Source organism: Coturnix japonica, chromosome 3 (assembly GCF_001577835.2).
Source record: "Coturnix japonica isolate 7356 chromosome 3, Coturnix japonica 2.1, whole genome shotgun sequence".
NCBI classification, from domain to species: Eukaryota; Metazoa; Chordata; class Aves; order Galliformes; family Phasianidae; genus Coturnix; species Coturnix japonica.
In genome coordinates, this window is record NC_029518.1 from 97,957,858 (window position 1) to 98,015,895 (window position 58,038).

Sequence of the window (58,038 nt, forward strand, 5' to 3'; positions counted from 1 at the left end):
GCGGCCGCCAACACCATCCCCTTGGTGCCAGCTGGTCTCCTTTCACCCAGCGCTAGGAAAGCGAGGTTTCCTCCCCATCCATTGGGAAAACAAGGCTTTATCTCCCCTCCCCTCTCCCTCTCCGGGTTACGGTGCTTGTTTTTGGGCCGCTGTTACCTTTGAAACTAAGCTCGCCCGCAACCTCAGCCCAAACCAAAAGCACCAAATGCAGCTGGAAATGGAAGGACACGAGAGCTCTGCCCTCACATTCCCAGCGATGGATGGGGTGAACCCACCCCCCTTAACCCCACCGAACCCCATTCCTTACCTGCCCCACTGCAACGCTCCGCACCCCGCCCGGCCCCACTGCGGCTGCAGATGGAGGAGAAGGGGAGGGCAGGAAAAACAGAGGGGAGGGTAAGAGAAGGACCGCCCCGACGTAACAGCGTCTGTTCGCTGCCCTATTCCAGCCCTCCCCGGCTCTACCCATAGGGCTGTGCTTTCCTAAGTCCCTGCCGGCTGCAGTCTGATTGCATCCCACTGAGACCCGGTGTGGCACAATCAGAGCACTGCAATCACATGCACTTTTATGTGTTTGCTTTTGGATTATGGTTTGCATTCCCAAAGCATAAAGAAAAGCGTGGAGAAAAGCACAGCGAAGTGTTTTACTCTTTGCTGGTTAAAGATTATATCGAAAGGCAGATACTGATCCAAAGGTCTTTGCTCACAGTGCATCCAAGCAGTGAGATCTTCAGTTTCCAGACATAAGGGCTGCCATTGCTCTGCCTTCTAAACCAAAAGCAGCCATTGAAATGGGAATGTGCCAAAAACACACTGTGGGGTATAAAAGGCAGCAGGAAAACTTCGAGGTTTATAGAGAAAATAGAAACACTTCCAAATGAGTTGAATGTAAAACCCTTCCCGTAATGCACATAGACAAACAGATGGGGGAAAAGGGGAAGAAAAGTGCCTGGTCATTCTCTAAAGAGAAGCTTTAGTGATCTCAGGGTCTGGAATGGGATGTGAAACCATCTCTTAGGATGACCCACAGTGCTCAGAGTCCTTGCAAAAAGGGATCTGAGATGTCAAAGAACGCAGTAAAGGCACAGTAGTTATTGCACAGGACCAGGGTATGGGATACAGCCTTTTCTAAGCAAAAACCTTGGTTTGGTTTGGGATAGGAGACCAGCGTGCTTCTCCTTGTACCCAAAGCCTGTGCTGCAGGTTCCTGTTGGATGCATGCCTCCACATTTTGCCTAATTCACACTAATTGGTAGCTTGTAAACACTGTGATTTGACTGCCAAAGCAGCACCGTGATACATTCTCTTTTGAAGGTCTTTTAATGTTCTCTCCCTCGCCTCATTCCCACATAGAACCATAGAATGGCTTGGGTTGAAAAGGACCGCAGAGATCACCCAGTTTCAACACCCTGTGCAGGGCTGCCAACCAGCAGACCAGGCTGCCCAGAGCTTTGGAGCAGTGCAGCCCTCCTGGAGCATCTTCTGCTCATGGTCCATCCTCCTCCCATCCTGCCCTGCATGTGTTTGCAACAGAACATCTCCCCCCAGGTAAAGATGGGCCCCCTTCTAAGCCCCTTTTGCTTTACAGCTCCCTGCGAGGCTGAAAGTCCCTTCTGGTGTTATTTATTACTCTGGACCCATGCAACAGCATCCTCCCCCTTGTTCCCAGCAGCTCCTTGCAGACAGGGAACTCCGGTTGTGCAAGCCCTGGTGACTCAGTGTGCTCACGAGGAAGCGGGTGACTCAGGAATGGGTGACATAAGCAAAAAGCTTCACTGTGGCTGGAAGGCACTGAGTCTGCATCTGAGTGAATCCTCAGCTGAGAGATGATGAGAGTAGGATCACACACGATGTGGGAAGTTAAAAGCAGGGATATTGTTTGTGCCACTCGAAACCTCTATTCCCAGTGCATCCCAACTTTGCTTTGGGAAAAGGGGGTACAGGTAAATCTTGGCCCTAAGGCAAAGCAAAATCCTTCTCAAAATTAAACTCAAATAGCATTTTCACACTGGCACAGGTTGCCCAATGAGGCTGTGGATGCCTCATCCCTGCAGGCATTCAAGGCCAGGCTGGATGTGGCTCTGGGCAGCCTGGGCTGCTGGTTGGTGACTCTGCACCATGGTCATTGTGGTCCTTTTCAGCCCATATTATTCTATAATCCCATGATTTCCCATGTTTTGTAACAGAAGGTTTGTCTTGGTTCCTTTGCTCCCTGATGTCCGTCTTCCTTTGACTTCAAGCAAACAGTTGACCATACTACATCTACAATGCGCTCAAGTGAGTGCCAAACTTCTCTCATGCAAAGGCCAGGCTGGATGAGGCTGTGATGTAACCTGGTCTGGAGGGAGGTGACCCTACCTAGAGCAGAGGGTTGGAACTGGATGATCTTAAGGGTCCCTTCCAACCCAAAACATTCTATGAACCTATGATTCTATCTCAGCTCCTTTCTGTGAGCACCAGCTCCTGACCTCCTCCCTTTATTGCTTGCTGAGCTTACACTTTGGGGACACCTGACTGCCACCCCTGCCCTGATGGAAAGTGAAAGCTGGCTGTCCCTCCTGTGGTTTCCCCCTGCTCAGATGATGGGTTTGCATAAGAGGAACTGATGTGGGACTGATCTCATGCTTCAGATAGAAACCTCCAGCTGGCCCTGGGGGAGGAAAGCCACTGAAAAGAAGAAGTTGGAGAGCAATCAGGGCTCAGACTCACACTGTGAAAATCTGCATGGAAAGCATTTTTCTGTGGGTTCTTGAGACATGGGCAGAGTCCAACCCCTGGCTCACACAGCACCTCCCAGACCCTATGGCTGAGAATAGTGTCTGGAATCTTATCACTATCATTGAAGTTATCTCTGTCTCATTACACAAAACACATCTTTTGGGAATACTCTTAGGTTAACATGCTTGTCCTGTGTTTGGTGTGGGTAGATGATATAAGGGACAGAAGCTGTGTTACAGAATCATACTGTAGAATGGCCTGGGTTGAAAAGGGCCACAATGACCATCTGGTTCCAACCCCCTGCTATGTGCAGGGTCACCAACCAGCAGCCCAGGCTGCTCAGAGCCACATCCAGCCTGGCCTTGAATGCCTGCAGGGATGGGGCATCCACAGCCTCCTTGGGCAACATGTTCCAGTGCATCACCATAGACACACCAGCTCCTTTGCAGAGCCATCATGAACCAAGGAGCAATGGTTCTGGTCTATGGGAGGTGTCTCCCCATGGTGGGGTTGGGTCTGGGTAGGCTTTAATGGCCCTTCCAAACCAAACCATCTTGTGATTCAACCAGCTTCCCCATTACAGAAGGCACAATCCAACAGAGCCCATATGGAGAAAGCAGCAGCCTTGGTCTTTGGGACTGAGCTACAGCCACTTTGCTGGGCAGCCTCCCTCCTTCTACCTGCAGTAATGGGAAAGGCCGGCTGCCTCCCTGCAAGAAGGGAAACATCCCAGTACTCTTCAGAAATGGGTGTTTGTGCTGCTCTTGTGAAAGGTTATCACAGCAGGCACTGTGCCATGTACTCAATGACGTGTGTTGCACCCTTAGTGCACTGCTGGCCTCCAGGGACCCGTTCTGTCCCCATAACCCTATTCCTTGCTCTCTGCTTTATTTATACATGAGCCCTGAGGGTGGAAGTGGAAATAGGAAGAGGAACGGTAGGACTGGAAACTGGGGTCACTCCTAAGGAGCTGGGACAGGAAGGACAAAGTGCCGGGAGGGTTTGCTGAGGGACCACAGACTGAGAGATGGCTGCCTACCAGCCAGCCTGGGGCTGTATGGATGATTTAATTGGGATGTATTTAGAAAGTAACCATTCTGCTTGGGGTTTTGGTGGTTCTTCATGCCATCTCGTGGTCAAGGGAGGCTTTGCAATGAGCTGAAAGCTGCCCAGCTACTGCTGTACCTTCCCTGGTCAGGGCTAAAGCTGCTCTTGGCCACAGCTTTGGGCAAGTCCTGTTCCTCGGAGGCGATTTCCATCATCCCATTCCATAGCCCTTTGGGGATGGCTCCCATAAGAAGCTGGGGCATTTTGCTGTTTCTCATCCCATCCCATTTTTACCTCCTGAGGGGAAGGTCCATCCTCCAGCAGTGGGCAGAGATTGGGGTTCATCCCACCTTCACCCCAGCCCTACACATGTGTGGCCATTGCCTCTGTCCCTCTTTCTACCCTCTCTTCTTTCTACCCCTCCTGAAATGAAGCAAAGGCGAATCCCCTTCAAAGAAGAGGAAAACCAGGAGGAGATGCGTTGCTGGAGGGGTGGAATCCTTATCTATGCCTGCAAGAGAGATTGAATCAAATCCCAGCCCTGTGACTCTGTGTCACAGCTCTTAGCAAGTATTGACCCATACAGAAATTGAAGGGAGCATTACAGAGGCCTGCTGGCAGCTAAACAAGGAGTTCTGCCATCACAGAACAAAATACCTCCAAGACCAAAATGCCAGAAGAGTGTGCATCAGAAATGAACAAAGGAAGCCAAGGACCTGAAGGTATCAGTGGGAAGAAGATCAAACCTCTGCTACTGCCTAACAGGAGCCCGCATGTTTGTGAAGCTTGCTCATACTTTGCAGCTGCAGAGGTCTGAACAAATAGCTCCTGGCTGGGGCAGCAGGGCTTCCAGCTGGGAACAGGGCTTGCCAAGGGATGCAAATAAGTGAGGAGAAAATGAGGTTTTGGAAAGGTTTGTGTGTTATTCGTCTCTGGTCTCACTGTTAAATGATGCTGTGGAGGTGGCAAAACACTTTTAGGTACTTAAGTCTTGCTTTCATCAGCAAGTTTCCATTCCCATCTTAAGCTGGCAGTCCCTTTGCTGTGTCCAAGGGACTGTAGGAGGGACAGGGGAATGAAGATTTGCTCCAGATCATCTCCTGGCAATGGAAATGGGAAAGAGTCCTGGAAAACTCCAGCTGGAGATGAAGACTGCAAAGGTTTGGGAAGCCTCCTTGCACAGCAAGCCCTGAGGTGCTAAAGACCTAACAATGATACACAGAGCACGAGCTAATGAGAAACAGCTTCCCAGCTTCACAGTGAGATTATCTGGGGGAGAGATGGGAGCATCTCGTGACCACTGTGCTGGGACAGAGCAGCCAGGTTTCTCTCAGGGCTCCTTTCCAAGGTCTCACCACCCCCGCTGCCTCCCAAGGCATTTTCCTACCAGCTAAATATATACAGCAGGAGGAAGGTAGCGAGTTGATGGGAACAGTGAATGTGTAAAAGTTTTCCTATGAGGTGGCCTTTTTAATGTAGAGAAAGGGAGTAGGTGTCCCAGCACATGGCTTGGACAGCCCTTGTTCATGGAGCTGTTGGTATCTCCAGATGTGTCTGCATGGTGGGGACCTCAGCCTGTCATTCCTGTCTGACCCTGGGCCTTCATCCTGCGATGGATGCTAGCCATCATCAACATGAAATCATAGGTTCATAGAATGGTTTGGGTTGGAAGGAACCCTTAGGATCATCCAGTTCCAACCCCCTGCTATAGAGAGGGACACCTCTCTCTAGACTAGGTTGCTCAAAGCCCCATCCAGCCTGGCTTTGAATCATCATACAACTGTTTGAGTTAGAAGGGGCCTTTAATGTTCATCTAGTCCAATTCCCTGCAGTGAACACCCACAGCTCCATCAGTACTCAGAGCCCCATCCACCCAAATCTTGGATGTCTCCAGGGATGGGGCAGACACTGCCTCTCTGGGCAACCTGTACCAGTGCCTCATCACCCTTACAGCAAAAAAACCTTTTCCTTCTATCCAATCTGGATCTAAATAGCAAGAGGTCACAGAATGGGCTGTGTTATCTTGGCCCCATGTGTCTACCGAGTGTCCAACCAAGTGTGTTGCAAAAGTTGGCCCCATCTCATGGTCCTGAGTCATTCCAGCATCAAGAAAAGTGATGTCCTAGCCCTGAGCTGGTACACAACCAAGGGAACAAACACCACAGAAGTGGGGAGCTCCTGCTGGGAACTGCTGTGTCAGGACTTGGCCCTCCTAACATCATCCCCATCATCCTCCCTACTGCAGTGCTGGGCTGCACGTCCCAAGGTGAACAAACAACTGCCCCACACCAAAAAGGATATGAGCACCCGCTGAAAAAGCCAGGACCAGTGTTTATGCCAGAAGATGCACAAACATCTCAGATGAACTACCCTGACCTCCAAAGGAGGCTTATTTCTGCTTACCTCTGCATCCCCGGGGTAGCCCATAGCAGAGTTATTCTGGGATCCTGGTGCTGTTGTTTCCGCCTAATGCTATTTCCTTCAGTGCAGGGTCAGAGCCACCACTCTCACCATTGAAGATCCTGGGTTGCCCATGGTCTCCGGGATGTCTGGGGCTATCTGCAGGAGGACATCGACCAGAGGAGGAAGTGTTTTGACAGGAGCCAATGGTGCAGGAGCCGGGGAGGCTGGAGGGTGCCGGGCAAGGAAGAAAAACAGGAAGGTGGTGGTAGATAAGGAGAAGAACCTGGAAGAGAAATATAGAGGAATCATGGAGGAAAGCATGGAAATTGGAATTCTGGCTTCTCCTACAGCAGATATCATGCTGCAAGAGGAAGCCACCAAGACAAAAGTGGTCCAGAGAAGTCTGTCATTGCATTAAGAAAATGGCCCCCAAAGGTAGGTGCGGGGTGATGTCCCTGATCTATGGGACAGGGCTTGGTGGGAACCCACAGTTTTGAATGAAACATCACATAACGTCACATAGCAAAGACTTGTGCCTACATACCCAGTCTGTCCAGCCTCAGGGTTCCCTTTGCATGTGTGCTAGTCATGCTAGAACAGAACAACCATGTTTTCCTATTGATTTCTATGGACAGCACCACGTTCATGCTGGCCCCTCAGTCCTATTCTCTGCATATCACCTTAGAGCAGACTTCTCTTGCTTGTCCTGCATGGCAAACTTGTCCTTTTTTCAAGTTTTTCCAAGGTAAAACCATAATCTGGATTAGAATCATAAAATCACACCACTGTTGGATTAAAAGTGAGCGATGCTATCATCAAATCCAGCCATCAATTAACAGTGCCAAATCCATCACCAAACCATGTCAGTAAGCACCACATCTACACATCTCCCCAATAGCTCCAGGGAATGGGACTCCAGCACCTCTCTGAGCAGCCCATTCCAATGCCCAGCAACCCATTAGGAGACAAAATTCTTCCTGATATCCAATCTAAACCTTCCCTAGCACAGCACGAGTCCATTTCTTTGTGTTCTTACCATCTTCCATCCTGATCACAACTGTCTCCTTTGCTGCAGGCCTCCCCAGAGCACAAATAGGTGTGATGAGGGACATGTAGTATAGTGATCCTTCAGAATTGTTTCTTAGTGCTTGGGATGCTGGCAGTGTGTCAGGTCTAAGATCTCTTCACTCCAGGAAAGACTTTTTGGGGTGGAGCCTGGTATGTATTGATGGCCAGTCTGTGTTCCAGGCTTGTTCAGCTCAGTGCTCTATAGATGGGGTTGAAAGCAAGGACTTCATCTTTACAGACTGCTCAAAAAGACTCATTGCTGTGTCTTGGGGTTGCCATGACCATGTCATTGTAATTCCTCTCCTTATGCTTTCTCTAGGATCCCCATCTCTCTGGCACAGGGTGTGACATGGCATGATGATAATATCTGGGTTATGGGAGCCAAAGTCTCCTAGCATTTCCAGGCATGGCATGGGAAGCCATGAGAATGGGGAACTCCAGGGGCTGTGTGGTCTCTCAGCATCTCACTGCTGCTTTGGGTATCTCTGGGTGTGTGCTGTAGTGGGTATCATGCATCCTAGTCTGGTGGGTCTGGATGTGGATGCGTGGTCCCACTGTGGGCATGACATAGTTGGTGAGGTATGAGGTGATGCTGGTTGGGATGGGCAAGGGTGAGATCCCTTTTAGCCTTTCAGGTGGTAGAAGACAACCCTGAGACACGGTCTGCTCCTTGTAGTGGCTTTTCTTCTTCCTTACAGAGGGAGAAGAGAAGGTGGGGAGCAGGGGATGGTGGTGGCCAGGTTGTCCTCTCCTGGGGGGTGGGGAGTCTGCATTTGTGAATGGAAATTCGCTACCATGTCCTTGCTTGGGGTTGTTATCTCTGCTGCTATTTTGGTCAACAAGAAGCAGGCAAGCCCTTGCCAGACCCTGGAGAGAGGAGCCAGGAGAAGCAACAGGAGAGGGTGGGGAGTTGGGGCAGCTCCTCTGTCGTCAGAAGACGCCAATCCCAGCCAAGGTCTCCGCCAGTCCGGAGATAGCGGGGTCCTCTGGAGACGGGGCTCGGCCTGGGGTCATTGAGCTAAGTGGGATCGGTGACAGGCTGCACATGAGCGCTGATAAGAGCCGGATAACAGTAGCCAAACTCCCACGGCCTCGGCAGGCACGGCTGGGCACCCTGGGGACCAGTCAGTGTGGACCCCCACATTTGTTTTCACTGTAGTGGGGGAGGGAAATAGGTTCGCATCCCTCCCAGGAGGGAAGGTTGCATGGTAGGAGATTGAAATCACTTTTCTTAGACTTTCTTTTCTATTATTATTATTTTTTTTTCCACAGGAGGGGTTTTCGTGCAGAATGCTTTTGCTTTTCAGTTTGCTCAAGGGAAAAAAGTAAATACATCGGAGCCACAGGATGTTTCTGTGGGAGGATTAATTCTGTTCGAGTAGGAAAGAAAGTGGTTCTTCAGTAGCAATCTGTGCCCCAAGATAGCCACTATTATTGTAAAGATACAATACAGAATATATTCTAATATATTTCTAATACATAGTGTCTGACACCCTGGGCATCTCTGTCAGATCCCAGGTGATCTAGGTTGCCCTGGCTGGAGCTAGGGTGGATCAGAGACACGTGAGGTCCCCTCCAGCCTCATTGCTCTGTATCTTCATGAGCATTCATCTCTGGGACACTGCATTACCTTTGCCTCCATTTCCACGTGGGTAAACTGAGGCAGGAAGACTTGAAGAGCCATTCAGAGGCAGGAACAGAAACCAGCCCACCACGTGATAGATCAAATGCTGTAGCTGAACAAGTGCCAGACCTTAAATAAAGAACTTTCCCTTGTCAACCCTTTATTGACCTCTCGTTTGCTGGGATATTGGCTCAGGCAGGCACAGCCAAGAAAAAAAATACTGGTTTTTTTTTTGATTCAGCATTTATTTCACTGCCTGGAAGATGGATCAGCACCAGAGATACTACTGGGCTGGTGCAGAACCCTCTTGATTTTCCTGCATGTACTTACTGACGGTGTGGCTAAATGAGTCAAAAGCTTTGCTTTAAGATTTCTCAAGGAGGATGAGTCATTGGAGGAACCTCCCCTCCCTTCTCCCCATTGCTCATACAAGTGATTCCTAGAGCTAATCCATGCATGGCTGAATGCTAATTTGGGATCTCTCTGCCTCCAGAACCACCATCACACTCAGCAAATGTTACCCTACGTATTTTTTGCCAATATATTTCTGTCCTGTTTCTAACTCTGGCGCAGTTGTGCGTTGGTCCATCCGAGTTGGTTGAAGTTCCGCTTGCATTATCCTTTCCATGACCCCAGAAGTTGAACTCTTACACCTGTATCATTAGCACATCATACTTCCCTGGTGCAGATACCACCCCTCAGAGCAGGTCACTCTACTTTGGTGACTCTCAAGAGAGAAAATAGTGAAGAATAAGAGGCATTTGGGCAAGGAAGCAACTGGAGGTGTCTCTGGACTCTGCCATACTCCTCCAGTCCATCTGTGCTGCTTATCTTCTGGATGGATGAGTTTGGAAAACCTTCTGGGGCCCTAAGGGAAATTCTTCTACTCTAATGTAGATATATACTCTACAATACTCTTCTAACCCCCAAAATCCCACCTATAACCTCACTCAGCTTCTTGCCCTACAGACCAACATGTGTTGCCATCACAAGCATTGTCAGCTTGAGATTTCTATCTCAAAGCTTGACAAACGTCGTACTTTCCTAAAGCTGTGGCATTGAGTGTTTACTGGTGTGGATTTTGTTGTTTTTTTTTCCTTCTCTGAAGATTGGGAAAGCTGGATTTCAGGTTCTGCTCTGCAAAACAAGACTGTGGGCCAAGACCCTTCCTTCCCAGAGCCTGACAATTCGGTCACTGCAAAAACATGATGAGACGCAACGTGCAGTTGACAACTGGGATCACACCCCATGAGGTCTTGCTAGCCCAGCCAATATCCTTCCAGAAAGTCTTTCCGTTTCTACGTATACCCATATGAATTAAGAGATACGTTTTCAGGAAGAGAGTTTTAGGATCTTACCCAAGGAATTTAGTATAATCCCTACTGGGCCATCAGGCTGTAGGTCTGACATCACCCTGTTTGCCAATGTGCTCCTCCAAAATGATGCTTTCCTCTCCTTTCATAGGCCTGGGGAGCATGGGGTGAATGAAGGATGGAGAGGGTGGGCATTCATACCCTTCCACCTCCCTGCCTTTCCCCCCTCCTCTCCATTGCCCTCCCCAGCCCCTTCCCCTCTCCTCAGCAATGATAAGCTTGCCAACGGAAAAAATGTTGTCACACATATCTCACTTCCAGTGTGTGGGAGTCGCCGATAGCAGCCCAAAGATCTGGACAATAAAGCCTCCTGACAGCTTTCACAGCCCTCCCAGGCTTGGGGAAGGGTCCTGTTCTGCTGTGCGCGGCATTGAAAGCTTAGGGTTAGAAAAGGGCTGCTTGGTGGAGACCCTGGGAAAAGGAGGATGGAGAGGAGGAAGGGCTCACCTACCATCCCACATCTGCACTTTCCCCAAGTTCAGCTCTGCCTTTCACCCCAGGGTATCTCCAGACCAAGAGCCACAAGTTTTGGCAGCATTCTGGAAGTCAAATCCCAGCTTTGCAGCCTGGAAGCTGCCTGTGGTGTTTGCCTTGGAGTCGTCCCACCAGTTCCATCCTCAGGGAACTACATTTGCTCCTGCACTGTTTTTCCTCCACATGGCCCAGAGCACCTTGCCAGGAGGATGAAGTCATTTATTTATGCCTGGAAAATGTACTTTATTACACTCTGAGACATCAGCTGTGACCAAGTGACATGCTTTTCTCTGACACAGTCAAAAACATTAGGAGGTCATGGCTCTATGGACCTGTCTCCCTCCTTGGGCTGCATCTCCCACCTCCCACCAGGCTTTCCCCTCCCTGAGGCTGTGTTGTAGAAGAGAGGATGCGCAGTTTGGTTCTGGGTTTATCTAAAAATACTCCATTCTTTTCTGATCTTTTCTGTATGGGGCCCTGAGCAGCAGGATCCACTGGGTGGCAACTCTGCCCATGGCAGGAGGCTTGGAACTGGATGGGCCTTCCAAGCCAAGCCATTCTGTGATTCTATGACTTGATGACTTGATGATTCAATCATTCAATCATTCATTTATTTGACAATTCTAGTATTCTAAGATTCTATGATTAAACCTTATTTCTAAGGGAGAGAAGAAAAGCATGGGAGTTCACAACAGTTCCCATCTTCTCAGTACAGACACAGACAGCCCTGTATGCGTACCCCACACTTTGGGTAAGGAACGGAGGTCATCACCTCCTTCCCTCTTCCCATAGGGCTCATTCTCCTCCTTGGATTGCACAGGGGGTCTTTTAACCCTTCGGAGATGACCACATAGAATTTTCCAGCTTGCCTGCCCCAGGATGGGAGAGGTTAACCTCAGCAGGAGCCTCATTGACTCCAGCACACAGCTGATAGCAGGCTCCATCCTGCTGCGAGCTATTTCCCCCCTTGGCTCCTGCCAGGAGCTGTTTCCAGCACACACACACACACACACACACACACACACACCCTTCTCACAAGGCTCCCATTCAGCTCTCCCACCTTCTTCCCCACTCGGGTCCCCGAGATGTCATCCTGCCCCGATAAGGAGTGGAGGCGGCTGCGGGAGGAAGGCTCCCAGTTGCTCCCGGCGCCAGGCTGGGTAGAGGCAGACGTGTTGACCCTCACCTCCTCCAGCAGTGCCTTCTCCTCTACAGAGCCAAAAACAGATGACATCAGCCCCTTACTCCCCCCTTAGAATCCCTGTCGGCCTCGTGGAACAGCGTGTGCATGAAGGAGTGAGGAGGAAGAGCGGGGAAAGGAGGGAAGAAGAAGGCTGGAGCTGGAGGTTGGTTACTTTGGCAAGCGGACAAAGTTCTGCACAACCTCACCAGGCAGACTTCAAAAAGGTGGAAAACTGGAAGCTTGCTGCTGGCAGGTCTTGTTATCAAGGGGAGCCTTATCTGCTCCATGGGGCTTGGATGAGCCAGAGTGGCTGCTAACCTCTGGCTGAGCTATCCCAGCTCCCCGAGGAGCTGCACTGTCATTCAGAGGAGAAGAGAAGCATCCTGAGTCCAGGAGACATAAAGAATCATAGAATCCTTAGAGCTGGAAGGGACCTCTGAAGTCCATCTAGTCCAACTGCCCTGCAGTAAACAGGGACATCACAGCTAGATCAGGTTGCCCAGGGCCTGATCCAGCCTCACCTTGAAAGTCTCCATGGTCAGGGCACCAACCACATCCCTGGGAAACTTGTGCCAGTGCCTCACTACCCTCACTGTGAAGGCATAAGAGCATCCTATTTGCAGCCATCAAGGGGAGTAAGGTTGGGGTATTCCCAGCCCCAGAGCGTATGGGCGTCCTGTCACACATTGATTTAATTCCTCTCCTAAGTGATGCTCTGCTCCCTCGAGTCCTGCTGCAGAGCACTTCATGGTGAGCAGCTCTACTTCTTCCTGCATCAACAGCTGATCAGATTTTCTCCCTGATGTAAATATATCTGGCCCCTTCCCATTTATACTTCCACTCACCAGATCAGCATATGAGGCAGAAATACCCCTCATGTCGTGTTAGAATATGAAATGCAGGAATTCCTTTTTTTCACCCCCAGAAAACTCCAGGGCCTCTTATCTATGACAGCTGTCCCTCCTCAGCCATGGCTCAGGGCTCTGCACAGACCACCAGGCAGCTTCCATCCAGGCATCATGTTTAGGGATGGAAGAGAGCTATCTTCCCTTCCCTTCCCTTCCCTTCCCTTCCCTTCCCTTCCCTTCCCTTCCCTTCCCTTCCCTTCCCTTCCTTCCCTTCCCTTTCCCTTCCCTTCCCTTCCTTCCCTTCCCTTCCCTTCCCTCCCTTCCCTTCCCTTCCTTCCCTCCCTTCCCTTCCCTCCTTCCCTTCCCTTCCCTTCCCTTCCTCCCTTCCTTCTCTTTCCTTTCCTTCTGCAGCAGAAGCAGAGCAGCAGGCTGGGACTGCCACCTGCTGTCACCAAGCCTAACATAACTTTTTCCTCCTAATCAAACAGCATTGTTTCATCTATTTACTCATCCCCCACATCAAGTGCTTTGCACATGTCAGCACCCAGAGCCCATCCAAAGTCTGGTTGGTGGCTTCAGCCCCCTTCTTCTGCCCCATACTCACATACACACACAGCCTGGGGAATTCCCTGCCAGCAAATGAGGCCGGAAGAACTCCTCTTGTTTTTATCACCAGCTGCACGGGGAGCTTCCCTTTTTATTTAACTCTCCCACTGTGTGAGCAAGATTTCACATGAGTGTGGCTCTGTGCAGACACAGCATCACAGAATCATTGAACCAGAGAATCACGGAAAGCTTGAGGTGGGAAGGAATCATAGAATCACCAAGGTTGGAAAAGACCTAAAAGATCATCCAGTCCAACTGTTCACCTATTACCAATAGCTCTCACTAAACCATGTCCCTCAACACAGCATCCAGGAACACAACATCAAGGAACCCCAGGTCCAAGCCCTGCCCAAGCAGGGACACCCACAGCACAGATGGTTTGGGTGCATCCCAAGCATCCTCAAATGCCCCTGCATGGACAAACAAACCAAACCTCAAGCATCATGAAGGAAGGTCCAGATGCAGAAGGACATTGAAAACTCAGTGGTTTATTGGTGGCAGACAAAACCAGATGTCGATGTAGTCGTGGTGGTGTCCAAGAGCAGCTCCTACTTGTGGTCCTGGTTGTGTGGCCCTGGGGTGCTGGTCCATCCCAGTGCAGTCTGTCACCTGCAGCAGCGCAGGCGGCCATTCAGGCAGCTCCCAGACCAGGTCTCCATGTGGAAGCAGAGCCTCCGGCAGTGGCCATGGTTGTTCCTGCATAGCTGGCTGTCTGAAAAACCTTTTGCTGTGGAGGGAAAGGACACGGCTGAGCTGCTTAGGAACTCACGCAGAACCCCACTGGTGGTACTGAGTGAGCAACCAACACCTGCAACTGGAACAAGGAGCTTCATGGTAAGTGCTTGGGATCTGAACATCAAACACAGCACACATCTTAACAGCTAAACATGGGCAGCTGTGGGTTGGCTGTGTCAAGTGAGGTGGATCCCTTGGGCAACACCTTTATATGCAGCAGGAACACCAGGAGATATACACTGATGGGTATGCAACATCAGGGCAGTGGGCAAGTCCTTCTCTCTCCTTTTATCTTTAGGGCTTAAGTTAAATAAAGGAGAGAGTAAGCACACCAAGGTGACAGATCTCCTCTTCTTGATTATCTGAGTTGGTTACTATGGAAGTTACACCATCACAGTCCCTGTAACACTGCAGTGACCCTATGGCAGGATGGGACCTGAATTCCTCACATGTGCACTTGCCCAGAGAGGTGGTGGTGCCCCATCCCTGCAGACAGCCAAGGTCAGGCTGGATGGGCTCTGAGCACTGATGGAGCTGTGGGTGTCCCTGTTCAGTGTAGGGGAGTTGGAGCAGATGGCCTTGAAGGGTCCCTTCCAACTCAAACAACTCTATGGTTCTATATACAAGCAACCAGTCAAAGAGCACAGCTAAGGAAGACTTCCCTATTAAAGCAGAATCCCAGAAGAAATGAAACAAACAAACAAACAAAATGACCTTTCAATCTTTCTCCCCACTTTCCTTCTCAAGAAACTTGCCTTCTGTTTGTCACTGTGTTCTCCCTGCTTTGTAGAGAGCAGATTTGTTCCTTGGAAGCAAGAGTCAAGTCAAACGTGACTTGACTTGACTTGACTTGACTTGACTTGACTTGACTTGACTTGACTTCTCTATCTTGTCTGCCTCTACCTGGTGATTGAATCCTGTCTCTCATCTCTCCACAGCCCTACACAAACCTCTGCAAATATTTGATCCTTACCAGGAGCATCCTGGAGGAGGAGAATGACGACGATGGCAAAGAGCAGCTGGAGGATCCTCATGGCTGAACGTGGGTGGGCTTCCCACCACCAGGAGGGCCGCAGGGAGATAGAGAAGAGGGAAATCCTGGATTTATAAGGCTGAGAGTTGTGTAACGCTCCAGGAGCGGAGGGAACTTTGTCAATCTCAGATGCATTTCAACATGACGGCAAACAGTTGCTCTGGGAACTGCCCGCTCTCGGACACCTCACGTTCAGGGGGAGGAAAAGACACACACACAAAAAAAAAGCCAAAAGAAAAGAAAATAAAGGAAAAAAAATAGCAGCAGGTTTCTGTCAACAAACTGCAGTGAGCACTGGGGAGTCTGCTCCTGGTTGCTGCTGGAGACAGGATGTTGGGGCTGACCCAGCCTGGCTGTTGGTGCGTATGTCAACTCCAGCATGTGACGTTGGAAACCCATCCAAGTGTTTTCAGGATCAAAGTGTTTTGTCTTCTTTTTTTTTCCTCAGTTCCAGCTCCCAGTCTCTGTACACGTTTGACAAAGTCCAGTGTGACAAAACCCAGAGTCTCCTGCTACTCAGGGCTCCCCAACAGTGCTAAGTTGGCTTGGAAAGCATTGGATCCTTAAAAACCAAAGGTCTGCTCACATTTCCTAACTTTCTGGTCTGCAAAGAGATAGTTTGCCAAACTTTTGTTTTCAGCTGCCAAGAAAAATGGCAATTCAACGTATTCCTTTATGAATTCGTTACATAGGAAAGCTGGGATATGTCCCCATAATTAGCAGGATCTTTAGGAGAAGAGTGTGTATTGCAGCCTGATGCTGGTTTGTTTTAGTTCTCCGGATCAGTTCCAGGAAATCAGCAGACGTGGGACCTGAATTTCAACTTTGGCAAACAACACAAAGCAAACAGCAAGGAGAAATCTCCTCCAAACAGCACAGAAATGAAGAGAAAACATAGGGACGTTATAAAGGTATTTTTTTACAGCAATGAAGCAGCAGAGGGCATCACTAAGTCTTTCATTTTCCCTCTTTAAGTCACCTTGATGGCCTTTAATTCACAGGCTGGGCACCAGCCAGCGCTAGAGAATGTAAAAGTACTGTAATGTAGTGGGACGTGATGTGGCCTTTGGGCTTCTTGAAAAGTACAGGGATTACCTTCATCAAACAGAGCAGATAAGGGGCCCTTCACCAGTTGGACTTTGGGTTGTGGGACACTGTGTATTTAAACTGGGTGTCCTATAAGCTGGCCACACGCAGCCTGGAGAAAAGCAGTGGGTCTGTGTGCAGGAGGGGTGGTTGTAAGGGTGTGTGTAGGCTCTGGAAGTCTTGGTGCTCTGCATACTGGTAGTAGGGCAGTTCATCAGGCTTTAAACTAAAGGAGGGGAGATTTAGGTAAGGCGTTAGGAAGGAATCCTTTACTTAAAGCTGCCCAGAGCTGTGGGTGCCCCATCCCTGGAGGTGCCCAAGGCCATGGATGGGCCCTTGGCAGCCTGAGCTGGTGGGGGGCACCCAGCCCATGGCAGGGGTTGGGGCTGGATGGGCTTTAAGGTTTCTTCCAACCCAAGCAATACTGTGATACAATTCTACAACCCCAAAAGAGTGGAACTCTTGGATGTGTCTTTCTCTGATGATGGGACTGGAAGATGTGCATGCTGGCATTCTGGATGCGTGGTTTAGAGCAGAGCCAGGCTACCAGGTGGGCACAGTGTTCCCAATGATGACCAGCAAAAAGCTGTGACTTATTCCTAGTTGGCCAGCTCAGAGGGTGAGCTCTATCTGGAAACATCAGAATGCTTCTTGCTACACCGGTGTGGGATTTCTCATATGCCCAGACTGTTGTCTTCTCAAGGGGAGAGAAGTTTTACATGGTGATATCCTTCAATAAAGATTTTCCTTGATCTGCAGCCAGTTTTTTTTTTCCCCTAAATTCAGCTCCCACTCTTTCCCCTAAAGTTATTCTTCACCATGAGACCATGAGCAGTGAGACCATATTCACCTTCAGCACCTTCTTCTAGACTCCTGGCATACCCCCCTAAGCCAACTGACACCCTCCTAGCATCGCAGGGGATGCTCTGGGAGCAAGCTCTGTCCAGAAGGCTGTTGTGCCTCCTGGCCCACAAGACAGAATTGATGTTTAGGAAATAATGCTAAAACCCTACTCATGGTCAGGCTTACAGACATCTGTTGGGCCATACCAGCCATTCCTATTCCCTGGAAAATATAGGTCTTCAGGTCCGTAAGATATCTGAGTGCTGACTGAAGTCAATGGGGACTTAGCACCCACTCAAGTTGCCTTAATACAATGTGTTACCATTTGGGATGCTCTGAGGTTTATGAGACAGCCATGCTAGCTGGTAGGTGTGAACCTGGGCCTATGTTTCCAGCTATATCGGTAAGCAACGGAACACACAAAATAGGGTAGAATGGGGCCATGCCTTATTGCAGCAGCTTGTGTCTAGCATCCCATTACACCACTGCAAGAGGAGCATTTCCAGGTGACACCCTGATGGAAATTTGGCTGGTTGACAGCTTCAAAACATACAGAGGGCAGAAGGCCCAGCGTCTGGCAAGGAGATTTACGGGACGAGATGATGAGCTCATACGCTGCACTTTCATAGGAAAACAGGCCATAAATATGGTGGCTAACAGTCCCTCAGATAAGAGGCGTGAATCACAAACTTTGTGGATGAATCTGAGGAAGAAACTGTTTGCTTTGGAAAAGAGCCTTGATTTAAATGCCCGCTGTGTTGTGTGTGCTGGAGAGCTGGGCTGCAGCCTGCAGAGTGGGGAGGAATTTGGCTCCAGGCTCTGTTTGCAGCAGTGGTTCCCAAGCACTCCTGTCTGTTTGTGGGGATCTCCAGGGGAGGGCTGGCATTTCCCTGTGTGCCTCAATGGCCTGGACTGTGCTATGATGACCCAGGGAGAAGATCCAGGCTGCTCATGAATCAGGAATCAAAGCAGATGATTCAATGCCAGACCTCTGGCGCTGGGCTCTGAGCATGGTGAGGTCAATGGGAATTTTCCTGTTTGGTTCATCAGAGCAAGAATTTCATCCCCCAGGGAGGACTTTTCCCTGGCTCTGGCCAATGCTTCAGCTAATTGGCATAACTCTGTATTTACATCATTGTTTTCTTGCCTTTGCAGAAGTGATTGACCTGGAGAGATGCGGTTTAACCTGGAATCAGAGATCAAGAGCACATTGGCAAAGCAGGGGGGACCAACATTTCCTGTTGAAGACACACAGGAGGGCACAGGGTGGGTCTGGAGAGCAAGTGGAGTTTGGCTGGTGCAGCTCAGAATCATGGAATCATTTGAGTTGACCTTTAAAGGCCACCTGCTGCAATGGCCCTGCAGCACCTCCATCAGGTGCTCCATCCATCCTCACCTTGTATGTAGAAAGCTGCTAGTTGCTTTGAGGTTATTGCTGGGAGAAAAGGAGGAGCACCAGAATGCAGCCTAAGGGCAACAATGGACAACATTCGTATCCCTCCTTCCACTTACAGTAAGCAATTCTGGGGTCTCTCTTCCTTCTGCTGCTTTGTGGAAGAGGAGTGAACCCACAACAGTCCTGCACTGTCTGATTGAGCTCGGGAAAGACTTAATGATGGCACATTTGCTCCTGCTATGGCCTTTGCCAATGGTCAAAGGGCCATGTAAGCATGTGGAGCATCCTCATTCCCTTTCTGTGCTATATTTCTCATACAGCCCTTCCCATTGCCTGTAGAAACCTGGCACAGTTTGGGAAGAATGAGTAGGTAAGTGCGGGGGGTTGCACTTGAATGCACTTGCATGTGAATACACAGAATGCACTTGTATTTATGTTAAATCAGGCTGCACTGAAAGCAATGAAGAAGAAGGCTGCCCCATTGCAACTCTTCTCCCCAGGATGGGATGGGAAGAGTGCTGGGTGTCAGCAGGAGTGACAGACGAGCACTTGCTGTTCTGTTAAACCTCAGGTTTATTGTTTCTGGGTAAGGAGAAAGGCAGTTTCTCACCTATGCATGACAGGTAGCAGCTGGATGCCAAATGGGACAATATATAGTCTGTGTGGCTCTGCTTTAAAAAGTCACAGTGAAAGGAAAAGGTCCACAAGTGAATCCACAGCCAATGAGAGCTGGAGCAGTTCCCCCATAGAAAGGAATTGCATGTCCTCCCAACATGGTCCTTGCTAGTGGAGCTGCTGCTCTCCATCCACTGCATTTCGGGCACCTTCAGGTCTTGGTGGGTGTCAGTGATAAAGGTTTACAGCAGAGAATGATGGGTTTAAAGCAGTACTTAGCCAGGTATTCCCCAAAGATGCATTTCCCCATTCGGCACAAGCCCCTGTCGTGGTTACAGCTGTCTGGGCCTTGAGTGCTTCCTGCAAAGAGGAGTGAGCTGGTGAGTGAAAATACACAGTGCTTCCTTGGGCACCGTCATCCTGCTGCACCTACAGCCTGGGCACACACAGCAGCATGGAGCACCCCCAGCATCCCATGTACCAGATGCAGCCTGGAGGAAGGAGGAAGTTTTCTCTTAGAGCCTCCAAATCCCAACCCCAGAGCAAGAGAGCACTGAGGTTCCCCAACCAGGCTGCTCCCAGATTGGTGATACAGCATTACTCCAGGGGATGAAGTCATGCTTCTCACCAAGGTGCCCCACTACTTCATCCAGAAACCTGAGGACACCTTCCCCCATCACTACCTATAGCATCATGGTATCGTTACACAGCGAGGAAAGCTTCCTCCCCAGCTTACCACCCCCAGCCTTACCGTGAGCGAGCAGGGAGATGAAGATGAACACGACACAAAGGTTCCCCATCACTTTGGTCCTGCTGGGTAGCAGCAGGGCTGAGCGTGAGACTGTGCAGAAGCTTCTGCATGATGCTGGCAGGCGGGATGGCATCCTGAGGAGGGAGGGAGCAGGCAGGAGTTAATTATATCCTGGTGACATTCACCGCTCAGCAATCCCCTGTGTCGTTCTGACCCAGTGCCGCAGCTCCAAACAATGCTGTTTGCTTCACTTTTGCTTCCTCTACCTGGCAGCTGGTATTTTGGGTGGGTGGGTTGCCAGGAAAAACGAGGTGCAGGAATTTCTCCGTCCTCCACCAGCAAAGTGCCCAGAGAGATGATGGGCTGAGCGGTGGCAACCTGCAAAGAAAGACTCGCTCTTGGAGTTGCTGCAAGCTGGGAGTGATTCATTTCTATCTGAGCTCCTGTGAATATTTGCTCCAACTGAAACCTGGGCGTGATTTTTCCTGCCAAAAAGGCCATTCAAGCTCTGGCTTCTGAGAAATTTGGGAGGTTTTGTTCCTGAGCGTAATGACCACATAGCACTGATGGAGGAGGTGGCTGGTTAGCTCAGCAATGTGCCACTCGATGGGAATTATGTGAGAGATATGATATGTAGCTTTGGCTGTAAAATCTGCGTGTGATATTCCAGCTACCCTTGCCTGGCTGATGTCCACAGTGATCCTTCCACTGCATTAATACCATTGTTCTTGTGAATACACTCTAAGCTGGACAGCTGAAAGACTGGGGCTAAAAATTTGGACTAACGTATCCTAATCTGAGGCAGTCGAGTGCCAAAACCTGAACAACCTGTTCTAGCTGTAGAAGTCCCTGTTCATTGGGTGGGAAGTTGGACTTGATGGTCCCTTTCAACTCAAATAATTCAATGATTCAAAAAATCTCACATTTTCTTTGTTCACTGATTACTCTGTTGCTCTTGGTCACCTGCTGCATCAGGAGTAGGTCCAAGAGCCTCTTGGAGTGAGAATTAGTCCCTTAGGAGTGGGAATGTGCCACAGGACTTGAATATGTGTTGGGCAAGGTGTTGTTGGCCTGGGACCTCTTCACAGTTGGTTGCACTGTGAGCATTTGGACTTGCCCCCTCTGGGCTGTGTGGTTTGCAAACCTGCAAGGAATGTCTGGCAGAACAGCTTGCGGCTACGGACCATTGAGTCCAGAGAGAAACCAGTGACAAGCAACAGCAGACGAATGAGTGTATCTGTCAACAAAAACCACAACAGAGGAGCATTTCGCATGAATAAAAAAAGCATTTCCTTGCACCATCTCCTGTCTGCCAGCCTCAGTCTTAGGGGAAATTTAAAACATTCTTTCCAAAAATGGATGTGGGAGCTTAAATCCCTAATTCCATTGGATGGCTGAATGTGTGGGTTAGGGGGGAGGCTCCTGGATGAAGACTGCCCTGTTTCCTCAAACCATCATATGTCAATGAGGATTTCTCTCTGCTTGCACAGAGCTATTAGAGATACTGCTTTTGTTTTGGGCCTGGATAAAGGTTGGTGTGCTTAGAACTATCCAGGTTGAATGGGACTCTGGTCAGACTGGGCTGGTATTAAATGTGGAGGTTGGTGGCCCTGCATGCAGCAGTGGGGATGGAGCTTCATGATCCTTGAGGTCCCTTCCAACCCAACCATTCTATGATTCTATGATCCAGGTTTTCTGGCTGTGTCAATTTGCCTTCTTTGCACAGAGATCTTGCTCTGCTCATGTCTTTCAACCAACACAGTTGTGGTGAAATAGTGGAGTGACCTCAGAGGAGCCTCTCACCTGCAGACTGACTGGGAAAGGTTCTGGTCTTTCCAGATGCAATCCAGTTGTGATGCAATTTCAGGGAACACCTCTACACTACGCACCTTCGACTACTAGCAATAGGCTTGGCAGAGGAAACCCTCAGAAATCTTCAAATTGCTCAAAGAATGTATGGAAGCATGAACATACGTGGCCTCAAGTTGCACCAGGGGAGGGTCAGTTTGGATATTAGGATGGATTTTATCTCATAAAGAGAGGTGCTGCAGTGGCACAGATGCTAAGAGAGGTGGTGGGGTCACCATCCCTGGAGGGTTCAATGTGGAGATATAGTACTGAGGGTTGTGGGCAGTGGATGCAGTGGGGGTGGGCTGGGGTTGAATGTTCCTCATCCATAAGCAGTCTCTATGTAGACTTCTTTAGAGCAATTCTCATGTACAGAATTTTCTGATCAACAGCTCTCTCCACAAAGATGAAGGAGACCTGCTGCCTCTCTCTGTGTATATATGGGACTGTTAGACCATTTATTTAATGTTTATTGCCTTTGTTATATAGATTAAAAAAGCATGTCGCCTCTAATGAATTGCAAACTTCATATGTTGAGAATGTCGGGCAGCTTCTCTACAGGACAGAACAACAAGAAGGCTTGTTTGTTTTCTCTCCCATGCATTTCTGTGGCTTTCTGCAATTCTGCAAGGTCTTTTGTTATATTTCTTTGCAGCACTTCCATCTTTTTAGAGGGCAGAGTCCCATCTGTTCTTGCAAACATCTGATCTTTGGAGATACACAATGGCCCCCCTCGTCTTGACAGGTATGGAAGTTTGATGTGGTGTCTGGAATGAAAAGGATTGAAGTTAAAACAAGAAACGTGATTACAGCACTATCTGAACCACTGCTACACACCCATATGGAGAGTACTGTTAAGTTCTGGTTCATAGCCCTCAAAAACTATCAAGAAGGATGATGGGGTTATTCAGAACACTGTGTAAGAAGAGGAATTTGTGACATATCACCTTGAAAAGGAAACTGAAGGAGGGATTTTCTACAGTTATGAAGATGGCTGCACAAGGGCTATCCATTTCAACTGAGGCAGAGAATAAGATAATGAGAGAAGTGGTTTTCGAACATAGAGAAGATGCACTCAATTTCAGGGGGAAGAAATCCATTGAGCACTTTTAAACACAAGGGTATCTAGATCTAAAAGCCCCCAATTCATGAAAGCCAAAAGAATGTCTGAGAAACTCTAATTGTGTTGTTGTGGAGTTCATGATATCCGTTTCACGCTCACACACAGACTGACTGTATAGAAGCATCTATTTCTGGACAGGGTCATATACATGATGCTGGAGGAACTTTGGGTCAGGTTAGTACACCTGGCTATTAAGCATGTGTAGATATACAGACTTTAATTGATGGAGCTCCAAAAGCAAGCAGGTCCATTAGCACAGGCACAGCCAGATCCATCTGTGTAGATGAAAGAAGAGGTCTTGGACCACTTGGAGACATAAAGAGATTGTTTTGCTGACTTCAATATTCTCCTCTCCAGACATTGCCTGCCTGGGCAAGGTTCCCACACGTACCTACACAGCAGGTTTCCCGACGCCAAGAGCAAGTTCCAAATGCAGCAAATGGTTTTGGGCAGACTTTGGAACGGATGCAGTACCCGTGGTAGCCAACACAACGTGAGGTGTCTCTGGGCAAGCCAAGACCTACAGGAAGAATGGGATTCCCAGTTGTGCTGCGGGATCAGTCCACATCTCACCATCTTCCTCCTGCTGAAACCCCATGGACCCCTATTAGGGGTGTGACACAAAGACCCCCAAAGCACAAGTACCTATAACTTAACCAACATTAAAGGTTGGGATCTGGTCCAGTTACCGCTGACAAGATATTTATCTGTTTTCTTCCTTTTTGAAAGCCTTACCCTAAGATGGGGAGTTTCATGAGGCATGAAGAAAAATTAGGCTAAAAGCAAATCAATCAGTTAATGAATGCAACTCAAGGTCTGGGGAAAGGGTGTCAGCATATTCAGAGGGCTCAAGCAAACTTCACTGGGGTAGTTCAACTTGAGTAATGCAAGGGAGCATCTCTATTCCTCTGCTACAATTCCCCAGTGAAAAGGCTGGTGACAGTGGGTTATGAAGAGGCATTTCCATGGTGCCTTCTTGCAGCAGTGCCACAAATGTCATAAAGAATCTTCACAGGATTTGAAGTGGACCAGCATGTTGTAGTGGCATCTCTAGGAATGCTCTGCTTTGACTGCTGGTCATTTTTCACTTCAGTTTCTGGACTAAGGAATCGCCTCTAATGAAAGGAGCTGATTAGCACAGGGAAATGCAGTCTGTACCATTACACAACTTGTGCCTCCTACGCAACAAGATTCACTGCTTCATACAGGCAGAGTCCAACACAGGTGTTGCTCCTTACCTGGAACAGCCTGGAGGAGGAAGAGGAGCAGAGCCATGAGGCAGGAGAGGAGCTTCATGGTAGAAGGTCTTAGCCGCAGAGTGGGGACGGGGTGATAACACCAGAGAACTGCAACAGGGGAGCAAGGAGCACTCTTGTTTTTATAGAGCTTTGGGAACAGACCAGGTTGTCCAGGGGAATTTGGCAATAGGGAATGTGGAAGGCAGGCCATATGGTAACAAGTACATCTTGACCGCTGCACACGGCTAAGCCTGAACAATGACAGAGGGTCACAAACGCCAGCAGAGAGGTGACCATACCTCCTCACCATGCCTGCAGGAAGGCTGCTTCTCAAAACCCACCCCAAGAGCCCCGTTACTCGTTTGTTAACTTCAATTTGTTAATTGCTAACAGGCCACGTGGAGAAAATGAGCCATTGTTTTAGTGGGGGAGAAAGCATCTGGGAATGACATTGGGTTGTTGGTGATGTTGAGCGTAAGAGAGGGCCCATGCATAGGACTTCTGGTAGCAAGGGATCCTGCCCCATAATAACCTTCTGCCAACCAGAGCACTCACTATCCAGACCAACAGACCTAGGATGGTGCCCCTGCTATAGAAGAAGTGTGATTTTTTTGGCTACATACAACAGGGTCAGGAAGGTAAAGAGAGTATTTTTCCTTCAGTACTTGACAGTCTGAAAAGAAGCAGAAATGGACTTAAATGCTCCCAGGGTAAAACAAAACTGGGGCTGTGTCTCACGTATCCTAGCTACAGAGCTGTCAGGAAAGAAAAAATAGAGTATTAATGCCTTCTTATCCAACAGTGCTATACGAAACAGTGCTGAAAAATCTCTCTGCTATACCAAATGCTGCAGCAGTGTAATTTCAGCTAATGCAAGCTGCATCCCAAGCTTGCACTGGTGTAACAAAAACTGCATTTATTTGTGAAGAGTAAACTTACTTTTTACCAGGAGGAGACAGCTATGTGGCCCTGTAAAAATCCATCTACCTGCACTGGTACATGGGAAGTGCATTTTGCCATAGGTAATTGCTGCTAATTGCCATGCTAATAACCTCAATCAGCCTGGGGACTCTGGAAACCCCTCTTCACCTCGCAGTGGTAGATGACGAGGGAGGTATATAGAGTCATGTACATGATCATAGAATCATAGAACCATAGAATGGCCTGGGTTGAAAAGGGCCACAGTGACCATCTGGTTCCAACCCCCTGCTGTGTGCAGGGTCACCAACCAGCAGCCCAGGCTGCCCAGAGCCACATCCAGCCTGGCCTTGAATGCCTGCAGGGATGGGGCATCCACAGCCTCCTTGGGCAACCTGTGCCAGTGCATCACCACCCTCTGGGTGATAAATGATGATGGGCTGTCAGGGGTGTCACAGAGCATCATCCTCATTCATGCCCTACATCACCAGAACCAGGCCCAAATCCCGTACCTTGTAGCTCCTCCACTCCCGTGGAGGATACTGTGTGTTTCCTACCTTGCAAGCCAAACCCACCTCAGACACTGATCTTGGCACAGACCATGTTCCCTGGATCCTGTACTGGCTCATTTTGCTTTCAGACACCTTGGAAAACATCCAGATGGTTATTTAACTTATTCAGGTCAAGTCAGCACAGATCAGTGGTCATTGCCACCTCCACTCGTACGTCACTCAGAGTAAGATCTGAACATTAGAATATAAAGGTACCGAGAAGAACTTGTACCTTAGAGTCCTCAAATGGCAGAACCTTCCCCCAGGAACAAGGCATTACAGGAGCCTGCAGTTAATTGGCTTGGTTCATGCTCTGGGCACCAGGATTTGGCTTTCCCAGAACTTCCTGTGTTATTAAAATAGCATTTAGCTACTAAATAAGATTCGAGCTTTCTCAAGAGTCCATCCCTACAGCCCTCGCATCATTCTGCCAACAATACATTAAAACTGTCACTTATTTGAGCCTGTTTCTGTGTCTGGCATTTATTGATGTTGTTCCGACCCAGTGATCTCAATGCCAACAATGCAAACATTCCCCTTAGCCCATGTGCATTGTTTTCTGCCTTTCTGGTTCCTTTATTGGCTTCTTCCAGATTTGCAGGTGCCATTGTGTCTTCCAGGCAGCCGTGAAACTGGAGCATGGCTGTCTGTGTCCGTTTTCACACATTCCAGAGAAATGAATGAAGCAAAGGCACTGACAGGTAAATGACAACTGTCCCAAGCTCCAGCTGAAGCCAAGGGGAATATCTCAGCTCTCAGACAAGACCCAACTTTGTGCTTCATCAGACTAGAGCAGGAACTCAGCTTTCTAATACTGCAAACGTGTATGTAAATTGCAATAAAACGGCCCTGTTCTGTTTAATTCATACAGACACACACCCCTCACACACCAATGACCATTCTGCTGGGGAGCTCATCTTGCTAATCTCACATTCTACACCAATACAAGCAGCCCACGCAAACAGCATCCCTGCTTACCTCTCCCAGTCACCTTAGCTAAGTTTATAAAAGCCACAGGCATAAAAATGTACTGTATGGCTATCAACCCCCCAGCTTACATACAAAATAACTTCTGATGGGAGCATGGGAAGCACTGAGTATGTATTCACAGGTGTTTCCAGGAGCTGCCTCCATCATTGGATGAAATGTCTGTTCTCCTCCTCTAGGTAAATTCAGAAAACCAAGCATTATTCCATAGACACTCACAGCATTTGGCAGTGTGAGGAAGGGGAATAAGCAGGAGATGGGAGGATTTCTCATTCATTTACAACTCTCCTCCTGCAGCTTGTGAGCTCACAAACTGGCTCCTGGCTCCCTCTGGTGGGAATGGCTCAGTGGGAAAGGCTGGAAAAGCCACTTTTTTTCCATCTGCAGCATTGCTAATTTAAGAGAAGGCATGTGATGGCTTTAAATGAGTCTGGAGAGCAGGGGAGATGTTTGGTTTCTGACACTGATCCCTAGGGAGTGAGCTGCCTGCATTTAAGTTAAGTATATAACTGTAATGTGGACTTTTCTGTATCTTTATATAACTCTATCTAACATGTAATTGTATAAAATCTGGTAACTATGGTGATAGTGGGAGCTCTGCTGCCTAGTGCACAGGTAGGCACCGTCCTCCTTGTCACATTCCTAAAGCAGATCCCAGCCCAGCAGTGCTTCATGCTCATCAATGCTATCTTATACAGTCAGAGAACAGCTACAGGATCACAGCACTATTACTTGACACTAAGCCAAACACAGAGCAGTGAGGAATGATGTGGGTGGGGTGAGATGGAAGTGCAACAAAGCAAAGGTAGGATGAGCAGGAAACACCACTCTTTGAAAGAAAGAAGGAATGGGAATGGGAAGGATGGAGGTGATGCTGTCCAGCACTGATGGAGGTTCGGATGCAATAGGGAGAGCACAAGATCAATCAGAAACATGAGGGCAAAAGCACCTCCATGTAGGGATGCATGGGTGCTCTACCAGTGGTCACATTGGAGAGGACATGTGCACCACCATGAGCATGGGCCACACCAGGTACATGCAGCCCACCATCCGGACCTCGTGGCGCAAGGGCAGCGCGTCTGACTCCAGATCAGAAGGTTATGTGTTCGAATCACATCGGGGTCAAACGTGGGGCAAAACTCAACTCAACCCTTTTTGTCTCTGCTTTTCTGATGGTCTGCCTGCCTTTGGGGGGGTGTTTCTGACAAAGCTTTACACAACTGCAGCTGGGGAATCTGGATCTACCTGGGGCAGGTCTTGCTTGGAAGTGCAGCAGGGGATGGGTACACATCAGAGGTCTATGTTAACACTGCCTCTATTAAACATCTTCACTAAACTACTCAGTAATATGATGGGGTGAATCCTAAGTGAGTTAATGGGTGACACCAGTGGGTGTCAACCACCATTCAGAATAACCTGGAGTTCTAAAGGAAAACATAACATCCTTCATTTGGGATGGGGTGATCCCATACAGCACCGCAGGAAAACCTTGATGGTGGGAGCAAGTAGGAGCACTGAGCAGGTTAAAAGTGTCGAGCCAGGCAGGAGTCGAACCTGCAATCTCCTGATCCGTAGTCAGGCGCGTTATCCATTGCGCCACTGGCCCTGGGGACTTATCAGCCCTGGGGGTTCCATCACTGCATGGCATTGGGTGGGATGTAGATAAGGAAGCCTGATGATCCCAGTTGTGTTTTCCACTGTCAGGAAATAAAGATCTTTTTTTTCTGTCTATTCAAGCATCTGGGACACTGCTGGATCACAGGGATATGCTCACATCTAGCGTGATCCCTTAACTGCACTGGAAGCTGAAGTTTCATTTCCATTTCTCTCCATTCTGTCGACTGAAGGTACGATGTTCCAGTGGAGGGCAAGGTCAATCCACCCTGTCAGTGTTCAAGGTGTAGTCATTAGGGCCATAGGAGGTGCAGGGGACAGGGATGCCACTTGGAGAGAAGGGGCCAAGTCACTGCAGCATGGTGCTCAGACAAGGGTGGAAGCTCAGGGCAGGATGGAGCTGAGATACGAATGGATCTGCATGGGTTCTGCAATGAAGAGAGCATCCTTCATCTCTGACCTCGTGGCGCAATGGTAGCGCGTCTGACTCCAGATCAGAAGGCTGTGTGTTCAAATCACACCGGGGTCAGCATGTCCCCCGTCTCTGGGGTGGTGTGATGGGATGGCTGGCCTTAAGGGGCAGCTCTTTTTGCTCTCCTGCTCCAGATCCCAAAGCTTCACCAAAGGGCAGCAAATGTCTGGTGTCATGTCTGGGTGCTTTTTCTCCCATCCCTGATACCCACAAGGGCAAGTGTGGCTGATTCCAGATACTCAGCTATGCCAAAAACCTAGAGTGTACACCTTCCTTTGACTCACATTCTCACATCCCTGATGGAGCCTAGGCCTAATGGCTTCCCCTCTGTCCCAAAAGCTATCATTGACTCAGCAGTGAGTTGCATGAGCAGATTTCTTTGGTGGCCGTCCTCCAGATGTCGCTACCTCATTGTGTTATGTCCTCAACTCATCCAAGAGGAAACTAGCAAGGGAAAGTAGATGAGGTGGCACCGATGGTCTGAATGCAGACAGGCCATTAGGAAAGCAGCACTGCATGAAGTCTCTTTGATTTTTTCTTAACTACAACTTTGCACAAACAAGGAGATCTTTGAGGCAATATCAGATGGGAAAGTATAAGGCAGAACAGCATTCATGACTGTCCAGCTACACAAAGCCATTTATCCGAACACTGACACACAACTGGCTTGACCAAAGGTGTACTTGAAGCCTGTCAACAAAAGTCCAGCTTTTCAGATTTGGGAGCCCTTCTGCCATTATTAGGCTGGGTTCAGTTCTGGATATCCTTTCTCTGGTGGAAATGATACTACAGAATCTAGGTACTAAGTCTATACAAGCATCTGGGCCACTCTTCAAACTCACTTCAAGCATAATCCCATGATTGCACTGGAACTGAAGTTTTGTTTTCATTTCCCTTCATTCTCTTGACTGAAGGTACAACGTTCAAGTTTAGGGCAAGCTCAGACTACCCTGTCAGTGGTCCAGGTGTGGTCATTTTTGTACTGCTGAATGACTTTATGGATAAAGAACAGTGTCAGTAATAAGTTCTAAAGCCTCTTCTTTCCTCAGTGTCTGAGCAGTGCTATTGATGCAGAGGGATGGAGGAGTCTATTGAGATCCCAGTGTATATTTTGTTGATATAAAGTGGATAGAAGTGGGCTTCTTATCCCTTATGCTTGCAGTAAAGGAGAAATGATGTGAATTTCTGCCTAGAATGCAAGTGGCAGGACTGAACATGAGCACATGCCCCTGATCAGGACACCATGCCCCTTCTCACAAGGTTAAGAGTGTGATGATACCAAGCAGTACTTACAGCACACTGGGAGGTCAGATAACACATTTACGGCTGGCTCAGACCAAGTAAGTGTGTGGGAAGCAGCAGTTAGTTACACAATTACCCAACAAGGCAAGTTCAGCAACCACTGCATCATGTGTAATGCCCTAAAAAGATTCAGCAGGTTTCTGACTGCTCTCCCCTCCTCTGTCTGCTTCTCTCTGTGTCTCTATTTGTCATCCAGGTTGACAATAAACTCCAGGTGTTACGGATAGGCAACTGAGAATTCTGCCTTGTTGGTAATTCCTGAAGAGAGGCAGTCCATAAGACTTGCCTGTGAAGAGGTAATAATAATTCCTTTGCTGTGAGAAGGAGGCTGGCATGTTTTTTTTCCCTCTGTATTTCCATAGTTCTTTACCAAAGCCAAACATTTACACATGCTCTTTGTACCAACGCCCACAGAGCTATACGCAATGCACCTCCGAAGGACCAGAGGTGAGGGTGAAGGGCAGCTGAAACCCTGCTTTACACCCCCAGCAGAGACGTGGGCGTGCAAACCACACGGGGGGCTCCTGAAAAATGCAGCCCTGCCTGCTGCAAGCAAATCCTGGCCTTTCCAAAGGTCATTGCCTGCTGGAGTCTGGGCTCATTACCCAGCAGGAATGCTGTCTGAAGCGGGGGTGCTGCTGTTACAGGCTTGGTTTCTCAGCAAAGTCATGCACAGGGGAGCAGGAGCTATTAGCAGCGGGCGATTCTGCAGGTACCTTTATGCTGAAGGCTAGAAGTGACCCCCTTAGGTGCTGGGGTGACAGGGATGAATGCCTTCAAATGGCCTTGATTGTTTGGTCAACTTCAGGAGATGAAAATCAAGGAGGTACTAAAGGGGATAGAGAAGGTAAATATAAAGGAGATTCTTTAAGGTCCTGTCTCTGATGCCTAAGGAATATCATAGCCCTATATTGAGGCCCTTTGAACCCACAAATGAAAAGTTACGGCAAGAAAGTGACCTGAAACTAGCTGCAGAGCCAGAGCCCTGAGCATCTGATTGAGATGTAGATATTCCCACCCACTGCAAGGGAGTTGGGCTACATGGCCTTTAAAGGTCCCTTCCAACTCAAACTATTCCATCCTATTCCACTCTACTACATTCTATTCTATTCTATTCTATTCTATTCTATTCTATTCTATTCTATTCTATTCTATTCTATTCTATTCTATTCTATTCTATTCTATTCTATTCTAATTCTATTCTATTCTATTCTGTCCTATCCTACTCTACTCTACTCTACTCTACTCTACTCTACTCTACTCTACTCTACTCTACTCTACTCTACTCTACTGTATCTTCCCTTCCTTTCACCAGCAGATGTAGCCCATAGGGTTAGAAAGCACCCAGGCCTGCACACATTTCACAAGGTACTGGTTTGTTCATTGGAATCTGATTATCTTATTGATTTACATCATGGGTTACAGAACCAGGTTTTGCCTATGACATTTGACCTCAGGAGACGTAATCTGCTCTCCAGAGGACTAGATATGAAGTAACCACATATACTGGAGAAACCATCTCCTTACTCAAAGGGAGCCCTTCACATGGCTTGTTTTCTTTGCTCCTTGAAGTATTGTATTTAAAGGCACCTTTTCTAATTCCACAGGCATGAGATTCTGGACACAGCAGACTTGTCTATTATCCACACCAACCATCATGTGTATGTAGGTGAAGGTCAATCCCTCACTGACCTGTCTGATATGTGACCCCATAGAATCACAGTATCGTTTGTGCTGGAAGAGACCTTTAAAGATTATCTAATCCAACTCCCTGCAATGAATAGGGACACCTACAGCTACAAGGTTTTGTGCTGTTTCCTACAATAACATCCAAACTATAAGAGGGGAGATTTAGATTGGGTGTCAGAGGGAAAGTTTTCACTGAGATGGCAGCGATGCCCTGGCACTGCTGCCCAGAGCTGTGGGTGCCCCATGCCTAGAGGTGCCCAAGGCAATGGATGGGCACTGAGAAGCCTGAGCTGGTGGAGGGAAACCAACCCGTGGCAGGGGATGTGGCTGGTTGGGCTTTAAGGTCTGTTCCAACACAAGCCATCTTATGATTCAGTGATACTAGGATAAGACTGGAGAGGAATTTGCCTTCTTTCCATGAGAATCAGCAGTTCCTGCCTCACACTCTTCCTCACAAACACTGGTTGTTATTCCTTCAGACTCCATCTCTACAGGGGAAACTTCATCTTGCACAGGGTTTAGGGTACATTACATTGGCTGTGTAGTGTTTTAGCACCAGCGTGCACAGGTTTATTTGACTGACTCACCGTATGGATTGCAACACGATGACAAATGCAATGGAGATCAGAGCAACCGAGGGTAGCCAAGCTGCCAATGGGTAATAATTGACCAGGTAGCCAGACTCCAGCCATATGATGTCCTTGAACTTTTCAGTCTCCTTTTCTGCCTGTCTCAGGTTTGTGTGCCTTTTTGAGGATGCTAGGAATTTGCTCATCCATTGGCATTCTCTCATTTAGAAAAACCTGTATGCTTTTCTTTAAATTACCCAACATGTACTTGGTTATAAGAGGAATGTAAGATTCCAGACCATGTTCTTTCATCTGGTTTGCTAAATTTTGGAAGCTTAAGACAACTGAAGAACAAAGCATTGACAGATTCTATTTGCTTGCTTTGCTTTTGACCAATGAATGATGAAGCACCACTAATATCAACCACTCTGTATGTATTGCAAGGATTTGTGCCGTAATTAGGGATGTAAGGAGATTACTGAAGTATTTGTTGGGGTAAACATGGTGTTACTGGTATGTAAGTGTATGTTATTCTAAATAATCATGTGCCTATGTAGCTTTAAATGCATATTCATAGTTAAAATGGCAAAATCAAGACTTACCTGTGCCCAAATACACCTGAATCAATAAACGCTCCTCAAAGCATAACAGTTCTCAGACCCTACAAAGAGCTCATCCCCAAGTTTTACTGGTCGTTAGCTTTTTAGCTGTGCTTAAGAGAGCTCTGAGAAAACACTGACACAAAAGCAAACAACAATGCATATGGCACCCGTTATGAAGCACCTTTAGCTGGAGATAGTTGGTCAATCAAGAGAGGAAGAAAAGAGGGAGATATCCACACGGGCCCTTCCATTCATTATCAGTTTGTTCAAGGAACGTCCAAGGAACGTTTAGATGTTGTGTTGAGGCACATGGTTTGGTGAGAGCTATTGGTGATAGGTAGAAGATTGGACTGGATAATCTTGTAGGTCTTTTCCAACCTTGGTGATTCTGTGATTCTATGAACATTTCCAAGGAGTTCTTTCTGTCGTATCCACATTGCAGCATTCCTAAATCAGTGAGACCCCTTAAAACCTATTTGCTTAGCTCCATTCTCTTGGGGTAGGCACCTATAGCTCTTGGAGCTCCCAGATCGTGCCTGGAAGTCAACATTCAACTGAGGCTCCAGTAGAACTCCTTCCTGGCCCTGGCAGCCATGGGAGCAGCTCTGTGCACACACCAGCATGTTCCAGCTAATGGTCACTGCAACACCAACGGCTCTGCTCTCAGGGCATTCTGTACAAGTTTGTCCTGGTTTGAAGCAACCAGCCTGTACCTGTCTTTGTTTTTTGTTAGCAGTCAAAGTCATGGAATTTTCCTATTGCTCTGAATGATATTTTCAGGCTGTACACATGCTAGCAGAGCTTAAAGCATTGCTTGCTTTACTGGAGTGCTGCTTTCCCCCTCTGAGATTTAAGTGTTTGTGTCAAGATCTGTGAACGCTATGGAAATTTGCACCAGTGAGATATTATCTGTTTGATAGTAGATGTAGTTTAATTTCACATGTGGGGACCAGCACAGCCCTGAAAGAGAGCGGAGCTTGTTTAAATAGTTATAGGATGAGAGGGAATGGCCTCAAATTGTGCCAGGGGAGATTCAGGTTGGACATTAGGAAACGCTGCTTTTCCAAAAGAGTGGTCAGGCAGTGGAATGGGCTGCCCAGGGAGGTGGTGGAGTCACTGACACTGGGGGTGTTCAAGGAACATTTGGACATTGTGTTGAGAGATATGGTTTAATGAGAACTATTGGTGATGGGTGGGTGGTTGGACTGGGTGATTTTGTAAGGCTATTCCAACCTTGGTGATTCTGCAGTACTATGATTCTGTGATTCTATAAATGCTGCATGTGGTAGCAAAGTCCCCACCTGTGGATAATTTCCAAAGCAGTGGTGTGAAAAGAACATTCTGGAGTGCTGAGCAGCCCCTGGCCATTTGATTTTATGGATGAAAGAGTAAAAACAGTCTTTACCTCATTGTTATTCACTGCCTTAGCAGGTAACTCACCAGGCTGCTACCTACGCGTGCTAGTTAGCATGTAGATTAAACGTAAGCATCAGTCGTGTTTTCATCTTGCTGAGAATTCTTAGTACAAAAATAGCATCAACTTCCACTGAAATCTAATAAATTGAGTAACAAGGAAGCAAACCACTGAACCAGAATGCCAGAAGCAGGAACTGAACCAACAACTGTGCTTTGAGCTGCTTCAAGGGAGGGTCAGGTGGGGGTGAGGGAAAGGTTCTGCCCCAGAGGGTGGTGGGCATGGCACAGCTCCCAGGGCAGTGGGCACAGCCCTGAGCTGCTGGAGCTCAGGGAGCACTGGGATACCAAGGGGTTTGGGTTTGGGGGTGCTGTGTGGGGACAGGGGTTGAGCTCAGTGATCCTTGTGGGTTCCTTCCAACTCGGAGCATTCTATGATTCTGTGACACTCAACACTTCAGGCAGACCTGCATGTCACACAAAGCAAATTCATCTTTGCCAGGGCTAAAGGTAGCCACTGAAAGGTCCTCCAACCCAAATGGTTCTAGGATTTTATGATCCCTCCCATACTATCCATAAATCTCTTATGGGTCCATACTGTTCTCCAAACCTTTTGGGGCAATAGGAGGGGAAATAAAAGTAGATATCAAAAGCTGGTGAAAAACACAAAGTGTTCAAGATGGGATGAGTGAGAATTAAGGGAGGGAGAGACCTTTTTGTCAGCCCTCTGCACTGGGTGAGGGTAGTCTGGAGCTTGCGTAAAAAGCAGCAAAACAAAAATGCACCAAGAAATGTTTCCCGTTGCTTTCCCTCAGTAAGAGGGATGGAGAGACAAACGCAATAGGAATCATAAGGAAGCAATAAGGCCTGGGCCAGTGCTGGGACTGGGCTCCAACAGCTGACTCCCAAGCCCTTTGCATGTTCAATGCCCATGCCCATCCAAAAGCCAGAGGTTTGGGGCTTGGCTGGTAGCCCCATTATACAACTGGCCGTCACGGTCAGTGGAAATTCACTGTTGCATATTGCAACATTTTCACCAGATATTTCACTGCAGCCTGTAATATGGGGGATAACTGACTGCTCAACAAAAGGTTGGCTGCAGTTACTTATTGACAGAGCACTCAGCCGTCAAACTTTGACAGTCCCACAACCCCTATAAATGCCAGGCACCTTCCATTGCCTCTTCCTCAAACAAACATCATCCTCCTTCAGTCTGTGAGAAATTGGGGCACACGATCCAGAACTGAGCCATGAAGATCCTTTTCCTGCTCTTCTCTATTTTCCTCTTCCTCTTCCAGGCTGCTCCAGGTGAGATACAACATAAATCTGAACACCGAAAGGAGATGGAAGCACAACTGTGTGCCTAGGAGGAGAATAAGCTGTGGCCAACTGAAAGGCAACATATGATGCTGGTGCTATGCACTGGATTAGCCCAAGAACATCCATTCTCAGGCAGATTATTCTTGATAAAAAAATCAACAGCATATGATTTATTGTGCATTTCTCCTTTACTGCATTTGTCCTTTATTGCATATTTATCCTTTATGGCATATTTATCCTAAAAACTGAGATTTTAACACCTTCCTCTCCCCACAGGCTCAGCAGAGTCACTTTTCCCTGACACCGCAGCATGCAGGTCTCAGGGGAATTTCTGCCGTGTTGGGGTATGTCCCCCCACCTTCACCATCTCTGGATCGTGCCACGGGGGGCTGTTACACTGCTGTGCCAAGTAAGTGCTGCAGGGTGGAAAGGAGAACATTTTCTTTGCCTGCTTCTCCTTTGTACAGGATGCACACATCCATTTGGGGGGGTGGGGGCAGGGGGGTAGGAGGTCTTGCAGAGCAGCTGTTTGTGAGCAGTATGTATGGAAGATGAACATAAATATATTGTTATGGAATCATAGAGTCATAGAAACACCACGGTTGGCAAAGACCTCCAAGACCATCCAGTCCATCCATCCGCCTACCACCAGTATTTCCCCACTAAACCTCCTCTTTTCATGCAGTATCTAAATATCTATTGAACAACCTCAGGGATGGTGATTCATCAAGAAACATCACTTCTTCCTCCCACAGCTGTGCATGTCTTAGGAGTGAATTTGTGATTGAATGAAGGCAATTTGTATTGCACTTTTGACCTTGGAGACCAACTTCTAATGCATGCAGCTCCCCTGGTAGCAAGACCTTTTCTTTTCTGAAGGATTTAAACACACAATTGAGGAGTGCCCTTAGGATCAACCATACTCCTCAGGCATTTACTTGCTTAGAAGCTGTCAGGCTGTGGTTTCAAGAAACCCAAGCCACACCAATGTTAGGACATTATATCAGTGATGTTAAGGAAGCATCCATTTAGGAATTTGGGAAAACAAACAGTGCAGAAGCAATCTACTATTAAATGATTTTGCAAAGGAATAACTCAGTCCCTCTGTCTTCCTAAAGTATCATTCACTTTAGGACACAAGTCCTATAGCTGCTAAATAGAGTGGTGACAGCAGATGGCAGATTTTCAGCACTGAATGTCTCTTAGAACTTCTGCTAGGTCTGAAATGATATTCTGATGTACAATATCTCCTTTTTCCAACTGAGAATTTAATCTACTTGGAAAGAAATTGGGCACAAAGGATTTGATTCAATAAGCAAAACTATGGTGCTTAGTGGCATTTGAGGTGCCTTGGAGTATCTAAACAATATTTATAGGTCTGGCTGATGGAGGTTTTTACAAACTGCATCTCAAACCCAACATATATGTTTATTCTTAATGGTAACCAGAAGTAATTAAGTCTTTCAGAACCCGAGCTTCATCCCACTTCAGCAAAGTAATGAGGTTCTTTGTATCCTTACAGGATTCCGGCAGAGTAAGGAAAGGCTTTCACTGGGTCAGTGCTCTCGTACCAGCATCATTCCCACTGCCTTGAGGAGCTGATTTTGATGGATTCCTCCTCTGTCTAAACCCTCTGCAAATGACCATTCAAAGAAGCTTCCAGAGGGCACGTCCTGTTAGCACCCTGCTTCTGGAGATCCAGGTTTTCCTCTCTGAAGTCACTCCCTTTTTTAGCTTTTAATTAATACACAAGCCACTTTGGCACCTTGGCCACCTATTCCAGCCTACCTCACGGGATGTTTGGATGCTCAGTCATTTCGGGTTCATGCAGCTCTTGAAGCATATGAAGCAATACGTATAATACATGCAATAGTATTTTATTCACACACCCAAATAAATGTCTTTTAAGCCAAGAACTATGATCTCTTATTGTTGCTAAATATCAGACCTGCATTCAGTAGCGTTCATACAAGAATACAAGTGTTATGTATTATAAGAAGTGGAAAATAAAAAAAAAAAACCAACAAATCAAACTATTTCTAGTAGATATTGTGGGTATGGCTTCTCTGTATTCCAGAAAAGAGGGAGAAACAGACATAGCCAAGAAATCTATAGTGTTAAAATGCAAAACCTGTATGTTTTACAGCATACCCACCTATGATTACAGCCTTGCAATCAACCTTTTATCTCCCATCACAACTAGTCATGGAAGCACAAGGTCTGGTTTGGGAGTCAATTTCTTACATCTATCATCCTGAAAGGTTGTTAGGGCAACACGAGGCTGATTTCAAATAGGTGCATGAGAAACAAAATAGGAATTTCCTCATGGCAGAGGAGCCTATTTTTAGGTAATTGACATGATTCCCACATCTCTGTATCTGGATTTATATCCAGCCACAGAAACTGCTCCTTCTCCACAATTGGAGCTTTTTATATGTCAGTATATCTATCTGTCTATCTGTCTTTATGTCCATCCTTTTATCTATTTCATTTCCTTTTTGAAGAAAGGTTGAATGAACTGGGTTTATTTAGCTTAGAGATGACAAGGCTCCAGGGAGACCTCATTGTGGCCTTCCAATATTTGAAGGGAGTGTATAAACAGGAGGGGGAATGGCTGTTTAGAAGGGTGGGCAGTGACAGGACAAGGGGGAATGGTTTGAAACTGAGACAGGGGAGGTTGAGGTTGGATCTTAGGAGGAAGTTTTTCACCCAGAGGGTGGTGACGCACTGGCACAGGTTGCCCAAGGAGGCTGTGGATGCCCCATCCCTGCAGGCATTCAAGGCCAGGCTGGATGTGGCTCTGGGCAGCCTGGGCTGCTGGTTGGTGACCCTGCACACAGCAGGGGGTTGGATCCAGATGGTCATCATCGTCCTTTTCAACCCAGGCTATTCTATGATTCTATTATTCTATCCTTCTATCAATCTACATTTGTTTCTGTGGGAAGGTAGAAGGATTTATCTCAATCAGAAACAGAAAGGAAATGCAGAAATCAGAAAAGTTGAAATCAGCACAGAGGCTGTGGTGTGGTATTTTATTTCCTTCCTGTGGTCTTAGTTTCCTCATCAAACTCACCCATTTTGCTAGTCTGAAGAGCACAACAGATTCAACTTCTACCTATTCAGTTCACTGGGTGCAGACCCAGAGGAGGAAGAGGAGAATGACCAATCTTCAGATGACTTATTATTTTCACAGAATAGATGGATCTCTCCTTTTAGATAAAACATCATAAAGAAATTACAGTGTCCTTAAATGCCTAAAAGCCTGATAATAGTTTTTTTAACTCCATTCTTTACATACTTGAGGTGACATAAGCTGTTGGGGCACCTCTTTTGTTATACTTCTTGAAGCGTGGTGACCTCCAGTTCCCCCTAAAGGAAATCTTTGTTATTAACTCTGGTTAAACTCAGATTTCTTCCTTGTCAAAGTGAAGCACATCTGTAGTGTATAAGTCATAAGAGTTCCTACTTGTCTCTAGATGCTTCATCTCACATCCATCAAGGGCTTTTGCTTCAAGCAGAAGCCACCTGCATCACTTTGATGGCTTGAATCTCTCATACACTGATTACTGAGTGTTCCCCTCAAGTCATCCCTTATCCCATGTCTATTGAGAGTGTCCCTGGAGATCTGAAGGAAAGCAACTGGACCAAATCTGTTTGTCAGTGCATCTCAGTGACGATTCAAACCACATGATACAAACCAGAGGGAAAAAAAGAGACCTCCCAAATGCTGCACACCTTTGAAAGCTAATGCAGGACCTCAGAAAGTCTCTTTCTCAACTACCTGAAGGATGGACCAGTTTTCAAAACAGTGATTGTGCTATGGACTTTCCAATAACTTGCTGCTCAGTGACTTCTCCTCCTCGTAGCTCACTTCTAAGGTAGGAAGCCAGATTGGAGGCTGTCCTATGGCCGACCTTGCACAATCACTTCAGGCACTAAGACTCCCTCTGAAACCTAGTTTCATGCATGACAAGCCTCTATCAAGTGCTCTGTCAAGGGTAACGAACATCCTGCACCTTCCACCCACTGTTACCATCACTGTGTATTCAGATCTCTGAGTCTCTCACTGGTTTTCCTTCCTCACCCTCTCTCATACTCTCGTACACTGACCTACTGGTTTCTCTGTGTGCTGGGGACTGTTTGCCAGCATCTCTTGGTTCTCAATGAGAAGGGAGAATCAAGGCACACGACCCAGGCTCCCAATCCCAGGCCACCGTTGTGGGTGCTGTTATTGCCTGGACTGTGTTTATCTTTCAATGGAAGGAGACTGGGGAGGGAAATGAGGAAGATGGAGCCATTCCCCTTTTCCTTCCTGCTCATGACAGTGTTTGGGTCCAAAGAGCTCTGAATAGCGTGTAGCACCACGTGCTGATATCAGCAGGGTTTGCTCAGCAGTCTCACTCCCAAAACAAACATCCCTGGGACAGGCATGAAAAGGTTATGCAAGAAGGAGACAAGTGCGTCTTCCTTCTCCACTAAATCCTGTTATTTTTGCAAACTTGATAGCAAGCAGCTTCACCCTTGATGTCTCATTTCTTGCTGGTCTGGAATTCAGTTTTCTCATCAGGAGTTGAACACAATGATCCTTATTGGTCTCTTTCAACTCAGGGTATCCTATAAAGACTCCAACACAGAAACACATCTGATCAATGCAAAACTGTCAGCCCAGGAGGTGAAAAGGGAAGGAAACACACATGCATACTGTACATACATCTGCTGGGTGTTGTGCCTATCACATATCACAGGAAGATATGAGGCTCACTGCACTTCCCTTGGAGCTCATGAGGCCATGGTAGTGCATGAACCTACATTCTTATACATGGTCCTACCCATCCCAGTTTGTTTCAACTGCTTTGCCAGACATGGAACACCATTCCCTCTGTGCACAAGCATTAACTGACTTCTTGCTATTTATTTTTGCACAGAAGCAGTAAAAAATAAAGCACCCTCCTGACTCGATTTCATTAATGATTCTTGGCTTCCACCATTTGCAAAAAGAAATAGCAATAAAACATGCGCAGTTTTCATATGCCTTAAGAGTGGCATTTCTCCGTGATAAGCACAAGAATTAAGGCTGTAGCCATCAGAGTGGGGCAGAGGAATTCAGTACAGGCAGGAGCCTTGAAGCACACAATCTCAGCATTTTCAAGATAGGGTTTAATTGGTTGCCAAAAGGGAACTGAGATGCAATCTCTCACAACAGAGATGTTCCTTCTGGTTCTCTCTGTCTAATGACTTCATTTTCCTCGTGTGGTAAAACATCATGGCTGAAGATGCAGATAGCAACTGTGCTTTGAACTGTGCTAGAACACAGATATTATGGACAGGAATGGGAGGGAGTGGGGATGTCCAAAGCCCTTTTACTTCTGACTCCTTCACATGCAGCCACACAATTCCAACTCAAGAGAGGACCAAAGCCCTGCCCCACTCTTCCATCCCAGCAGGAGGATCTGTTGCATCCCTGTTTCATGTAGTCTTGGTTTGCTTGCAGCGCCCCGTGTCTGGGAAGAGGACAGACTGTGACAACACCATGTCCAAGAGCCACGGGGCCTCAGCAAACCTGCATGGTTTACAGTACTGCGGAAACAGGAACCCACCTCCCTCCTGCTCCAATCCTGTGTCCTCCCTGGGTGCAGCCCATCAGCTGTCACAGGGCATGTGAGCACAGGGCGTCATTTGGTCCTTGCTCAGGTCATGCATCTTCCAATGTGTCGGGTTGCAACATCTTCATGCATCACCAGTCTCTGCAGTCATAGGGCAACGAACTCTCACCACTCCTCCTCCCCTGAAGCATCTGCACCGTCCAGACCCACAGCCTTTATAAGAGCAGGGACCAGCCAGCTTCTGCCTCATACCTCAGCTTCCGAAGACCTTCAGGTATCTTCACAGCTGCAAAGGCTATTCCACAGCAGAGGACAACCATGAGAATCCTTTTCTTCCTTGTTGCTGTTCTCTTCTTCCTCTTCCAGGCTGCTCCAGGTAAGATGGAAAATAGGTGAGAAGGGAACTAAAAGGGTACTTGTACAGAGAAGTCCTAGCTTCTATGCTCTTGGACTCTTGTCATACTGAAACTCCATTTCCTTATTCATAACCATAGTCTTTAACCTACTGAGTCAAGGTCCTTGACTTGCCTGTGGTCTCATTCTATCCCTGAGCACCTTGTGTCTAGTTATGTGATTGGAAGGATGGAAAGAAGATGCTCTCCCTTTGTATTCAGGCAGCTTTGTGGGGTGACACTTAAGATACCATCTTGGAATATGAGAGCTTTCTCTTCTCACATTTACACTCACACCTCCTGAGTGTGTATCCTAGATCAGCAGATCAGTAGTTGTGACTATGGGGCTTTGCCTGAAATTTCTATTGTCTCTGTGCATTAAATGGGTTTGAAATGCTTAATTCTAGGCTGCCCTAAGTGCTTTAGAGAAGTTTAAGCTTTCTCCGTTGCTGCTTTGGTTTACAGTACACTTAGATCTGTACTACCTTCCCTAGCCCAGCAAGTGCCTGTCTACTCAGTGAAGGGATGTAGAGCCACTTAGCCCACCAGCAGGAGCTTGTAGGAGATCCACTTAAATAATGTACAAAGAACGCCATTTGAATTTCAGGCTGAACATCTCAGTTGGAATGAGTAATGTTTAACCTGTAAACCCTCTTACCCAAACCTGTGGATAGCATTTCACATGGGATAAACCCAAGCAGCTGTCCTGGTGATGATGGAGGAGCAGTTTGACATCACCTGAGCATGTTGTTCTTCAGTTCTGAACATATCAACCGTGGTTAAACCAGCACCGTGGCTACCTAAAATCATATACAGCACCAGTGACAACAGTCACTGACCTTACTTCTAAGTATATATAGAGCTGTATAAAGAGTTCTAGTGGAATGTGTTGTATTCCCTGGGTTTGGCTGTGGTTAAGATTTACCTCCCATGATTTTTATGCCATCTGTTTTATCCTGACTACATTACATTTGGTAACGCAACTTCCCTGTAAGCATGCAGGAAGCTATTCAAATCAGAAGATAATGAATGTTAAATACAATTTACATCTGCTGAAACTTGGGCTGAAAGCCTGAAAAAGTCCAGTTAAGACATTCTAACTTGGATAACATCACCTTTTCTGGGTGGCATGAGATTAATTTTAAAGATACCCCAATCACAAACCTGCATGCCAAGTACTGTGTCAAGGTATCACATAGCATGCCCTGTAATCTTATGCTGAATCTCTCCTTATGCTCTGCCATGGTAAATGAATGTCATTTTCCCCTTGATTTCTTGCAGCTTACAGCCAAGAAGACCCTGACACCTTAGCATGCCGGCAGGGCCATGGCTCCTGCTCTTTCGTTGCATGCCGTGCTCCTTCAGTTGACATTGGGACCTGCCGTGGTGGGAAGCTGAAATGCTGCAAATGGTAAGGGAGTTCCTCCTGAGAAACCCAGGGGTATCAGCATAGCAGAACTAGAAGCAAGTCAGAACTCATACCTGGAATGCAATTCTCCACCTGGGTTGTTCTATTAGATGCAGAGTGCCAAGTATCAGAGCAAAGTGCTGTAGGAGATCTTCCACTCTCTGGAAGTAAAACGTGTTTTCATCAGCATCAGGAGAAAGCCTCTGTATCTACAGGATATACATAATGTGGAGCAATGCTGTAGTATGCCGTGGTCCAGTTCTGCAGTGAATAATATTTCATATCAAATGAGCTGTATCACACCTATTGGACAACGTAAATCAGTTGTTTTTGTAGTCTTCAACCTCATGTGTTACCAGGTGTCTACACCAGCCTGAGATGGGAAGGTCTTGTCTGGATAGAGGAAAGTTAAATAGGTCACCCCCTGATTTCTCTTTGCAGGTCACCCAGCTCCTAAATCTGAGACCTCAATGACCAAGAGCACTGGGAATCTGAGACATCTCCTGCCTTATGACATCACTGGATCTTTGAACTTTGCTGCAAAGCCAAGGAGCCTTTCCCACCAGGGTGAAGACTCCTGGGAGCATGAGAAGATCTGAGGAAGAATTCTTGTACCTCTGGTAGAGATTTGCAGCTTCATTTCTAATAAACACAATTCAAAGTGAAACCACATTGCTGACATTCGCTGGTGTATGTCAGGGTGGTTTTGTTTTTAATACTGTCTACAAAAATCAACTTGTAAATGAAGCTTATTTAACTAAATTAACTTAATTTACATGGATGTGTCATTGACTCCTAGTAAATCATCCTTAAAGTGTGTGGGTTGCAGCAATCTGTGTGGCAACACACATTAGTACACCAAAGAGCACCAATAGTCCAGAGCAACAGGCTGGGGTTCAGAGTTGGGTCTGTTCTCCTGTCCTCTGTCAACCCAACATGAAGTACTGGGAATGTCAACACAGAGAAACCCAGCATGGCAGAAGGACAAGTTCTTTAGGTCTTGAAACCACCTCATGGAATCTATGTGATTCTGGTCCCACTGCCTGCATTTTGTCTACATCAGCAGGGGGTGTTGCTTCCCTGAATGCTAAATAGTAAACAATTTGTCACAGCATTGTGCTGTCTGGATGCATGTCCATCAGCCTGGAGTCTCCACTGTTAAGAGGTATAGAAGTGTCCCATTTTGTTCCAAGGGTTGCCAACAAACTTGCTAATGTTTCAAAAAAAGCAGCAGAAAAATGAGTGAAAGTCCCCAAACACATTCATGTGGGATGGGATGAGATGAGATGAGATGGGATAGTATGGCATAGCATGTTGTCCCATGTGCTTAGCACACTAGAGAGCTAATGCAAAGAACAAAAAGATGTCAGATGAGCAATGGATAAAGTTACCTACGCTTTCCTCCCCGTGAGCTGCTATGAACTGGTTTTGGAGTGCCACGAGCCATGCACATAGTCCTTTTGTGCCAGTCTTCTACTAACCCATTCACAGGGGTTTGTACAAGCTGTTGTTGGACTTTGCTTGTTAATGTAATAAGGAAGAGGATCTGGCCATATTCTTGTCTGTACGTGGGTTTTTTATCACGTCACACTAACCCTGGGTGAGATGGGAGCCAGGACTTCCAGCAAAAACACAAACCAAGACAATTCCTTGCTGGTATCAGGATCAGACACAAGTCTTCTGGGGAACACTTATTAAAATGCATAAAGGTCTACAAAGTATGAAACCCTCAGCTGTTAATCCAGCCTCTCCTGGAGACTCTGTCTTTTAATGTTAATTCCATTATTAATAATACTAAGTAGAAAAGAAAAATACGAGCATCTGATCTGAAGGCCAAGGCAAGAATCTGCCCTGCATCTTCTCATGGGGGATGCAGTGAAATTTTGCTAGAAACTGTTTTATTTCAGAAAAGAAAAGGAACACTAGTCTTCACTGTGTGGTTCAGTAACCACTGCTGGAGTCCCTTCAGGTCAATTCATTTGTTTGCCAAAGTGTTCATTTTCTTCCCACTTCTGTTCAGCCTTTGGTGCACTCATATGTGCACGTTAAACCTGTATTTTCAGCCCCAAATTTCAGGTTGATGAATCTCTTACATCACCAGAAGAACTGCTTAGCAGGTCTGAGGTCCTGGCAAATATTAGTCGTACTGCAAGAGAGAATCACAGAAGCACCAATGTTGGAAAATACCTCCAAGATCACCCAGATCTCTCTCCTATTACTACTGAGCATAGTTCAAATGAGAACTTCCAAAACCAAGATGACTTGCAAACATCTCACAGCAAGATGGAACAGAAAATTACGTATCAGAAACAGTGGAAGCAGAGTAGAATCATAGAATCATAGAACCATAGAATTAGCCAGGTTGGAAAAGACCTTGAAGATCATCAAGTCCAACCGCAGCCTAACCAGTACCCTAACTCTAACAACCCTCTGCTAAACCATATCCCTGAGCACCACATCCAAACGGCTCTTAAACACATCCAGAGATGGTGATTCAACCACCTCCCTGGGGAGCCTATTCCAGTAATTCCAGAGTAGATATTTTCATGGAAGCTTTTTTTGTTGTTGTTGTTGGATTTTTCCCCCTCGTTATTTTGTGTTGTAATAAACATATGGGTGAACCTTTGAAATCTGTCAGATACCCTCTGAGTGTATTTGCTAAGGTATTTAACAAACTCATTCCCCAACAAACAACTGATCCTTGTACAACTGTAGCTTACCACAGCCCGGCAGCACTGGACCCCTCGCTGGCAGCGCCCGAAGGCTCTGGAATGGAGATGGAAGCAGTGGTTCTTGGAGCAGATCCCACCTGCCTGCTCACATTGTGCCTCGTCGTTAGGTAAACGCATGAAACCTGTGCAAAGATGGTGACTCTTCATTTTCCTTCCCAAAGAAGATGAAGTAGGAGCAAGCACTGTGGTGTGATAGCAGTATTCCAGTATTCTGCACCATTACATTCTCTCATTTTCCAATGCAAGAAAGTCAGCATTCACACTCTGTGTACCAAACTACTACAGCAGTAGCCAAGATGGAAGACCTTTCCATTTCTATTTTACTGTGTTTGAACTCACAGAATTCCCTCGGTGTTTCCTTTGGCTTTATGGAGCTCTTACCTAAAGATCTTTGGAGCACAATGAGGAGAACAGCCAAGAGAAGGTAAAGGATCTTCATCTCTGAATTCAGTGTCACAAAACTCAACAGCCACTAGGGGGAAAAAGAAATTGCCACCAAAACAATCCTGCATTTATTCTGCATGGACTATTGGCCCCAACATCATGTATGGCCCCAACATCGTGTATGGCCCAAGCATCATGTATGACTTATAAGCTGCAGTTTGCAAATTGAAGCCATCAGTGATGGAACAGAGTAAATTTGCTAGAAACTGGCTATCAAAATATCACTTTTTAAGGGAAGCACACTGCATATGATCATGGAAATATGTTTTATGTCTATAAAATTCAAAATATAGTGATCTTCTCTCCATTACATGCAAAAACAACCAGTATCAGCTGCACTGAAGACTCCCACATTCAAATTCCGAGGAGTTCAGGTATTTTATTTATATTTTTAAATTGTAACAGAATATAATAAGAATAAAATAAAAATTTATTAATATCCTTCAGGTTGTATCCAGTTCTTATAATTTGAGCAACTTTTTCCTTGGTCTCCTCTCCACAGCACATTTATAACAAATAGCAGCCAAAAGCAATAAAGCATCCCCCACCACCAGTTCATTGTGCGGACTCCAATTCCATTTAGTAGATAAAACGATTATAACCTTCCAGAGCCACCATTACTGAGCATAATGATCAAATATCAAGCAGTGTATGTTTCCTTATTTGTAGGGCGGGTTTTATTTTAAATAAGAGCTGTGACTTACCACTGATGACGGGGAGTCCTCAACAAACTTCACAATGTGAGGTTCCATCACCTTCTCTTTGCCATTCTCTTCTCCTAGTGTCCTCTGTGCAAATGACCAGAAGGGAGGAAAGACCTTTGGTAACATTACCCAACACTCGTCCTCATGGCTCATCCACAATTAGCAGGAACAGCATGAAATCCAATTGGGGAAATGTCCTGCTGTCAATGCTGGCCTTGACCTGTCCCGTGGAAACATGCCCAGATGTGGCTTGGCCAATCCCTGCCTGGAAATCACATCTCCTGCCCAGTATTTTCAATGCAGTTTTCTGCAATGGCACAGCACACTCACAGTAAATGGGGTCTTTCACACACAGAGACCCCCAGGACACCATTCAGAGAGGATGGAAGGCATCTGAGCTGCCTTTCCTACTGGTACAGGATGAGAGAGCTGGGACTATTCAGCCTGTAGAAGCTCTGTTCTGTTAATGCCAAATTCTTGACGCAAAGAAAGCAAAAGAAGGAAGATGGCTGTAAAGGACAAAACATTGCAGGCAAATGGTAGCCTAGCTGCTGTCACAAGCCTGATAGCAAAACTTCATACTGAAGACAGAAGTAGGAGCTTAGCAGCAGCATGTGCCTGTTGCCGGTATTTCACACAGCCCTGTGGCCTAACGTCTCTCACCACAAAGCGCAATGCTCTAAGTGGATTGCACCAAGACCTGGGGATCTGTGGTCAAAGCTGTCCCGAGTGCAGCCTCATTGGAAGGCACCAAAATGCAGAACCAATTGGAGGCAAAAGTCTTTCCTTTCATTGGCCCATGACTGCTTGGTCAGAACCCCAACCTTCATATAAATGGATGTATTTGGGGTGGCGAACGTGCTGGAGAAGAGAGGCAGAAGGCAGCAGTTGATCTTCCACCTCCTCAGCAGGTAATCCCTTCTGTTGCCTGCTTATGGACAGACAGGTGCCTTCTGCTCCTTCCCTTTATCCACTTCTTTTGCTTTCATTTCTCTTCAGTCCATGGGCATTGGAGACACAGAAGTCTCCAGTGGTTGAGAACTGTCCAGCCTCCTACAGAGGCAGGCAGGCACCTGGACAGCACTTGGTGCACCAACCTCCCTTTCTTTCTCCATACCTTGTCTAAATTTCATTTTACCTTCTGGTGAGCTCATCCTTTTATTGATATTCATGGGTGGGTGTTTGGTTTCAAAGTTATGCGGCCTATACTTTATGGATGTAGATAAAGGTTCTCAATGTGAGTAGGCCAATACTCAAAGCATTTATCAAAGATAGCATGCTGGTACGATTGGGTTGAAGGGAAATGAGGGAATTTCTAGTCTCAAAAGTCTTGGAGGGTCAGAGAGGAGATGGTGAGGCCTGGTTGCCTGCAGATGCATTCAGAAACATTTTGAATATCTGCAGCTTAAGTTCATTGTATCACATCGGATTTTGGTTTGGCCATTCGGGGCATTGGGTCAAAGAGGAGATGATTGGACCTGGTTGCCTGGAGACACATTCCAGGATGATCTGAATATCTGCACCTCATTTGAGTTCACTGTATTATATAAGATTTGGTGTGGGTCATTTGGGGCACGTTATCAGCTGTTGCTCATCTCAGTTGGGAGACAACCATTCCATGTCTTTTGGTCTTGTTGTGTCTGTCCATTGCAGATAAGGATTTCACATCCCAGCCGTGGCCATGAGGATCCTTTACCTGCTGCTGGTTGTCCTCTTTGTGGTGGTCCAGGGTGTTGCAGGTAAGATGGGAATAGGGCAGGTTGGAGAAATGGGCTGGCAGGGACCTCATCCAATTCAACAAGGGGAAGTGCAGAGTCCTGCACCTGGGGAAGAACAACCCCAGCACCAAGAAGTGCTGTGGGCAACCAGCTTTAGAGGCTCTGCAGGAAAGAAGCTGGGTGTCCTTGAGGGCAGCAAGTTGGGCATGAGTGAGCAATGTGCCCTTACTGCTAAGAGAGCTAGCAGATATCTTGGCAGCAGTGGGCAAAGCCTCAGCAGCAGCCCAGGAAGAGGATCTTTGCCTTGTTCACCCTGTTGAGGCCTCACCTGGAGTGCTGGGCCCAGTTCTGAGACCCAGCATAGGAGGGGGGGAGACTCTCTGGAGAGAGCCAGCACAGGAATTAGAGAGGACAGAGAATGTGCATCCACTTTGGTCACTTGCACTGTCAATTACTTTTTCTGTTCTTGTTGTTCACTGTGCAGGTCGTCCTACTCTTTCTAGCCCTATTCCCTCTGTCTGGGTCCCCCCCCCGCATGATCAGACTATCTGCTGAGGGCAAAGAAGGGCTTGCTTCTGTCTCGGGCCAGTAGGTGCCCCCGCACGCCATATTTCACCTCACTCGTCGCGACTCATCGCTCGCTTACAGCAGCCTCGGTATGGCCTGTGGTAGGGTACTGTGGCCAGGAGATGCGGCACGCGCACTTCTCCATAGCGGATGGCTTGAGAGCGTCGCGCTCTTGATGTCCGCACCTTTCTCCCAACATAAATCACGCACTTGCTGCCCCCCGATTGGGGTCCTCCCGGGGCTTGTGTCACTATCCCATGGCAGCGGCTCTCGTGACGTGCGCCACTGCACACTAGCACCGCAGCTACCACCCCCTAGACCAACTAATGGAATGTGGGGAGGTCCAGACAATGACTACCCTTTCCGCCTTTCTTCAAGCCGGTGTTGCCCAACAGCAACGCTCTATTTCTATCTGCCGGCGCGGGCGGGTGGCCAGTGATCCTCCTTCACATCCCTGAGAAATCCTTCCTGCTCTAACCCAAATTGCGCCTCCTCTGGCCCTCCAACTTCCTCAACATGCTGCCCCACATCCTCCTCCTGCAAGGAAATAACAGCATTCGACTTTCAATACTTCCTTGCCTCTCGATATCGGCGCACTACTACCTCCTCTTTCTGCACCATGGAGAGGAATATCTCTTTCTCCTCTGCCTTCAATAAATCGTACTGGTTTCCCCTCATGGTTTGAAACCGTTGGGCTTCTGCTCTTTTGTTGGGGAAGGCATGGGCCAATTTTCCCCTCTGGCCAGCCCGATCAGTCAGTAACCCAAGAGGGGACTGCGAGCCGGTAAGTTCTTGGTACTGCCCTCCCAAAGACATCTCCTGCGTAAAGATATTCCGACTGCCAACTCCCCATGGTTTCTCTACACTGCCCTGAATGGGAGCCTCTGTAGTGAGGTGGGTGTTGGTCTTTTTCTCAGGTGACGAGTGCCCAAGGAACCTAGGTGCTAGTGTGGCTCCGCCAATGGGACGTGTCGACTGGACCTGGGCTCACGCCAAGAATATTTCTTCCTGGAACATAGGCCATTTTTGCGTACTGACACGGCTCGCTGCCACGGAAAGCTGTGTGGTATTCCACCCATGTCCCTGTCGGTATCCCCGCCCTAGAAAGATACTACGATCGACGTTTTCCCTCCAGAGGCTCGCTGAGCTTCAGTCGCGCTCGTGGCACTGGCGTGTACAGCGAGTGATTATGAACATCGTCACCAGCAAATTCTCCCATGCTCGTTCCTCCCTCACCTTCTCTTCGCTCCCTCTTCTCCCTTCCACGTGGCAGCTCCTCCTGTGGCAAATGACTGGAAGCTGGAGGATGAAAACCTGTTAACATTGACCTCACAACTCCCTGACCCTTATGGCACGAGTGCAGACCAACTGGCCGGCCCACCAGCCCACTCGACACATCAACCTCACGCCCCAGAAAGGGTCCTGTTCCGCCTCAATCAGTCTTGGCAGTCCAGCCGTCTGCCCCCATGTCCAACATAGCACGCACAATAAATTATCCCACAAGGTCCACAGAACTCAGGCTACCCACTGTTATACGCCTCGCTCCCTTTCCTCTCATGTGGTACAGCCCTGACAACCTGCCGCAGCGACAACAGCCCGGCACTGCCCCATCCCCGAGGCCCGCACTGGACGGGCTTGCACCGACGCGCCCCATGGGCCCCATGCCCATCCCCTCACGCCGACTGCTCAATCCCCAAGTGGCAAAAAGCCCCTTGCACCCTCCGTCGCGCCTCACTCGCACTCCCCAAGCACAGACTCGCCCGGTGCGGCAGAGAATTTGGCTTGAGAGCAGCATGCGAGACGGATTCTTGGGAGCCCTGTTTGACTGATGCAACATACAGCATGCCACACTTGTAGTCTGTTCTGCCTTCTCGACCCAACTTCCGTCATCCCTGGTGCTGCATCAAGCCCGAAATATGGCCTCGTCCACAGCCGACCCACAACACTCTGCTATGTGCCACACATGCGTCAGCCGAGCTACTGTTCACAAGCCTGATCGCAACACCTCTTCATACTCGAACCGTACAGACCCACGCTCACGCCCCAGCTCTCCGCCACGCTCACGCATGTGCCCTGTTGCCCAGGCTCTTTTCCCACACTCGCCCCTGTGGCCCTATCCACGCTCTCTCCACCATCAAAGTCATGCCCTCCTCAAGCAATGGACTCTCTGTCACCACCGACCTCGGGATCCTGTGGTCAACAGCTTGTCCTCACCAAGTGCAGCCTCTATCTCTCCGTGACCACGCTACCAAAGATCGCAGAAGCACTCCGTTGGGAGCAAAAGTCCTCTCCTCATTGGCCCCATGACTGCTCGCTCAGCAACACCACGCCTTCATATAACCTGGACTGTAATTTTGGGCTGGTACCGTGCCGGAGAAGCGAGGTCAGACGGCAGCAGTCGTATCTTCCACCTCCTCCGCGGTCTCCCTTCTGTGCCTGCTCCCTCGATCAGTGGTGCCCTTCTGCTCCTTCCCTTTGATCCATCTTCTTTTGCTCTTTCTATTCCTCTTCAGTTGTCCCGCTTTGGGCTTGGTGGCGACATCAGCCTGTAAGTCTCCAGTGCGTGCCGGTGAGATCCTTTGTTTCCCAGCTCTCTGATATTCTTATATTTTGTTCAGGCCTGCAGGACTCAGCCGTGGACAGGTCTTTATCTCTTCAACCTTGGGCAATTGGTGCGCAGCTGTCATATATCTCATTGCTTTCTCCATCCCTTGTCTACATTTCATTTATTTACTCATTCTGGTTGAGCCCTCCTTCTTCTTTTGATTTTTCATTGGGCTGGGGTGTTGTTTTCCTGAAAAAGGTACTTTTGCAGCCTGTTCTCATTTGGATGTAGAATAAAGGTTCTCTAATGTGAGTAGGCCAATACTCAAAGCATTGATCAAGGATTCGAATGCTGGAAATTGATTTTAAGGGAAATGAGTTTGAGAAAAAGTTTGAATTTTTTTCTTATTTTCTTCTTCTACAAGTCTTCTGTTAGGGTCAGAGGAGGCGCCGTGCCGTTGAGGCCTGGTTGCGCCAGAGCCTTATGCATTCAGCCAATTATTTTTGTATTATTTACTGCTTTATTTGTTTTTTCTTTATCGTTCATTTGTGTGTATTCGTTTCTACCTCAGATTTTTTGGCTGTTTTTTGGCATGTATCGGGCCACGTTGGGTTCAATAGAGGTTAGAATTGAATTGGGGTATCTGCTCCGGCCTGGTTGCTCGTAGACCCATTCGGCAGCAGCCACTCGGTTCGGAGAATAGTATTCGCCTAGATATGGCCTGGCCAGGCCTGTCAGTGTTGGCGAATGATCAATGGATGATCTGTGTACGATTTTTGGTGTGGGTCACGTGTATTGGGGCACCGTTCTCGAGCTGTTGCTCATGCTCACGTGGTGGGTAATACAACGCGATGCAGCACATGTCGTTTTGTGTCTTGTTTGTGGATCTAGTGACGCATTGCAAGATAAGGATTTCACAATCCCACAGGCCGTGCATGAGGATCCTCTTTAAGCAGTCGTCGGCTGGGGTGACTGGTATGCTGTCCGCTCCGTCTTGTGGTGGTCCAAATTGCTATAAGAGGGAGGATAGGGCAGGTTGGCGAAATGGGCTGGCAGGGGCCGTCATCCAATTCATACGCCGGGTGGATAAGTTGCAGGGCCCTGCCCCTGGGAAAAGCAACCCAGCACAAGCGTGCTGTGGGCCACTCAGCTTTAGAGGCTCTGCACAGAAAGAAAGCTTGGTGTGCCTTGGAGGGCAGCACGTTGGGCATGAGTGAGCCAATGTGCCCTTTCCTTGCTATAGAGATTCGCCTTATCTTGCAGCATGGGCAATTATGCCTCTAGCAGCAGCCAAGTGAAGGTGCCTTTTTGCTCTTTGTATCACTCTGTTGAGGCTCACTGGAGTGCTGGGGCCCAGTTCTGAGCCCCAGCATATTTGGTAGGGGTTGGAATTTGACTCTCTGGCGAAGTCTAGCTATCAGGCCTTAGAGAGGACAGAGACATTGTGCCTTGATTCCACTTTTGGTCACTTTGCACTCTTCCAATTACTTTTTTCTTTTCTTGTTGTTCATCTGAGTCTAGGTCTTTAGCCCAGCATCTTTAGTCTCCTATTCGTGCTTGTCGACTTCGAGGGGGAACCTGCTTTGCTGGGTTGTGTCCGGCCAGCCATATCAGCGGATAGGATCATGTGCTGGAAGACTGTCTTGCTGTGTATGTTTATCTTTAATTGCTATTTGTATCTTATTCCCCATAGCAATGGCTGAGAGCTGAGACATGTGCCACTTCTCCAATAACAGCACTGCTGGCACAGAGGGTCCTCAGGGGTTGTTCACATCCCATGGCAGCCTCTGCTGTAGTGCCATGAATTACAGCAGATAAACCCTGACCAAAATGAATTAACACCAATGAATACCCACCGGTTGGCAAGCAAAGGCTCTATTTCTATCATGCAGGAGGGGCGGGTGGAAGTGATGCCTCCTTCACATCTCCTGGGAAATCCTTCCTGCATCTACCAAATGGCCTCTCTGGCACTCCAACTCCATCATACCTGCTGGCACCACATCCTCCTCCTGCAAAGAAATACAGAACAACTTTCAATACTTCCCTTGCTCTGAATCCGATACCAGCACCATGGAAAATATTTCTTTCCTTGCTTCAATAAAATGACTAACACTGGCATTCCTATGGTTGAACGTTGGCTTTGTTTGTTGGGGAAGATGGGCATTTTTCCTTGGACAGCTCCAGAACAGTCAGTAACACACAGGTGGGCACACAGTTTTTACTGCTAAGCATTCTGCGTAAATATAGACTGAGACCTCATGGTTCTCTACAACTGCCTGATGGGAGGCTGTAGTGAGGTGGGTGTTGGTCTCTTTTCTCAGGTGACGAGTGACACAAGGAAATGGTGTCAGGTTGTGCCATGGGAGGTTCAGACTGGGCGTCATGAAGAATCTTTTCATGGAAATAGCATTTTGGTAATGGAAGAGGCTGCACAGGGAAGTGGTGGATTCCCCATCCCTGTAGGTATATGAAAGACATAGAGAGGTTTCCCTAAGGGATGTGGCTTAGTGGTGGCACTGGCAGTGTAAGGCGAGTGATTATGAACATCTCAACAGCAAATTCTCACCATGATGTTCCTTCACCTTCTCTTTGTCAATCTCTTTTCCTGGCGTCCTCTGTGCAAATGACTGGAAGGGAGAATAAACCTGTTAACATTACATAACACTTGACCTTATGGCACATCCACAACTGGCAGGAACAGCATGAAATCCAATCGGAGAAAGGTCCTGTTGTCAATGCAGTCCTTGGACACCTCTGCCCCATGTCCAACATAGCAAGCACAATAAATATCCCCAAAAGGTCTCAAAGAATCAGGGACCAGGTAACGGTGTCCTTTTCCTCTAGTGGTACAGTTGACAAACTGGAGCACAAGGGATGCCATCCCGAGGGAGCTGGACGGGCTTGAGAGGAGGGCCCATGCCAACCTCAGGATGTTCAACAACACCAAGTGAAATGTCCTGCACCTGGGTCAGGGCAATCCCAAGCACAGATACAGGTTGGGCAGAGAATGGCTTGAGAGCAGCCATGAGGAGAAGGATTTGGGAGTGTTGACTGATGAAAAATTCAGCATGCACCAGCAATGAGAACATGCTCATTGACCAACCGTATCCCGGGCTGCATCAAGAGAAAATGGCTGTAAAGGACAAAACATTGCAGGCAAATGGTAGCCGAGCTACTGTCACAAGCCTGATAGCAAAACTTCATACTGAAGACAGAAGTAGGAGCTAAGCAGCAGCATGTGCCTGTTGCCAGGTATTTCACACAGCCCTGTGGCCTAACGTCTCTCACACAAAGCGCAATGCTCTAAGATGGATTGCACCAAGACCTGGGGATCTGTGGTCAAAGCTGTCCCAGAGTGCAGCCTCATTGGAAGGCACCAAAATGCAGAACCAATTGGGAGGCAAAAGTCTTCCTTCATTGGCCCATGACTGCTCGGTCAGAACCACCAGACTTCATATAAATGGATGTATTTGGGGCTGGCGAACGTGCTGGAGAAGAGAGGCAGAAGGCAGCAGTGATCTTCCACCTCCTCAGCAGGTAATCCCTTCTGTGCCTGCTTATGGACAGGTGCCTTCTGCTCCTTCCCTTTATCCACTTCTTTTGCTTTCATTCCTCTTCAGTCCATGGGCATTGGAGACACAGAATGTCTCCAGAGGTTTGAAGAACTGTCCACCTCCTAGCAAGAGGCAGGCACGGCACTGACTAGCACTTGGTGCACGCAACCTTCACTTTTTCTTTTTCCATACCTTGTCTAAATTTTCATTTCCCTTCTGGTGAGCTCATCCTTTTATTGTATATTCATGGTGGTTGTTGTTTCAAAGTTATTTACAGGTCCTATACTTTAATGGCTGTAGAATAAGAAGTTCCGCAGTGTGAGTAGGCGCAATACTCAAAGCATTAATCAAAGATAGGATGCTGTGTACGATTGGGTTTTGAAAGGGAAATGAGGGAATTTCTAGTCTCTAAAAGTCTTGGAGGGTCAGAGAGGAGATGGTGAGGCTTCTTGGTTGCCCTGCACGATGCATTCAGGAACATTTTTGAATTCTGCAGCTTAAGTTCATTGTATCACATCAGATTTTGTTTGGGTTCCATTTGGCATTGGGGTCAACCCCAGAGGAGATGATTGACACCTGGTTGCCTGGAAACCACCAAAAAAATTTCCCGGATGATCTGAATACCCTCGCACACCCTCATTTGAGTTCACTGTATTCATATAAGTTTTGGTGTGGGTCATTGGGGCACGTTTATCGAGCTGTATGCTCATCTCAGCTTGGAGATCAAGCCATTCCATGTCGTTTTGGTCTTGTTGTGTCTGTCCATTGCAAGATAAGATTTCACATCCCCAGCCCGTGGCCATTGAGGATCCCTTTTACTCTGCTGCACTGGTTGTCCTCTTTGTGGTGGTCCAGGGATGTATCCAGGTAAGATGGGAATAGGGAGGTTGGAGAAATAGGGCTGGCAGGGACTCATCCAATTCAACAAAGGGGAAGTGCAGAGTTCTGACACCTGGGGAAGAACTGACACCCCAGCACCAAGCAAGTGCTGTGGGCAACCAGCTTTAGAGCTCTGCAGGAAACGAAGCTGGGGGTCCTTGAGGGCCCAAGTTGGGCATGAAGTGAGCATGTGCCCTTACTGCTAAGAGAGCTAGCAGATATCTTGGCAGCGGTGGGCAAAGCCTCAGCAGCAGCCCAGGAGAGGTGATCTTTGCCTTGTATTCACTCTGTTGAGGCCTCACCTGGAGTGCTGGGCCCAGTTCTGAGACCCCAGCATAGGAGTGGTGAGGAGACCTCCCGTCTGGAGAGAGCCAGCACAGGAATTAGCAGAGAGAATGTGCATCCACTTTTGGTCACTTGCACTGTCAATTACTTTTTCTGTTCTTGTTCACTGTGCAGGTCAGTCCTACCTTTCTAGCCCTATTCGTGCTTGTCGAATTCGAAGGGGAATCTGTTTCTTCGGGCGGTGTCCGCAGCCATATCACCATGTCGGATCATGTGGTTTAAGAAGCTCTTGCTGTGTAAGGTATGTGGAAGTGCAAGGCATCCCCATAGCAATGGCTGAGAGCTGAGACATGTGTCACTTCTCCAATAACAGCCCTGCTGGCACAGAGGGTCCTCAGGGGTTGTTCACATCCCATGTGTTGTAGCAGCCTGTTGTTGTGCCATGAATTACAGCAGACAAACCCTGACCCAAATGAGTTGCACCACAAAATACCCACCGGTTAGCAAGCAAACGCTCTATTTCTATCATGCAGGAGGAGGTGGGCTTGATGACTCACTGGCTTCTCCTGAGAAATCCTTCCGGCATCTATCAAATGTCCTCTCTGGCACTCCAACTCCACCCTACCTGCTGGCACCTCATCCTCCTCCTGCAAAGAAAACCAGAACTGCTTTCAATACTTCCCTTGCTCTGAAGCAGATACCAGCATCATGGAAACTATTTCTTTCCTTGCTTCAATAAAATGACTAACTCTGGCATTCCTATGGTTGAACATTGACTGTGTTTGTTGGGGAAGATGGGCATTTTATCTCAGACAGGCAGTAACACACGGGTGGGCAGGTGGTTTGTACAGCTAAGCATTCTGCCTAAATACAGGCTGAGACCTCATGGCTCTCTACAACTGCCTGATGGGAGGTTGTAGTGAGATGGGTGCTGGTCTCTTTTTTCAGGTAACGAGTAATAGGAAACAAGGAAATTGTGTCAGGTTTGTGAGGAGAGGGCTCCTGGGGGACTTTATAGTGACTTTCCATGACCTGAAGGGGGCCTACAGAAAGCTGGGGAAGGACTTTTTGGAAGGGCAGGTAGAGATAGGGCGAGGGTAAATGGCTATAAACTGAAAGAGGGTATATTTAGACAAAATAGTTAGACATCTAGTTTCTAACCCTCTGCCTTAGATGCAAATTACGTTTCTCCTTTTCCAGTCAGTGGGAACTTCACCATACTGCCATGACCTTTCAAATACGGTGGATAGTAGTGAAGAGTGAGCAAAGCCTCAAAATGGTGGTAAGGTAACATTTTGCTATAGAAAGGGAAAGGGGAACTTCACAGAAACCAAGACAAAGGGTAACTGTACATTTAAAAGTTCAGGGAAACGAAGGGGGAATTACAGACACTTAAGTCAAAATAAAGCCAGAGAAAGAGAGGCAAATACGAATGGTAAGAAGAAACTGTCGCGAGAGACCTCTGAACAAGGAGGATTAGATCCCCCCGGCAAGATGATGCCGACATGGGAGACACATAAGCAGCAGATAACTCCAAGAGAAAAACAGACAGAAGAATTTTCACCCCCAAAACATCGGCAGGAGGGTCGGGAATGGGGTAGGGGAATGAGGGAATGGGGTTGCGGGGAACGGGCCCATAGGCAGTAGATGAATATGTAATTGCAAACTGCGGAGAGACACTATTGATTATTATTATAGCTATAACCTATACTGTAACACACTTTTTCTCCTTACGGGTGCAAGTTTGGAGGAGCTATC

General features: G+C 47.6%; 5 protein-coding genes and 3 non-coding genes across 8 annotated transcripts in view; 3 read left to right on the forward strand and 5 right to left on the reverse strand.

The window, feature by feature from the left end:
• The window catches only part of CTSB (cathepsin B), a 7,764-nt gene extending 7,327 nt beyond the window's left edge, over positions 1-437 (reverse strand). Inside the window, exon 1 of the mRNA XM_015859826.1 lies at positions 308-437. The gene's annotated coding sequence lies outside the window, so the exon portion shown is untranslated. The remainder of the gene's footprint in view (positions 1-307) is intronic.
• An 18,549-nt stretch (positions 438-18,986) lies between these two features.
• LOC107312343 (gallinacin-12-like) lies at positions 18,987-20,154 on the reverse strand. Its single transcript, XM_032443938.1, has 2 exons — positions 19,804-20,154; positions 18,987-19,412 (listed from the first exon to the last, which is right to left on the reverse strand). The coding sequence occupies exons 1-2, from the start codon at positions 19,934-19,936 to the stop codon at positions 19,264-19,266; spliced, it is 282 nt and encodes a 93-aa protein (XP_032299829.1). The 5' UTR covers positions 19,937-20,154; the 3' UTR covers positions 18,987-19,263.
• Positions 20,155-21,653: 1,499 nt separating this feature from the next.
• LOC107312339 (gallinacin-11) lies at positions 21,654-25,139 on the reverse strand. Its single transcript, XM_015859649.2, has 4 exons — positions 24,952-25,139; positions 24,013-24,120; positions 23,166-23,294; positions 21,654-22,418 (listed from the first exon to the last, which is right to left on the reverse strand). Exons 1-4 carry the CDS (start codon positions 25,022-25,024, stop codon positions 22,291-22,293), a joined length of 438 nt encoding a protein of 145 aa, XP_015715135.1. The 5' UTR covers positions 25,025-25,139; the 3' UTR covers positions 21,654-22,290.
• Positions 25,140-27,521: 2,382 nt separating this feature from the next.
• TRNAW-CCA lies at positions 27,522-27,593 on the forward strand. Its single transcript has one exon. It is a non-coding gene; the product is annotated as a tRNA-Trp (tRNA).
• Positions 27,594-28,001: 408 nt separating this feature from the next.
• TRNAR-ACG lies at positions 28,002-28,074 on the reverse strand. The gene has a single exon. It is a non-coding gene; the product is annotated as a tRNA-Arg (tRNA).
• Positions 28,075-28,539: 465 nt separating this feature from the next.
• On the forward strand, positions 28,540-28,611 carry TRNAW-CCA. The gene has a single exon. It is a non-coding gene; the product is annotated as a tRNA-Trp (tRNA).
• Positions 28,612-35,305: 6,694 nt separating this feature from the next.
• LOC116653208 (gallinacin-10-like) lies at positions 35,306-37,365 on the forward strand. The gene is made up of 3 exons (XM_032443794.1): positions 35,306-35,437; positions 35,726-35,858; positions 36,972-37,365. The coding sequence occupies exons 1-3, from the start codon at positions 35,380-35,382 to the stop codon at positions 36,985-36,987; spliced, it is 207 nt and encodes a 68-aa protein (XP_032299685.1). The 5' UTR covers positions 35,306-35,379; the 3' UTR covers positions 36,988-37,365.
• Positions 37,366-43,355: 5,990 nt separating this feature from the next.
• Positions 43,356-46,873, reverse strand: LOC107312428 (gallinacin-8). Its single transcript, XM_015859863.2, has 4 exons — positions 46,733-46,873; positions 45,966-46,056; positions 45,573-45,706; positions 43,356-44,998 (listed from the first exon to the last, which is right to left on the reverse strand). Exons 1-4 carry the CDS (start codon positions 46,856-46,858, stop codon positions 44,990-44,992), a joined length of 360 nt encoding a protein of 119 aa, XP_015715349.1. The 5' UTR covers positions 46,859-46,873; the 3' UTR covers positions 43,356-44,989.
• Between the last annotated feature and the right edge of the window lie 11,165 nt (positions 46,874-58,038).

What these genes read in the sequence shown, in the direction of transcription:
- LOC107312343 (XM_032443938.1), bottom strand. Translation starts at nt 19,936, where the DNA reads ATGCCATCCCGCCTGCCAGCATCATGCAGAAGCTTCTGCACAGTCTCA. An exon ending in CATCTCCCTGCTCGCTCACG is followed by an intron (nt 19,413 to 19,803) that starts GTAAGGCTGGGG and finishes TCCTCTTTGCAG; the next exon opens with GAAGCACTCAAGGCCCAGAC.
- LOC107312339 (XM_015859649.2), bottom strand. Translation starts at nt 25,024, where the DNA reads ATGCACTTCCCATGTACCAGTGCAGGTAGATGGATTTTTACAGGGCCA. An exon ending in CTGTCTCCTCCTGGTAAAAA is followed by an intron (nt 24,121 to 24,951) that starts GTAAGTTTACTC and finishes CCCCTGTTGCAG; the next exon opens with TTCTCTGGTGTTATCACCCC. An exon ending in CCTCCTCCAGGCTGTTCCAG is followed by an intron (nt 23,295 to 24,012) that starts GTAAGGAGCAAC and finishes TTCTTCCTGTAG; the next exon opens with GTCTTGGCTTGCCCAGAGAC.
- LOC116653208 (XM_032443794.1), top strand. Translation starts at nt 35,380, where the DNA reads ATGAAGATCCTTTTCCTGCTCTTCTCTATTTTCCTCTTCCTCTTCCAG. An exon ending in CCTCTTCCAGGCTGCTCCAG is followed by an intron (nt 35,438 to 35,725) that starts GTGAGATACAAC and finishes CTCTCCCCACAG; the next exon opens with GCTCAGCAGAGTCACTTTTC.
- LOC107312428 (XM_015859863.2), bottom strand. Translation starts at nt 46,858, where the DNA reads ATGTTACCAAAGGTCTTTCCTCCCTTCTGGTCATTTGCACAGAGGACA. An exon ending in AGGACTCCCCGTCATCAGTG is followed by an intron (nt 46,057 to 46,732) that starts GTAAGTCACAGC and finishes TTTTCCCCCTAG; the next exon opens with TGGCTGTTGAGTTTTGTGAC. An exon ending in TGTGCTCCAAAGATCTTTAG is followed by an intron (nt 45,707 to 45,965) that starts GTAAGAGCTCCA and finishes ATCTTTGCACAG; the next exon opens with GTTTCATGCGTTTACCTAAC.